Here is a 72,089-nt window from a genome sequence, read left to right as displayed (position 1 = left end):
AATGATTCTGAAATGGGAGCTATAATGAGAGAATGTATATGAATGAAACATAAACATCTGATATGAATTTGACTCTGAACTCTAGGTATATGGCTGGCATGAAAATTGAATGTTTGAGTTATGATGTGTTGGTGTATAGTATTCGCCTATGTGACACGCCATTGGCATACCAAGTCTGTCTGAGTTCTGTATACGCCATTGGACATAATCTGTAATGTTGAATGAGTCCTTTGAAATATTGGATTGTGTTATTAGTATTCTACTTAATATCTATATGGAACTCACTAAGTTCTTTTGAACTTACCCTGTTACCCTTTTTCCTTTTCAGGCCTATTGTTGAAGGAAGACTTTCTAAAGGACTACACCAGAGGATATTTGTCGCTGTGAGACATCTATTAATTTGTACTATGCATGATATATGAGGGTGATGTCTAGTTGTATTTTGAGATAGAATTGCAATTGAAACTTATGGTTGTTAAACAATACTTTAATGAAATTATCTTATCGAAGTTTATACACTAGTTGGCTTATACTTTATTTTAACATTTTATTAAAGGTTTAATTCAAACACTACAAATTATACAAAGTTTTCGCCAGAACCAGTTTTAAAGATGGATGATTTTCTAAGTAGTGACACGTCATGCTTGGTTTCTTCTAAAGGACCAGTTTTGGCGTGTTACAAGATATATTCTAAATGGTTGGGATAATTTGTTTACTAAAGAATTAGGTGTCAAGAACTAAAAACCTAAAGTGTAATAGACTATAGAAGAAGAGAGGCTTGAAAGTGTTAATTCAAAAGCTCTTAATGCAATGTTTTGTAGCGTAGATGGACATAAGTTTAAATGGATCTCTAAATTCAAGAGTGAAAAAGAGGCTTGAGATTTCAAACAACTCATAAAGGTATAAGCATAGTAAAGCGATAAAAACTGCATATGCTTACTACTAAATTTGAAAATCTAAGAACACAAGAGAATGAAACATTAGGGAAATCTATGTCAAACACTGTGATTTATCTAACCAGGCTTTTGCCTTTAGAGATGAATACACAAAATGTAACACATTATTATTCGAACCTACATTCAATCTATACTATTAAATGATTAAGTTCAACCAATACATGCATACAATATGATATACAATCATTTTTGGTTCTTAAATGAGCTTATGAAAGTTGTAAAGCTAACCCGAGGTCTAATTAGGACCAAATTGTAAAAATTTCAAAACACTGGGTTGACGTCGCGATGTCAGAGGGTTCCTCTTTGTGACACAAAATACTGACTAGGTCTCTTCGCAGTAATCAATACTCAACGTCGTGTCGTGGCATGACAACTTAGTCTCGTCGCGACGACAAACTCTCTTTGCTTGCTAACCTATCCTCGGCTCTAGTCGCATTATTATTCATTCAGCTATTGAACTCTTCAGTTCCACACTTGTAAGCTTAATGAATATAAATCTTGTAAATTTTGTTATATAAGACTATACAGGTGAGAGAAGGTCATAAAGCCTCAAAATTTGACTCTCATATATACACACATATAATGTGACATTTATCATCAACATAATCATTATAATCATTCGATATTTTTAACTATAAAACAAAAACAAATATATCAGTATCCAAATCCTGACTCAATTCGACTCAATTATGGTATGTACCTCTAGACTCAATTTCGAGCTCGATTTAGTCTGAGAATTGACTAAACATGTAAAGCTCTGATACCACTAAATGCAATACCCTTAACCCACATCCGTGCTAGAATAGGGTTACAGAGTATTATCGATCAACAAGCATAATTCCAATTTGCAAACATGCCAATTTCAATTATGACTGTTGATCGGTAATACTCCGTAACCCTATTCTGGCAACGGATGTGGGTTAGGGGTGTTACAATAGTTCCATTAGTCACAAACTAGGTTCTAAGGTACCTCAAAGTAAAGAAAAGATTGAACCGCATTTAAGCTAAAGAATTGTAGTTTATACTGAAATAAAAATGCTAAAAATTGAATATTATTTGTTTGTTTTGCAACAGAGAAAGGACGGAGATTAATCTCAATGATGTAAAAATAAGGGAATAGCAATAACTTTATGCCATTCAAGACAAATTTGGGTTTTACAGTGAGGAAAGAAGAGAAAGATGAGATACAGATTCATAGATTAATGCTTGTAATTCCTGGAATCAAGAATCTGAAAGAGAAATCATGTTCTACAGGGTTAAGACAAGTTGTAGCAGAGTGAAATGGGCTTTTGAGAGAGTGAAATACAGGTGTAGGCTTTGATGAAAATGGTGGCAGGAGTTTTTTTTTTACCATAATAGCAACTATAGTGGAAGAGAGAAAGGGAGAAGAAGAAAGAAGATAAAAAAAATTTATTAAACAAAATTTTTTTAGATGACATCATCAATGACAACGTGTTTATATGGCACGCCACATAGGCTTACTTTATTGACCGACGCTTGACTGACAGTCAACTTATGTTTACATTTAAAATTGTGTTGATTTTTGAAAAAACATAACGTTGAGGGTGTCAACAAAAAAAGGTAAATGACACAAAACCAAAAACCCTAAACATTGAGGGTATTTTAAGATAGAATTGCAATTGAAACTTATGGTTGTTAAACAATACTTTAATGAAATTATCTTATCGAAGTTTATACACTAGTTGGCCTATACTTTATTTTAACATTTTATTAAAGGTTTAATTCAAACACTACAAATTATACAAATTTTTCGCCAGAACCAGTTTTAAAGATGGATGATTTTCTAAGTAGTGACACGTCATGCTTGGTTTCTTCTAAAGGACCAGTTTTGGCGTGTTACAAGATATATTCTAAATGGTTGGGATAATTTGTTTATTAAAGAATTAGGTGTCAAGAAGTAAAAACCTAAAGTGTAATGGACTATAGAAGAAGAGAGGCTTGAAAGTGTTAATTCAAAAGCTCTTAATGCAATGTTTTGTAGCGTAGATGGACATAAGTTTAAATGGATCTCTAAATTCAAAAGTGAAAAAGAGGCTCGAGATTTCAAACAACTCATAAAGGTATAAGCATAGTAAAGCGATAAAAACTGCATATGCTTACTACTAAATTTGAAAATCTAAGAACACAAGAGAATGAAACATTAGGGAAATCTATGTCAAACACTGCGATTTATCCAACCATGCTTTTGCCTTTAGAGATGAATACACAAAATGTAACACATTATTATTCGAACCTACATTCAATCTATACTATTAAATGATTAAGTTCAACCAATACATGCATACAATACGATATACAATCATTTTTGGTTCTTAAATGAGCTTATGAAAGTTGTAAAGCTAACCTGAGGTCTAATTAGGACCAAATTGTAAAAATTTCAAAACATTGGGTTGACGTCGCGATGTCAGAGGGTTCCTCTTTGTGACACAAAATACTGACTAGGTCTCTTCGCAGTGATCAATACTCAACGTCGTGTCGTGGCATGACAACTTAGTCTCGTCGCGACGACAAACTCTATTTGCTTGCTAACCCATCCTCGGCTCTAGTCGCATTATTATTCATTCAGATATTGAACTCTTCAGTTCCACACTTGTAAGCTTAATGAATATAAATCTTGTAAATTTTGTTATATAAGACTATACAGGTGAGAGAATGTCATAAAGCCTCAAAATTTAACTCTCATATATACACACATATAACGTGACATTTATCATCAACATAATCATTATAATCATTCGATATTTTTAACTATAAAACAAAAACAAATATATCAGTATCCAAATCCTGACTCAATTCGACTCAATTATGGTATGTACCTCTAGACTCAATTTCGAGCTCGATTTAGTCTGAGAATTGACTAAACTTGAAAGCTCTGATACCACTAAATGCAATACCCTTAACCCACATCCGTGCTAGAATAGGGTTACAGAGTATTATCGATCAACAAGCATAATTCCAATTTGCAAACATGCCAATTTCAATTATGATTGTTGATCGGTAATACTCCGTAACCCTATTCTGGCAACGGATGTGGGTTAGGGGTGTTACAATAGTTCCATTAGTCACAAACTAGGTTCTAAGGTACCTGAAAGTAAAGAAAAGATTGAACCGCATTTAAGCTAAAGAATTGTAGTTTATACTGAAATAAAAATGCTAAAAATTGAATATTATTTGTTTGTTTTGCAACAGAGAAAGGACGGAGATTAATCTCAATGATGTAAAAATAAGGGAACAGCAACAACTTTATGCCATTCAAGATGAATTTGGGTTTTGCAGTGAGGAAAGAAGAGAAAGATGAGATACAGATTCATAGATTAATGCTTGTAATTCCTGGAATCAAGAATCTGAAAGAGGAATCATGTTCTACAGGGTTAAGACAAGTTGTAGCAGAGTGAAATGGGCTTTTGAGAGAGTGAAATACAGGTGTAGGCTTTGATGAAAATGGTGGCAGGAGTTCTTTTTTTACCATAATAGCAACTACAGTGGAAGAGAGAAAGGGGGAAGAAGAAAGAAGATAAAAAAATTTATTAAACAAAATTTTTTTTAGATGACATCATCAATGACAACGTGTTTATATGGCACGCCACATAGGCTTACTTTATTGACCGGTGCTTGACTGACAGTCAACTTATGTTTACCGTTAAAATTGTGTTGATTTTTGAAAAAACATAACGTTGAGGGTGTCAACAAAAAAAAGGTAAAGGACACAAAACCAAAAACCCTAAACATTGAGGGTATTTTTTGCAATTATGCCAATAATTTATTTACATTTTTGAACTTTATTTAATTCAAAAATCATAAAATCATTTTCATGCCATTTTCATGTTCATTTAAAGAAAATTACATTCATTTCCAAATGTTTCCCATTTCTTTAAATTTACCATTTCTGTTCATTTGATTCAACATGCAATTCATTTTTTATTTCAACGAGCTAGCGGAGGGACCGGTTGGACATATGTGATTAGAGCTCAAATCATTTATAATTAAGTTCCAACTATAAAATCGTGATTGAGCTCTCCCCAACAACATACCATTGTGAAAGAAACTCGATCAGTGCTCGTCCAATGACCTTGTTATAAGTCCCTCATAGGATATCCTTAATCTCTTTAGGATAAATCTGTTCTTCCAATATGATCCTATTTTCTTTCATGGTAACAATTATATCTTCCTTCATGAAAAGTCAATTACTATCAAATAGTAATCAATTCATTCATCACAAAGACGAACAAGCCATGATTATGTTTACTTTTCATCAACCATGTAATGCCAATGAGAAGATATCATTTACCTAAGTCTCGGCCTTTGAATTGCACTATTGTCAATGATGCTAAATATTGTAAAAGTTGTATACCCAATGCACCAGCTTTTAGTACCTTATCTATTTGAACTCAAGCTTTTACTTACATCAAATTATACGAGTCACACATACATAGTCCATCATCCACTCAGGATTTAGGTATGCCACACTTTGAATGTTACAAGTAAATAAATCCAAAAACGAATTCAAAATCTATTCTTTTTAGGTCCAGCCCAATATATTATTAGTCTAGTCAGTCACATATATGTCTCTATCTTTTGGGAGTCATTCACTTCAATGCCCAAGACAAAGCATCTCTAGATTTTTTTTTTTACTTTTTAATATTGATATAAGTTTATTGTGTGTGTATTTTTGTGTTGTTTTCTCAACTCATTATGAACTAAACTCTATTTTCTTGAAACAATGATGCATTTTATTTTTTTGGTTAATTAATTACTTTTCTTGGAAGAGAGAATAAAGGTCGAGATCTAAATTGAATAGGTTAGGGTTAACTTTAGTAGCATTCACAAACAAGTTAATTTGCAAGATAGGAACATACTTGATGCTTGTCACACCTCAAATCTGATGAATCTAAGATTCAGGCGTGTAGTGGTGAAATAATATGTTTGGCGAAGTGTAATCTGCCCAATTGTTTCTGTCGAAACCATTTTTTTATTTTATTTGAAAAAATGGGGATTGACTTTGAAAATAAAATGGGAGTCGCCACCAATCTTTTATTGAGGTGTGATCGGATCACTTTAAAAATGATTTTTTGGTCTACGAATTTTGAGAAAACAAGTTCGGGAGTCGGTTACGCACGAGGAAGGGTTAGCACCCTCATAACGCCCAAAATTGGTACCGAATTAATTGTTTAATGTCTTAATGTCGAAACTTAAAAAGATTTTTAAATACGATCCCATGAGATGAAAGCTTAAATAATTGAATTGGCTAAATAGACGGACCCATCTCAAAGAAATAAACCGGTATACTCAGTGAGTTAGAGCACAACAGTTCAATTTTCGAAGCTAAACTCGTCTCTTTTAAAAAAAAATTTAAAATGTTTTAAGAAGGATATTTGATTGTTCGGGTCAATCGAGAAGTTAGAATCCAGTAAGTTAGGGTTCAATTTCTCGAAATTCCTAAACATCAAGTATTGCCTTTATTTTAAAATCGAGATAACAAAATGTCATATCCAGTAAGTTAGGATCCAACATTTCAAAATCTTAAGAACTTCATTGTGAAAAAAATGTACGATTTTAATAAAATGAACACTTGATTATCTAAGTTCATCGAGAAGAGTTGAAGCCCAGTAAGTTAGGGCACGATTCTCTCGAGAACTTACGAACACCAAGCTTTTTCTTTTTTGGAATTATGAAATAAAATAATTATAATGCTAAAGTAAAATACAATTCTTACAAATAGAACATAATTGAGTAGCAATACATATAATGTAAAAGATAAATAACAACCTAGACTTAAACTAGAAGCAATCAAGCAAGTAATAAGCAAATGCAAACATTGACTTTAATCATGTTATACAAACATCCATATTAATAATTAAGCAACCTATAAATTAATAATCAATATAAAAAATTTCGAGACAATAAGAAAAAGAAAAACAATAATAACCATAAATAATGTGAATATTTGATACAATTTGGTAATTGAACTAAAAACAAATAAAAGGTTTGAATGAATTTTAATGAAAGATTTTAAAAAATAAAAAAAATGAAATCAAATAAAAGTGAATAACTTAAAATTAATACTTGCATTTTGATTTATAAAAAAATCTAGTATAAATAATAGTATATACATAGTAATAATACATATAAACGTTAAAATAAATAAAATAAAATAAATTAACAAATTTAAAAGGAATAAGGCTTCCGTGTATAAAAAAATAATTTGAAATTAATAATATATTAATATATATACATATGCATACTAAAACATATATTATATATTCATATGTACAAAAATATGAGATATTATTATTTAAAATTTGAAGTTAATTATATATATATGAACAAAAAAGTATAAATTATGCCAAGATAATATATAAAATATATAAAAATATTTATAAAATTAAATAATGAATACATAAAATAATATTATATAATAAAAGAATTTATAGTAAAATTAGGTTAACTAATATATATATATAATATTAAATATAATAACAACAAATAAAATTAATAATAATAAACCAATTAATTTAATGAAAACGGATCTACTTTGAATTCTAACAAAATTCTAAGGGTTGATTTGAAATAAATGAGCAAATGTCCACATTGAAAACCACTGAAAATCATAGAGACTATTATAGCAATTTAACGCAAGAAGTTAAAACAATCAAAATCGGACGTAGAAAACGACACCGTTTAGGCTTGGATCCAGGTGAAAACAGAATCAAATATGTGGTACAAATTACAAACAATTGCAGGAAATTAAATTGCAATTCCATTAAACGCAGAGGGACCTGTTAGGTAAATAGATCAGACATCCATTTCACGCGGATCCTACCCCGAGTCGGGTCACCGCTTGGATCTGGGTCTCAGAACGACGCCGTTTCAAAGCCACCGTATTGGCTCCAAACGACGACGTTTTAACTTCGTGCTTAAAGGCTAAAACCTGAAAGATCTTTTTCATTTTTTAGAAACCCTAAAGAGAACAAATTTTCTCTGCGTCGTTCAGTACTGAGGTACTCGATCGGTCTCCGATCCTAGCCCATTCTCCGATGACGACGAAGAGGGCCAGAATCTCACCGCTAGGTACGTCCTTTCTTTCATTTTATTGTTTCTCTCCTTAACCAACGATTAATAAACGTAAAAATAAGAAAAAGAAAGAAAAGTAATAACCAGTCAAAATTAAAGAGAAAAAAGGAACCCAGAAAACCACCTCTTAGTATTTTGATTTTTTTTTATATTCTGAATGCATGTGTGTAACCGGTTACAAATTTCAATTGGTCCTCTTTATAGCCAAACTGAGACAAAAATAAAATTTTCTCTATTTTTTTTACTTTCTTCTTATTTTTTGCTAGTATTTACTGTCAATCAGTTATTGTTGCCCCTTTATTTGCTGTTGCTATCTGTTTTGCTGCTTATTTGTTTGTCCTTCTTGCAGGTACGGCGTACGGAGGGTGGACGTGGCGTGTGGAGGCGTCGCGCGTGTGCGATGGAGAGCAGAGAGGTGCTACTGCTGCGGCACTGGGAGGCATTGCTGCTAGGGTTTTTTGAAACTGTTTTGGGTTGTATTGGGCTGAGTTGGTTTGCTGGGCTTAGAATCGGGTTTAGGGAAGGTTTTGGGCTATGTTGATTCGGGTTGATGTAATTGGACTATTTATTTGTAAATGGACTTTTAATATATATTTTTTGTTTTTATTATCTATATTGGGCCGAGAAATATTGGGCCATTACAACTTCCTTTGGCGAATATGTGTGGGCGTTTAGTAACCGTCATGTAAGTAAATGAAATTTTCCATTTCAGATTATTCTACTATTAAAAGAGAAAGATTTTGCTAAGTGAAATGGTATCTATGGTATGAATTATAGCCAAATGCATTGTACATCTTGTTTGTCTTAGTATTGTGCTGGTTGGATTATAAAGTGACTTGGTTAGGAACCAACTAGATTGACTGGTCTAATATCTATTCTGCAGGGTTCTCATTTATGTTTCTTTCAGAATATTTAGGCCATTAAGAAAGACAAATTCTGAATTGAGTGACACTTTTTGAGTTCCACTAGGCGAGGTTGGGTTATATATATATGAGTTAGAAGGGTTCTGAAAAAGTTTCTTCTTTTTCTCCAAAATGTTACTCTCTAATTCTTTTTCTTAAATCCAATTGTATCTCTTCCTCATTAAGCTAGAAGCAAAGGTTCTTGGTTTAATCAATGGTCATTCCATATTCGGGTAATTATTACAACTCTGCATACTAAGTTCTGAAAGAGTAAGTCTGTAAGAGGTATATGAATAGTAAGTTATAAGTATAAGGCTTTCAATGTGGGTTGTCAGTGGTTGGCATAATAGTAATTTGTATGTGAATGAATTTTAATGGTGATCTTATGTTCTTGAAGCAATTATTATTGTTGGTTTGAGAAGGATGTCTGAGTTTAGAGCTTCGATCGATAGTGGGTGAGTATCAGGTAGTCTCCATCTTGACTCTTGCATGAAAACTGTTCAAGTAAAAGTAAATATATATAAATGATAATAACGTCTCTGATAATTGATTAGGAAGAATAGTAAATATGATATGTATGCTATGATGATATGTATAAAGTTCTGTTGAAAAGAATGTTGATTGGAAAATATGCAAGTAAATTTTGATATAAGGAAAATTATGAATCAATCAAGTGTGTGAACAATCTGGTAAGTGAATTCTGAGTAATGTCCCTTTTGTGGAGCCTTTGGTAGGACAATTATAATGTTAACCAGACTGGCAGATCACGATACGAAAATAAGTGTAAGACCATGTGGTTTAGACCCATGACAATATATGATATGAAAACACTATGATATAGCCTCCAATAAAATGAAGGCTGGACTAGCAGATCACGATTCATGAAAGTGTGTAAATCCATGTGGCTGAAACTCATGGCAAGATATGACTGCATGAATGTCCATGGTGTAGCCTTCAATAATGTGTAGATCGAACTGACAAATCACAATACATAAAATTTATGTATAAGTCCATGAGAGAGAAACCCATGACACCTACTGTGAAAGTCTGCCTGGACAGTAAACACGTGATTTTGTATGTTGCCCTTGTGGCGTATTTTGTTTGGCCATTATTGCGTACTCTACTAAGTATGTATGTTAGAATGTGATTATTCGCCTTTGTAGTATGTTTTGGATAAATTCTGAGTGTTTTGTGAATGATATTGCTATGATAAGGTTATGATTCGTCTGAAGTTAATTTTGTTGAATTAGATCTGTGATGTAGCTGAATAAGATTTTAAGGGAGTTATTGAAAAGAAATGTGTATCTGTATGTTAAAAAAAGGAGTATCCTCCATAGTAATCTGTTAGTTTTGAATATGGGTGTATTCGTAGTTATGAAAGGACATAAGAAATTGACAATTTGAGATCGACTGTGTTATATAGTGTTGAAATCTGAGTATTTGGTATCCGCCATATCTGAATAGTAACATGTCTTAGGGTGAGTTTGGATGGGCGATGTGTTTAGCTGTGGCTAGTGTAAAAACAGCGGTAGCGGTGAGATTAGATACTGTAGCGATACTGTAGCATGAGACAAAAAGTTAGCTAAATGCACTGCACCGCACCCAATCGCCCATCCAAACCCACCCTTACTCTGAAATGTTATGGAATCTGAGTTGCTTGTCACATTGGGTAGATTTGTGTTTTGTAACAAAGATATGGGTAATTATTTTGAACAATTCGGATAATTCATTATCAGTATAGGTACGTATTGAATTTTAATTAGAAAATGATTTGATTTGGTAAACTAGTGGTATCCAAATTATCGAAGGAATCTGTCAAGGTGTAAGAATCCGCCAGTAAATAGTATCTATGAACAGTCGTTCTGGAATAAGTGTATGTGTGAAATGATAGTTCGTATGATGTGGGCTCTGAAGGTATATTCTTTTGAAAAGTACTTTTGTGGTCTCAAGAGAAAGAAAAGATTAATGAAATGTTTGGAAGGATCTTAAGTTAGTCAGATAGTTAAGAGAGAACTGGTACGCTAAGAGTATGATAGTTAGTGTGTAAGTGTAAGCTTGTACTTGTGAAAGCATTCACCAAAACAGAATTAAGATGTTGAGAATAGTAGCTAGCGCACAGATATTCATTTAGATACTATAAAAGTAACCGCCAATGTATTTTGTATTAACTCTCACTAAGTTCTCCTGAACTTATAAATGTTATATTTATGTTTCGGGTAGTATATTAAGAGAACGTGCCAGGATTATGCATACAATGGAAAATGGCGTATTGTAGGATTTCACCCTAAGAGTCAGTCTTTAATAACCTTTTGTGTTGTTATAAGTTGTGCCAGTCTGATGTAATACTTTTCTTTTCTAAATATTTTCTTTTGTTTCTTTGAATTTGTGTTTTAATTAAATAATAAGAAAATTGTTTTAAGTGACTTCATCTAACTTTCTAAGTATCAACTATTCAGTTTTATCTAGTAATCAAATTTCATTTTATTGACTGGATTAGATAAAATTGAATAGTTGATACTTAGCAACTTAAAATTTGATATTTGTGGAAATGATATCTTCTTATCATTATTACTTGAATGACACGTGCACTTACGTTACAATTTTCAATCATTATTTATTAATAAGATTGCACTTTCTTCTATTGAAGAAATCAATGTTGACCAATTACTTTTATAGATGTCTTTCTATCAAAAGATAAAAGGAATTGCAAAATATAAAACAAAAGTATAAAAATAGTTAAGGAAAAAAGAGATGATATTTATTTTTCTTAAAATTGCAATAAAAATATGTAAAGTTCATTAATTAGAAAATACTGTAATCTATTAAATTATTTAAAAATAAAAATTTAAACAATAATTTCAAGTATATAATTAAAATACAGTTTAAATATCCAAAATTTTAATGAATAATTCAATTTTGGTAATAAATTCAAATGTTCTTTAGCTAGTATTCCTTTACACTTTGAATTAATAATCAACAATAAGTTTAATATTCGAATAACAAATAAGTTGAATAGTGGTGAATATTGAATTTTTTATTACATTCAATGACTACATATTTTAGGGATGAGTATGTTAGGTATGGTTTTGATTACTTTATTATTTTTAAATTTGTGATTTAATTATAATTTAACCTCTTTAATATTAAAATGCCATTAATTCATCCAAATTATTAACACCATTAATAATTTCGATTAAAATGCTTCCGTGGATATTTTAAACCCTAATCCAACTCATCATGTTGAAATAAAACTTCTTTTTACAAGAATAGTGTTTTTAAAATAAATTCACATTAAAATAATTAATTATATTAACTATTTGAATTAATTAATAAGTTTATAAAATATATAAATTTAAGTATAATAAAAATCAAAATTAATGTAAAAAGAAAAGAAAAGGAGATGTGAAGTGTCCCTACGAGATACCTTCTATAAATAGCTTAATAATTTCTCTAAATTTACATCTTACAACCATCTTATCAAACTCCAAATTCCACTATTTTGTCTCATCAAACTTAATGAAACGACAATTTCAATTGGACCACTAACTAACTCCAACAAAAGTCAATAAATTCTTCACTTCTTTTCAAACAGACCAAACGTGTTACATTTGACATCATCCTAAATTAAACATTTTGACTTGGAAATTCATTTTCTATTTTAGAGATAAAATCATGAAATTTAATAAATCTAATTTATTTTACCAATTAAAAGCAAAGTGTGCTGTTAATCAATATAAATGATGATTAACATAACAATTATTGGAGCAATTCCCCTTTTAATCTCTTTTTTCTAAAGTGGGGGCGCACTTTGGCATCTTCATATACATGAATTTGAGGAAACTATAAGATGATATCTATCTAGTTTTAAATAGCATCAAGGTGATCATCAATATCATATTTTACTCTCTCTCTCTCTCTTTAGTTGAGGCCTATGAATTCAACCTATACACTTTCTTTTTTACAGGTAGAGATGTTTCCATTCAACTTAATCTGTTGCAGAAAAGCATTGATGATTGTCTAAAAAGAGTGTACAAAACATGAGTTATGCCTTTTTATTGTCCCTTCAACTTGTACTATCTATTGTTTCTTTTTAAGAATTGAATTTTGAATGAATTAATTTAATTATTAAATATAAAGAATTAATATTTTATTATTTTAGTAGTAAATCAAACTTTGGACAAATATAAATACTATTTAGTAACTAATTGAAAAAGGTTTTTTATACATTTAAGGTTACTTCTTAAATTAAAAAATAATTATATTTTTAATGAATAAGTGGTTATTAGGCTCCTTAGCAAAACCCTCACCGTAGGCATAGGATTTCTTTTAGGGTTATAATGGTTTCTTGGGAAAAATATTAATACGTGAGATGTTTATATATATATATATATTTTGTTTTTGAATTATAATATAAAATAATAATTACTTGTTAATGAGATCTTACCTTAACAGTAAAGAGGAGGCTTTGGTAAATTTGAAATCCTAGGTTTAGAAAGCATTTTGTGTGGTTTTATTTCATATTTATTTTGGCGAATTGTTTAGATAAATTATAATTTTTAATTTGATTTTAGTTGATGGTTGTAATGATTAATTCTATTATTTTGATCTCAAATATTTTTCGCAAGAACAAATTTTTATCGTACGTCACGATTTGAATTAGCGATGTAGATTATAAGATAAACACTTATGACTAATAGATCAAACGATAAAATTCGTTATTGTTTTTATTAAATTTTTAAGATAATAAATAAGCATTAACCAATGCAACGTCTAGCTACAATTTGAAAATCAAATTAACAATTGGAATTATTCATCATAAATATTTTTTTAATTTTATTTTTTACAAAAGAGATTGCAGTTTAAAGAAGATAAAAGAGTAGGAAGATATTGAGATGTAAACTTCAAATTTACTAAATGTTAGCTTTTAGAAATGGCTATGTAAATCGATTAGGAAAAAATTGAATTTATAATTTTTACTTTTTTATTTTATTTTTTAATGTTGCTTTTTATTTTGGAAAATACATAGAGGGATGTATAGTTTATAGAAATGGAAATGGAGCATGGCTGGGCAGATGTTGCTAAATCGATCATTGCTTCACAGTTGACACGTTCTGCTACATCACCCATCTCATTCCACTATGGATATATAATTTTGAAGACCATTACCACTTGTTGGATGATCTATTCCTGCCCTACCCTACTTCTCTTAAATTTAATTTTTGCTACTTATCTTTAATATTTTCAATCTTTTGGAATGCAAGTAAATATTTAAACATAATTCTTTAAAAAAAATTAACCATATGAATTTTTTTCTACAATACATTTTTACATTTTTACCCTTTTAATAGTTATATAGACCAAGATAAAATGACAATTTCATATAGTGGAGCAAGTTAGGGCGAGACAAGCAATTACCATAATTGTTTCATATCCACTGTCCAAAACAAAATCTAGCTCACCTCACTCCATATCCACTTTTCAAAAGAAAAAATTCACTCTATTTAGAATGGATCAGATTGAAATCCATCATATGGTTCAAGTTTTGCCATCCCTAATAATTTCACTTCAGTGTAAGGGAGATTAGAAAATAAGAGAAATTTAATAACATCTATTGTTTTAGATATTAATAGCATGCATCGTTACATCGTGGTGAGTAGAAATTCAAGATAGTTAATACCGTATTAGTGGACGTATTCTTTTTATTAGTACTTGTATGTATCGCTATTGATATGTCTTAGTGTACCATTTTATTTTTATAGATATGTTACACTCATGGCTCAAAAAGGTGTCATTAATGAGAGAAATATCCAAGCATCTCAATTTATTGGACATGATATTGAAGTGTTTCTAGAAAGGGATGACCTAATACAAACTATGACGCACGCGAAACCTTATGTCAAAAACGCGGTGCTTGAATTTTATGCTAATCTTTAGAAGACAATCACTGATAAGGATGATAAACACTATATGCAAGCCTATGTGCATGGGCACTACTTCACTTTCAGCCCTACAGTCATCATTAAGTTTTTGTGTTATAGAAGAGAAGAATATGATAAATTTGTTCTAGATTATGACCATCTTGCTACACAACAATGTCAAGACTACTTGACCTGAAGGTTAAGATTTCAAGACATCAGAACACAAACCAAACTATGATGTTGTTCAAGCCATTGCAACTAAGAATTGGCTTCCATCCAAATAAATCATGAACAAATGGATGGAAGCTCTTCTGTATAAGGTAACTTCTTTTATTCATGTTGATCTTGCACAAATAATCTTTGATGAGGTTGTTAAGCCCATAGAAACCAAAAACAAAAGGTACGTAGTATCATTTCCCTCACTTATCTACTAAATCCTGCTACAACAAAAGAAAGACATGTGTAGGAAAGAAAATTTCCTCAGCCACCACAACCTAAGTTGAAGTATTCTTATAAGTAAAACAGAGGGAAACATGAAAGTACTAGTTCAAATCCTAATGGTGAATACTTTTAAGTTGAGTAGAAACGAGTGCAAGATGTTGCACTAGTTGTAATTGGGCCTGTAGTTACCAATACAACTTCATTTGATAGAGCTAGGTTGATTGAGCATCTAGATGAGGAGGTGCCTTGTATAGACCAATAATTGACCCTCTTGGAAAATCAAATTAAACTCTTTAACTAACAAATGAGTTATATGTTATGCTATAAGATTGATCTTCTTGCTCGAGGAACTTGATGAAACCTTTGGTTTTTTATCAAAAAAAAGGGAGAATAGAACCAAGAAGTGCCAAGTTAGTACTTTTGCTAATCACATTTTGATGTTTTGGTGTTGTTGATGATATATTTATTTTGTTTACTAGTATTTATTTGGTTTGTTTTATGGTTTAATGGTGAAATTTTATTTGACATGTTGTCACACTCGATCCCCATTAAAGCCCCAAAATTAAGAAAGAGTTGAGTGTTAATTGAATAAAATAGAAAGTCAGTAGGCTCTACTAAAAATCTTAAAAAAAATTAGTAACTGAATGACAAATAGTTGAGTTTTAATTATGGATTAGTTAAGTTGTAACTGGCCAGTTCCTTAGTGGGAAACATAGTGATTATCGACTCATGATTTAGAATTGGGTCTTTGATGACCATGTGTGGGGGATTATATATGTGAGAAATATTGTTCTGCTAGGGGATTCTTCTCATTTTTGTTTCATCCTCTTCATCTTCTTCTTGAGCTTGCCTCGAAGAAGAGAATGTTTAAGGGAAAGCTCTACATAAAGAGTTGGAACTGGCGTTTGATGTCTACCAGTAGAGAATTTCATAAATCGGTAAGATTCTTAACCTTTCTACCTTCATGGATTTGAGGAAAGAGAAGTGAGTTAAGGATTTTTGGAAGAACTTTGAAAAGTTTCTGCATGTTACTGGAAACTAATTTCTAAAGTATAAATGTCTTTTGTTTAATTGGTACTTTGGTTGTCATGTTTAGCTGCCAGGACGAAGGAAGCTCTGGCATTTGGAAAAGCTAAGCTAGTGAGGATAAAAGAGTTCAGGTGAGATTCTGTACTCCACCTTTGAATGGTTAATGAAATGTGTTGTGTCTACTCTGAATTTTTCTGAGTCCGTTGTGGTGTGTGTAATAAGGGTGAATGGGTATGCTATGAATGCATGATCTTGTACAAGTATGTGAATGTTTGAAAGTATGATTATTGAATGTCAAATGTTTATCACATGGCATTTTCAATAAGTGTCTTACTATGTGTTATACAATAAATACCTTAATTTGTGTGAATGGTATGATCTTAATTATACGTAGAGGAATTACCTTGACTGGTTAGATGAAGATAGGGAAAGATGGCGTAATGGAAGAATGGGTGAATTGTATTGGGACTCTAGGGAGTTGAGAGATATTTTGGGATAATTATCTATTGGCTCGCTAGAATGACATCGTAATGACGGTTTATAGATTCCATAAAATAATACTGTAACGACGGTCTGGAGGCTCTATAGGGCAACATCTTGACGATGGTATACATGCTCTATGGAGTGACACCTCGAAAGAGGTTTAAAGACTCTCGGAGTAAGAAGCACGAGAAAGTTCATCGGGACAGAAAACACTGGATAATCTATTTGGACAAAAAACACCAGATAGTCCGACGGAATAAGAAACATGGGATAGTCTATCGAGATAAGAAATACATGATAGTCCATCGGGATAAAAACATGGGATAGTCTGTCAAGACAGGAAATACGGGATAGTCCGTCGAAATAAAAAATACGGGATAATTCGCTGAGACAAAAAACATGGGATAGTCCGTTGAGACAGGTAATATGGGATAATTCGTCGAGATAGAAAACACAAGATAGTCTACCGGGATAGAAAACATGGGATAGTCTGTTAGGATAAGAAACGCGAGATAGTCTGTTAGGACATGAAGTACAGGATAGCCCACTGGAATGGTAAGCAGAATGTTTGTTAGGGCACAAAAAGGGGAAATCACTGTATGACTCGTGCGCGAGTAGTTTGATAAAACGAGCGTAGAGAATCTACAAACAGAGGCAAGTATGGTAATGAGTGGCTCTGCCAAATTTCTAAGGCAAGTGGATCTGATAAAGGCGCCCTAGCGCAGGTATATGTGAGAAGAATGAGGAATTCCTTCAAGGTGTAGGCAAATAGGTATTCACCATTAGGGTCCATTAAAGTTGGTGAGCAAACCAGTTTTAGCTGTAATAAAGCTAGATGATTACACAAATACTAACTGTATGTATTCATGGATAAAAAGGGTGCCAAAAAAAAAGAAAGTTCGTCGATGACTCTTTTAAGAAGGAAGTCCGTCGAGGACTATTTTGGTTAGGAAGTTCGTCAGAGAATAACAGGAGAAAAGAAAGTTCTTCAGGACTACATAGAGCGGGGAATGTCCATTTGGGACTATCAAATGTCAAAGCCCACCTAGGGAAATCTAAGGAAGAGGTAGTCTGCAGAGAGCTATCTATTACTAGGAGTATTTTAGTAGAATAATCTGAAGTGGAAACGTTATATAGGACTATCTTGTAAATACGAGTCTGTAAAGAAAGAGGTGTTTATCAATCAACCAAATATTATATTTGAGACCACAAATGAGGATGTTAGATTGTGACCTCTTTAAGGGAGGGTCTAGGCAAAGGCTAAGTTAAAAGAAGGTGAATGCTGAGGTAATATGGTAAACATATGTTGAGTTCTGCGTGGAATGAGTGGATCAAGGTGAGGAATCGACCGTTGGGGCAAGGACAATTGCTAGTCCTCCAGAAGTAAGAGTCGACATTCCGCATATTCACCTGTGTGGTTCTCTTTGATGAGCGAAGCCATGAAAGTGAAATGGAAGTCTGGGATGAAGCTAGACAAGGTTAAGTATCAGAAAAATAGTTACCTGAAATAGTACACCAACGGCTAAGTTAGTCGTTAAGTCCACGAACGATTGATGCAGAGAAAGTATGGGTGCTGACAACACCAGTCCAACTATGGAATCCCCCAAAATAGACAAGGAGTTTTAATTTTGCGCATGAAAATTTACTCCTCCCAAAATTTTAAAAATTTCCTATGATTATCGAGTTACAAGACCTCATTAAGTTCATTTGAAATTATAAGTCTACTACCTTGTATGTAAGGTAAATGAATGGCTCAGGGTTCATGTGGAAGGACCAAGCCAGACAACGCTAGAGCTGCGCGAATGGCGCAATATCTATATCATGCATATGGATGGGCACCCCTAGATGTCACGCCTCGAAGATTATTTTAAAGTATCTGTAGCAAAGTCCCAAATTAAAACTTGTAAATCATTATTCATGTTTAATAAGACAAAATGTCTGTAAGAATTTAATGTTTGTATGACAAGGAAAATAATAGGAGTTTTAATTTAGGCTCAAAAGTTGTTTTTCAGAATTTGAGTAAGATTGAATAATAATAATGTATGTATAAATTGATATGATCTAATTTTATAAGTATGACAAGCTAAAAATTATGATAAGTATTAGGGTTGATTGTGACACTTGATACCCGAACTCGGCAATCGGGTCAGGCAAAAGGTGTTACACATGTACTAAGTATAAATGTTAATACTAGCTATAGTTTAGATACTATGTTCTTTTTTTGTTAATATTGTTTACCTTATTGCATTGATGATTTATTTCATAGTTTACTTTCATAGTCGATTGGTTGGATTAAGGGGGGCAGTGTTATGAAGATCATATTTTACCTTACTTGAGATTGATGTTGAGTTTTTGGCCAAAAATGACAAATGGGAGAATGTCAATGATAGTTACATGTCTCAATTGCACCGTCAATTACAACTCACTTTGCAATAGGATAATTATGCAACTTGTCATATGTGTTGGAATTTTTTGACCGAAAATCTTGATTTATTTTGTACATCACTTTGAGGATTTTAAGCAACAATTTTATAAAGTGAATCACGTTGAATGTCAATCAAGCAGGGACTTTATTTGAAGACTTTATGCATGATAATGTTACCTTAAATGAAGAGATATAGATTCTAAAGAACTTCAATCCTTAAATAACTTTGCTTATTTTATACCATATAGGTGTCTTACTAAAGCACAATTTCAAGGAGATCAAGTTCACACTAGCTAAAGATTTGCAAGCCTATAATGCATATTTAAAGAAAACTTGTTTACTTGATTATGTATGAATTAGAGAGAGCAATTATTTGTTTACTGTTATGAACTTGTATTTAGTGCAATTGCTTTGAAAATAAATTGTTACATGTTCAATTTGTAGCTAAGCTTTCAATGGGAAAGTCTTTGTAGGAGGAGTGTTCTTAGATTGACATATAGGATTGAGGTTGCAATTAGATGAGCGAATTGATCTTAAATCATGTCTTCAATTGTTGATAGATAGCGGATTAGTTTCCAGATAAGGCCCTTAAACGTAGGAAAGTCTCCCGAACTGCATAACTAAGTCTTGTATCCATCTTAATTTTTAATATTTTAATTGTTCATTCAGTTGAAATTTAACTAAAAATTGACAAGCAACTCAAAGGTTGTATCATATTAAACAAATATTGCTAATATATTTAGTTTGCATACCATTTTTAAAACTGATCTGGGTAATGAGAGTGTGAACGGAACTTTTATACTCACAAACTAATAGGGTGAATGTAACACCCCAAAATTTTGAGAATTTAATTGTGAGAATTTGCAGTAATTAAGTTTCTGTATCTGTGGTAGTGTGCTCTGCTTTTGTGATTAAGGTTTGGAGTTCGAGTCATGTTGTTAAAAGTTTTATTAATTTATTTTAAAAAAACAACCCTTGTCTATGTGTTATGTAGTTAAGTTCAATCCAGTGTAAACCTGTGACAAGAATGAGTCTGTTGGTTCACTGGTTAAGCATCTGTCTATATTCTGCCTGGTTTCGAGTTCGAATCCCAAGGTATGCGATAGGGAACATTGTTTTTGCTAAGTGCTAGTATCTGACTGGAAGTTATTAGAAATTAAAATATTCGTCATCTTCCATTCATTCTTTTTTTTTTGTCATTGAATTTTTATTTATTTCTATTTCTTTTTTCCTGCTTCCATTTTCTTTTCTTTTCGATTCATTAATTTTCTTCTTCATTTTGATCACGGTCATAAGTAAGTACGGGTCTGGACGAAGTCATACACCATTAATTGTATTGATCAAAAGCTTAGTAAGTAAGTTTCACTGTCAATTCGTTAAATTTTGGGGTTTATGTTCTGAATTGGGCATCTCGAGCGTATTATGCAATCTCTGATAATTAGTCGCTTGGTTTCCTCTTAGGCGGGGGTGTTGAGAGTAACAAACCCCAACTCGAAAAATTGAGTGACCGTTGTTGACTTTCCAATAAGTTTGATTTCGTTGAAGGTTCGTGTCGAAACCTTCGACATAAAGTATTATGTGTAAAATGTGTGTTATTATCAATAAAGTTGGTTGATTGAGTTACTGCATGGTCATTTTAGGCTTCGGAGACTCTCCTCGTTGTTGTTGCTTTGAAATATCTCCAGGTGCGTGCTAAAAACCTTAAACTTTGTAAGTTTCTATTGTCAAAAAATGTGGCTGTCGATGCCATAAGGCTAGGCACACAAGCGTGTGTCCAGGCTGTGTGGTTGGCCGTGTAACTCACTGTTTATCGATTTGAGGCCACACGGGTGTGTGTCCAGGTCGTGTGTGGCCATATTAGTGCAGGTTTCACACGAGCAACGGACACGGGCATGTGTCTAGGCTGTGTAACTCACTGTTTTTGGTTCAAGACGACACAGCCAGGGACACAGACATGTGTCCAAGTCGTGTAACTTATTGTTTATACTTTAGAACCACACAGGCAGAGGATATGAGCATGTCACCAGGCCATGTGGCATGTTATTGCGACAACCTATTTTTGAGGCCGTGAGTGTTGCTTAACACTGATACTGGCCTCCCTAATGTATGAATGATTGAATTTGATTATATGAGAACTGTCTGATACTCTGACACTGATGTGTGAGCAAAATAATTGTATATGTACTTTGATACTTCTTCTGATGTTAAACTCTCTTATCTATTTGTGAAATAATTTAGAATGACAGAATACATGTTATGGATATTTGTACTCTGCATTTACATGGGTTGGGATATTGTGAAGAAGGAAGTAATATGTTCTGAATTAGTGGCTAAGCCATAATGCATATAAATCTAATTCTGGCGCTTTGTCGCATTCTGATCTAGCAGTTAAGCTGCGTCTCTATGAAAGTGTCAAACGGACACTCTAAGGTGTGCAGGGCTGGTTGGGCATTAAATGTCCTTAACAGTGTGTTGGGATGGTCAAAGACGATGTGTAGGGGATGGGGGTAGGAATATTGCATCTGAATCTGGTATGTATCGTATATGAAACTAAAATTGCTTTTATATATAACTAATCTATTCTGAATCTGAACTGAAATTACTTTTGTACCAAACCGAATCTTTGAATTCGAAACTATTTTACAAATGGGCCCTAGTTGAACAAAGTTCTTTTACGCATTGAGATTACAACTCATTTTGTTATTGATTGGATTTCAAGTGGTATTCAAACTTGAACGGGAAGACGCCATGGGAGCCCGGTTAAGCTTTAATCCTTTTCTAAATTAGTACTAGTAGGAAATTTGGTATTCTGTGGTATTGTGATGTTTTGAAAGACTTCATACTTAGTTTATTGTTGTGTTGATATTACGTGATGAATGGTTCATTTGGACTATGTTATAAATATGGTGTCATTAGTGTCCTTGATGTAACCCTCTGAACTTGGTCTAAACATCTAGGTCGGGTTTAGGGTGTTACATTTACTAGTATCAGAGCCAGGTTTGTCAACATTGGGATTGTGTTTGTCTCATAATGTGTGATAAAAGTAATTAGGTGATAAGTTAGTTAGTATTTGAATTAATCTGAAAACTAAGACTTTAACGAATGACCGAGCCTCCGATGCTGATCCTGTAAGTATTTTTGTTCTATTTAATGATTGTATTACCTGAACTGTTGTCTGGTTAATTTTTTGATGTAAATTAGTGAAATCATCCTGTTGGATGTCTGAACTGATCTGTACATTCTGACATTGTAGCTAGATTGCCATAATGAGTTGGCGTGGTAGTCGTGGACGTGGTATTCGAGGGCGTCAAGGACGCTGAGGAGGAACTCGAGCGGAGTCATCCTCTATGGGTAGTATGCCTAACTTAGAGACCAGCGAAATAGTTAGTAGTCCCACTGCTGAGATGGAGTCCTAGACTTCGACGATTGGGGACAACGCACTGTCCCAAGCCATGATTGGAGCACTGGAGAGGGTCGCAGAGACCCATTCAGGATCGGGAGGCTGAAGGTCGGTTACTGAACGACTCCGGTCGAATAGGGCTAAATTATTCAAGGGCGTCATAGGAGTCGCTCCTACTGTTGCTAAATATTGGCTCAAGGCTACCGAGCGTATTATGCTATGTCCTTACTCCGGAACGAAGCTTATCAGTGGTGGTTGTGTAACACCCCTAACCTATATCCGTTACCGAATTAGGGTTACAAGGCATTACCGAATAGAACATAACTCAAAACAGGCATTCATTATATTTCATGCTTCGCAATTCAATCACAACAATACACATGTATGTAATATTTAATAAACAATATCACACGACTTATAAATCAAAACACATTCAAATAAATTATTAAACATATAATTCACTTAATCAATTAAAATCCAATCATACTTTAACACTTAAAATACTTATACTTAATAAGTACGGAATTCAAAATTTTCAATTATTACATGCTTGCTAGTCGAATACTAATGTATAAACAAACTTATTACATTTTTAATCCATAAGCACATATTATATCTTTTATTTATGAAACATTATATTATTCACTTGATAACTTAATAACCAATATCTCACAAAACTAAAAAAAAAAGTACATTCGGCAATAGTAACTTTACTTAATGGTGTAGCATATAACTTTAGATATCAACGTCATGTGTACATTATATTTAACCATTTACCGAACCATATCATACTCAACTTGTATAGTCATTAACCAAACCAACCCACATACATTTATTCATTCATCTCATGATCTATTCCACTAATACATTTTTCACTTTAAATTATTCATGTCTGCATACAAAACATATAAATAGGTAAACATTATGCATAAACAAATATCAATTCAAGAACCAAATATACCCTTCTCATATCACAAATATATACACATATAACCATATCAATTAACTACATATACATATTCGGTCAACCAAATTAACTTCCATTCAAAACACCTCAACTATATTCATTATTTATCTTACTAATCAATTTAAATAATTTAGCATCATGACCAAATATACAATATGCTTATCATTACCCCTTTATCGAATCATATAATGAACATCACAAACACATATATATATATATATTCGATATTAAGCTTACTAACTTAAACTATTTAATAATGCTAATTATACCAATATATCAAGCTTACCATAATGAACAATCTTAAACCATACATATTATTGCTTTAAACTATATAAATATACCAAGCACACCACAATATATATATCATGTGATTACTTTCCATATAAGATTAAACCATGACCGAATTTACACAACCATTAGCATTATAATGAAGCCATTATATCAAAAGCATAGAAACTAAGCTTAACCAAAAGAAATAAGCCATTTTCACATGGCTTATATTTACATATCCCAAATCAAACATTATAACTAGACTATACATGCCATAAATTCAAATTCAAATTTAACAAAATACCAAAAAGAGTCGATAGTGTGATAAACTTCTCTGACAATCCCTGAGCTCGTAACCACCTCCCGAAATCTATAAAACAAAGAAACGTAAACACACCAAGTAAGCTTTTATAGCTTAGTAAGCCTTTAAGAAATTAAATGATTTAATAATAATAATAATAATCAATTTATATAATTTAACTAATCACATTAACTTTACCAAACTTCACCTCAAACTATTAAAACTCATAGTAATAAGATTTCCTTACCCAAACAGCACTAGGCCGAATACTCACCTAGTTATTTTAGCATTTTATTACTCATCTAATCTAATTAATTGTAAAATCCATACATACATTTAATTGTATACTTAAGTCCAAGATTCATAGTATAATGTCTCACATATACATATAGTGTACATGGTCGAATACATTAAATCATGTATGCACATATTTATGAAACATCTCAATGATATATCAATTGTTCATTGACAACCGAATATATATAAATATTTATCTTTCATTATCAAAGTACTTATTTTGTAATAGATATCGAATCACATTCGTACTCACAAGTTAATTCATACCTGACCTTTTGACTTGTTTTACATCTTCGATATCACATCGGCATAAAGCCTTCTAGGCATAAAGCCTGAATAATGCACCAGCATAAAACCTACTAAGCTCAAGCCTGATAAAAACTCACCGGCACTAGGCCTGCAGGCTTATAGCCTGATATATCACACCAGCACAAGGCCTGCTAGGCACGAAGCCCGATAATCACTGATACATAGTTTATTCTATCACATATTTCATATATTGAAGTTCATAATTTTTTCCATGATATTCTTTTTTATATATATCAAAACACAATTTTAACATTAGCTAAAACATAGTTATCAAATCATTTCATATTTGGCAATAGCTCAAATATTTTCATATATTTCATTTCAACACATATACTTCGCATTTAATTAAATTAAGTACATCTATTAACTTATAGACTTACCTCGGCGATGTAAAACGGAACAAAATGGAACGGCTAGTTGATGACTTTAGTTTTCCCCCGATCCAAATTTGAATTTCTCTTTTCTTGATCTAAACATATTCAAATTAAACTCATTCAAACATATTTTCACTCAATTTAGTCCAAAAACACATAAACGGGCAAATTATCATTTTGCCCCTAACATTACACCTTTCACAATTTAGTCCAAATTACACAAAACACAAAACATTCAAATTTTAACTAGACTATGCTTAGGCCGAATCTTTATTATACTCATACAAGTCCATCCATTTCATTTATTTTTCATTTTAGTCCTCCAAAATTTTATTTTCATAATTTAACCCTAATTACTCAAATTCATCAAAAATCCCAAGATAAAACATGTTAATCTTTCACCTATTTTTCATTATTCATCATCAAACATCACAAAACACAAATATTCATCAATGGCATAACTCAAAATATTCATTAAAATCAAAAAAAATTAAGCATGGGTCGGATAGTGTTCAAAGCAATGATCTCAAAAACGTAGAAATTATCAAAAACCGAACAAAAACTAACATTGATTCAAGCTCCAAAAATGGCCGAATGTTTCAAGCTTTCAAACCCTCTTTTTATTTTAAACATTAGGTGAAGAAGATGAACATAATAGCCATTTTTTTATGTTTTGTTTTATTATAACATATATTATTATTCAATAACTAAATTAACCTTTACTAATTAAAATATAAAACATATACACTAAGGTCATTTTAGTCCATTGCCACCCACTATATTATAAATGGTTAAATTACAACATAAAGACTCCATATTAAAAGAACAACCACTATTAGGCCATTTTGGATTTAACCCCTAAATTTTTATTTTACGCAATTAAGCCCTTTTTATTAAATCGACACTCAAACAACAAAATTAAAACACGAAAATTTCATGGATATAAATTTACACATAATAAACACATAAAATAATATTAAAATATTTTTTTGACTCGGATTTGTGGTCCTGAAACCACTATATCCGATTAGGGTCGAAATCGGGCTATTATAGGTTGATAGTTGAGCAAGGTGCTCAGCCCGAATAGGTGAACTGGGACTATTTCAAGAATGCCTTCTAGGGTAAGCATGTGGGGGTGAGTTATATTGAGGCTCATCGACGCGAGTTTATGAGTCTAGTTCAGGGAAACTGATCTATGGCTGAATATGAAGTTGAGTTTCTGTGACTAAGTAGGTATGCACAAACTTTGGTAGCATCTGACTACGACAAGTGCGTGAGGTTTAAGGAGGGATTGAGATATGATCTGTGAGTTCTGATAGCTTCTCAGAGGGAACGGGTTTTTGCGATCCTAGTTGACAAAGCAAATATAGTGGAAAAAGTTAAGTGCACTGAGCGCGAGCGACGTGATCGTGAGAAGGATCAGAGCAAGATTAAGAGGGATTCGGGTCTCTCTAGTTCTGGTCAATGCCCTAAGAAACGGGCGAGATCTGACAGGCCGCCGAAAGTTGAGGCACCAGCTGTAGTGACTAAGTTCAGCTTTACAGTGGTAGTTGGAAACGCCATCCGGGCTAATACTGGAGGAAGTTAGGGTGTGCCTTCGTTGTAGGTCGATGGGGCACTGGGTTAGAGATTGCCCCCGTCGACCAGATCAAGTACCAATTATGATACAAACTCCACCTCTAGATTTCAGATTTCGTTCAACCTCCGAGAGTGGTTCAGCAGCCATCTAAAGGTCGTAATACTGGTAGGGGTGGTAATAGATCTGGGAGAGGACAGAGAGCACCGGGTAGAGGTGCTAGTCAGACTGGGGCTCGTCAGCCTGTTCTAGTATATACAGCGAGACGCCACGAGAATAGCGATGATGTTGATGCCATTGCAAATATTTTCTTTATTCATTCTGAATCGTACTATGCTCTCATTGATATTGGCTCTACTCACTCATATATAGCTAGTGTTGTGTCTGCAAATCTAGGTTTAATTACTGAAAATATTACTAGAGAGTTTTTTGTGATTAGTCCTTTGGGACAGTTAGTGCGAGTTGATAGAGTATACAGACGGGTACCTTTAGAGCTCCAAGGTATAGTATTTTCAGCCGATCTAATGGAGTTACCCTTAATGAGTTTGATTTGATTTTGGGAATGGATTGGCTAGTAGAGTATCGAGTCAGTCTAGATTATGCAACCAAGAGAGTTACCCTGAGAACGGATGAGAATGATGAGGTGGTCATGGTTATTGAGCATCGAGATTGCCTCTCTAATGTAATCTCTGTTCTTGTAGCAGAAAAGTTAGTCCGAAAGTGATGCGAGGCATACCTTGCCTATGTATCTGATTCTGTTTTCGCAAAGCTTTCTGTAAGAGATATTCACACTGTAAGGGAATCCCAGATGTCTTTCCTGAGGAATTGCTCGGGATACCTCCGGATTGAGAGGTGGAATTTGGTATTAATCTGTTACAAGGTACGGTTTCGCTGTCTATTGCACCCTATCACATGGCACCGAAAAAGCTGACCGAGCTGAAAGTACAGCTTTAGGAACTTCTCGATAGAGGGTTTATCCAATCGAGTGTGTCTTTGTGGGAGGCACCAGTACTATTTGTTAAGAAGAAAGACGGGTCAATGAGAATGTGCATAGACTATAGACAGTTGAACAAGTTGACAATCAAGAATAAGTACCCGTTACTGAGGATTGATGACTTGTTCAACCAATTTCGAGGAGCATCCATTTTTCTAAAATCGATCTACGCTCTGGTTACCATCAGTTCAAGGTCAAAGAGATTGATGTGTACAAAACTACCTTCATGACTCGTTATAGACATTATGAGTTCCTGGTGATGCCTTTCGGTTTGACGAATGCCTCAACGGCGTTTATGGATTTAATGAATCGGTGTTTCAACCGTACTTGGACCAATTTGTAGTGGTTTTTATCAATGATATCCTTATCTACTCTAAAACTGAAACTGAGCATGATAATCATCTTCGCATTGTACTTCAGATACTCCGAGAAAAACAGTTGTATGCCAAGTTCAGTAAGTGCGAGTTTTGGTTACAGAAAGTCGCTTTTCTGAGTCATATGGTAACTGTGGAAGGGATCCGAGTTGATCCCAAGAAAATAAAAGCTATTGTTAAGTAGAAAAAACCAAAAAATGTATCTGACTTTCGTAGCTTCCTAGGTTTAGCCGGTTACTACTGAAGGTTCATCGAATGATTTTCTCTGGTTGAGTCACCTTTGACGAAGCTGTTGTGTAAGAATGCTCTATTCGTGTGGTCTGAGGCACAACAGTCTAGTTTATAAGCTCAAGTCTGTTTTGGGACAAGCTCATGTCTTAGTTCAACCAAAATTGGGTCGGGAGTTTGTGGTATACAGTGATGCGTCACATATCGGGTTAGGATGTGTTCTAATGTAAAATGGTAAAGTGGTTGTTTACGCATCGCGACAGCTTAAGACACACGAGGGTAACTACCCTACTCATGATCTTGAACTGGTTACAGTAGTGTTTGCTTTGAAGATCTAGAGACACTATCTGTATGGTGAAAGGTGTATCATTTACACCGATCACAAGAGTCTCAAATATCTATTAACTCAAAAATATTTAAATCTTCGGCAGTGTAGGTGGGTTGAATTACTTAAAGATTATGATTGCACGATAGAGTATCATCCGGGTAAGGCTAATGCTGTAGTTGATGCCCTTAGCTGTAGAGCGGTGACCGATCTGAGAGCAATGTTAGCTCGTCTGAGTTTAGTTAAGGATGGTTGGATGTTAGCGGAAGTACGGGTTAAACTGACTTGGATTGTGCAGATTCAAACTAAATAGTTGAGTGATAAATCTTTAGTTCAGCGATTTCAACATGTTGGTTCGAACGAGACTTCCGATTTTAGATTGAATAGTGATAATGTGTTGTGTTTTAAAGGTCGGATTTGTGTTCCTAATGATAAAGAGTTAAGATAGTCGATTCTACAAGAGGAGCATAGTAGTCCCTATGTTATGCATCCTAGTGGGAACAAAATGTATCGAGACCGCTGAAAACTCTATTGGTGGCCCGGATTGAAATGGAAGGTAGTCGTTTTTTGTCCCATTGTCTGACGTGCCAAAAGGTTAAGGCCGAACATCAGTTACCTTCTAGTCTACTTCAACCAAATAAAATTCCTCAGTAGAAGTGAGAGTGGGTAACGATGGATTTTGTTAATTGGTTGCCTTTAACCCCCACCAAGAAAGATTTGATTTGTGTCATCGTTGATCAATTGACCAAATCCTCCCACTTTATACCCATCCAGACATATTACTCCTTACAGAAGTTAGCTAAACTGTACATTATTGAAATTGTGAGACTACACAGAATCCCAGTCTTAATCATCTCTGATAGAGATCCATAATTCACATCTCGGCTCTGGAAGAAACTTATGAGGCTTTAGGCACCAAACTTAATTTCAGTACTGCGTATCACCCTCAGACCGACGGACAGTCAGAGCGAGTTATTCAGATCTTAGAGGATATGCTTCGGGGTTGTGTGATAGACTTTAAGGGTAGTTGGGAGGAGTACCTACCGTTGGCAGAGTTTGTATACAATAACAGCTTTCAATCTAGCATTCAGATGGCAGCATACGAGGCTTGTATGGTCGTAGGTGTCGTACTCTGTTATGTTGGACAGAATTAAGTGAACGTCGGGTTCTGGGTCTTGGGTCCTGAGATAGTTTCTGAAACTAAAAGCACTGTGAAAGTAATTTGGGACCGTTTGAAAGCAGCATCTGATCGGTAGAACTCTTATGCTGATTTAAAAAGAAAGGACATCGAGTTTTCTGTAGGTGATCAGGTATTCCTGAAGGTACCACCGTGGAAAAAAGTCCTTCGATTTGGACACAATGGCAAGCTGAGCCCGAGGTTCATTGGGCTTTACCGTATTTTGAAGAGTGTCAGACCAGTTGCGTGCCAGTTAGAATTACAGTAGGAGCCGGAATGAATTCATGATGTGTTTCATGTCTCGATGCTGAGACAGTATCGGTCGGATCTGTCATATATTGTTCTTGTTGACGAGATTGAATTGTGACCGGATTTAACATTCGAAGAGGAACCTGTCCAAATCTTGGAACATAATGTTAAGGTACTGAGGAAGAAAACTGTTCCTCTAGTAAAAGTTTTTGTGGCGGAACCACAGTACTAAGGAGACCATGTGGGAGCCTGAAGAATCGATTGATGGCAGTATCTGTATTGTTTGAGTCAAGTAAATTTCGAGGTCGAAATTTATTTTAGGGGGAAAGAGTTGTAACACCCTAAAATTTTGAGAATTTAATTGTGAGAATTTTTAGTAATTAAGTCTCTGTATCTGTGGTTGTGTGCTCTACTTTTGTGATTAGGGTTTGGAGTTCAAGTCGCGTTGTTAACAATTTTATTATTTTTTTTTTAAAAACCATTGTCCATGTGTTATGTAGTTAAGTTCAATTCAGTAAAAACTCGTGACAAGAATGAGCCTGTTGGTTCACTGGTTAAGCATCTGTCTGTATTTTGTCTGGTTTCGAGTTCGAATCCTAAGGTATGCGATAGGGAACATTCTTTTTGCTAAGTGCTAGTATCTAACTGGAAGTTATTAAGAATTAAAATTTTTGTCATCTTCCATTCGTTCTTTTTTTTTTTGTCATTGTTATTTTATTTTTTTTTCTATTTCTTTTTTCTGCTTGCCTTTTCTTTCTTTCTTTCTTTCTTTTTGATTCTTTAATTTTCTTCTTCATTTTGATCACGGCCGTAAGTAAATGCGGGTCTAGACGAGGACATACGCCGTTAATTACATTGATTGAAAGGTTAGTAAGTAAGTTTCACTTTCAATTCGTTAAATTCTAGAGTTTATGTTCTAAATTGGGCATCTCAAGCGTATTGTGTAATCTCTGATAATTAGTCGCTTGGTTTCCTCTTAGGCGGGGGTGTCAGAAGTAGCAAACCCCAACTCGACAAATCGAGTGACTATTGTTGACTTTTCGGTAATTTTAATTTCGTTAAAGATTCGTGTCGAAACCGTCGACATAAATTATTCTATGTAAAATGTGTGTTATTATCGATAAAGTTGGTTGATTGAGTTATTGGATGGTCGTTTTAGGCTTCGGAGACTCTCATCGTTGTTGTTACTTTGAAATCTCTTCAAGTGCGTGCCAAAAACCTTAAACTTTGCAAGTTTCTATTGCCAAAAAATGTGGCTATCAACGCCACATAGCCAGGCACACGGGTGTGTATCAGGCCGTGTGGTTGGCCGTGTAACTCACTATTTATCGATTTAAGGCCATACGGGCAAGGCACACGGGCATGTGTCCAGCCCATGTGTGGCAATATTAGTGCAGGGTTCACACGGGCATGTGCCTAGGTCATGTAACTCACTGTTTGTGGTTCAAGACCACGCGGCTAGGGACACGGGTGTGTGCCCAGGCCGTGTGAATCACACGGGTGTGTGTCTAGGTCATGTAACTCACTGTTTATGCTTTAGAACCATACGGGCAGAGGAGATGGGCGTGTGACCAGGCCGTGTGGCTTGTTATTGGGGCCTAAAACCTATTTTGAGGCCGTGAGTGTTGCTTAACACTAATACTGGCCTCCCCAATGTATGAATGGTTGAATTTGATTATATGAGAACTGTCTGATACTCTAAGACTAATGTGTGAACAACATAATTGTATGTGTACTATGATACTTATTCTGATGTTAAACTATCTTATCTATTTGTGAAATAATTTAGAATGACTGAATACATGCTACTGATATTTGTACTATGCATTTGCATGGGTTGGGATATTGTGAAGAAGGAAGTAATCTGTTCTTAATTAGTGGCTAAGCCACAATGCGTATAAATCTGATTCTGGCGTTTTGTTGCATTTCAATCTAGTAGCTAAGTTGCGCCTCTGTGAAAGTGTCAAACGGACACTCTAAGTTGTGCAAGGTTGGTTAGACATTGAATGTCCTGAATGGTGTGTTGGGATGGCCGAAGACGGTGTGTAGCAGATGGGAGTAGGAATATTGCATCTGAATATGGTTTGTATCATATATGAAACTGAAATTGCTTTTATATATATAACTAATCTATTCTGAATCTGAACTGAAGTTACTTCTGTACCGAACAGAATCTTTGAATTCGGAACTATTTTATAAATGAGCTCTAATTGAACAAACTTATTTTACGCACTGAGTTCACAACTCATTTTGTTATTGATTGGATTTCAGGTGGTACTCAAACTTGAACGGGGCGGCGCCCCGGGAGCTTGGTCAAGCTTTCATCCTTTTTTAAATTACTACTAGTAGGAAATTCGATATCATGTGGTATTGTGATGTTTGGAAAGACTTCATGCTTAGTTTATTGGTGTATGGATATTACGTGATGAATGGTTCATTTTGACTGCGTTATAAATGTGGTGTCTTTAGTGTCCTTGATGTAACCCTTTGAACTTAGTCTGGACGTCTAGGACAGGTTTAGGGTGTTTCAGTAAAAATTTTCAAATTTAATCAATCATTGTCATATAGAGCTAAAGAGATCAAGCAAACTTAATACAATAATATTAATACTTGAGTCAATAACTTGTGAACTTAATTTATTTTTTCATATTTTTAATTAGAATAGAACAATCTCAAATTGCATTAAAGTTGAACACACCTACTCAATTTTAAAGTTAAGTACAAAAAAACAAATATAATTGTATTAAAAAAATTTATTTCAAATTAAACAAAAATTTTGAAAATAAAATTTCATCAAATTTAAATTTGTATTTAATTATCAAATCAAATTCAAACAACTAGAGCTAGGTAAGATTGTTACAATTATTGTCCAGTTATGAAGCATGGGATGGCGCAATAACTGGCGGAAATGGGTCATTTCACGTGCCTCTACTTTTTTTGCTTTTATCCACAAATAACGCTTGAAAATATATATATATATATATATTTGATACCTCAACACGTACTATAAAAACACAGTTACAACTAGGCGCCATATGTGTCTACTCAACATACGTATAATTCTATATGTATATAAATTTTATCAGTAATTTTGGAAAAGAAAAAGGAATCAATAGCTATAGTTAATAATAATATGTTACAACAATCTTAATGTAATAAGTTGAAACATGTCTTATCTATGCTTTTGATGGTGATACAAGGATCCTTCATGTTGTTAAATTTATAAGCACAACTAATGAAACCCTATTTGCCAAGATCTTCCTCGATTCCATAACTGGGGATATTCTACACTATTATTTGCACCAGAATACTCACCCAAAATAGCTATTTGCTAATACAATTCGAAACTGAAAATCAAAGGAACAATCTGCTCTTACACGATAATGTGCAACTTAAAAACGTATATATATATAACCATTATTTGGTATTCAAGTTGGATATTTTAAATAATAATTGGAATGACAAGTCACATTATATTCTCAAGAGAGAATGTAAATTGAACATTAAACAATTTTATTAGAAACGACAGCCATCAATCCTTAAAATGAACTCTAAAATAGATATGAAAAATATTTTAAAAACTTTTATAAGTGGGGTTAAAAGTTATATTTCTCATTTATTTAATTTTCAATTTTAAATACCAATTGGAGATATGTGGCTATTTTTAATTATGTTTGTGAAGTCAAAAATGCCACTGTATATATTATATATAGGATTAATATTTTTTATATTCTTCATGTTTATTTTATGATCCACTCTTTTGAGAATAAAATATTTTAATACTCTATCAATAGAATATTTTAATTTCACAAATAATATTAAAATATTATCATGTCTTTTTTTAAATCCTTAATTTTTTAAAATATATAATACATTAAACAGGATTATTATATGAAAATGAACATGACACGATGAATACAACGACAAATGCATGCTTTTTAATTTGTCAATTTTGACACAAACCCAAAAACCCTAATGCAACCATTTCATAAAAATATATATATAAAACAATCCCAAATCGGAAAAAGCTCAATATGATTGGAACAAAAATTACCAGGTAACTTGAATGAATTTACTTTAAGAAACATTAATTCAATACAAAAAACATATTTTATAATTTGTAAACATACAATACCAGGGCGGGTAAGCACAACTCAAATTCATATTTAATAATAAAATATTTTTATTATAAATAATATACAGAGGCTTCAAGCTTGCGCATGAACTAATTACTTTTGTTCTCCCTTACTGAGCACGAATTGTGTACAAGAACTAAAAATCTCAAATCCTAATATTGAACCCCAGGAAAAACTGGAGTCCTAGCCTGTCTAAATACCAAAGTAGACTCTATAATTTTAAACACAATACAACAACATGATGTTAAAGAGCTCTATGTTACCAACACTCAAATACTTATGGTTAAAGAGCCCTAATGTACCCTCAACAACGTTTTAAGTGAAAATATCAATTGCAACCACATTTTTTTATCTCCCTTTTTTACTAATGCTTGTTCAAAGGAGTAGAGTTCATATCTCTTGAGTTTTGAAAATAACCGTTCTTGTTAGAGATGCCAATTTCTATTACCAAAGATGAAGATGACGAGTCAATATCCATCGTAATCATAACCATAATCATACTCATTGTCATCGTAATCATAAACTTGCTTGTCAAAGTCCGGATTATCATCATAAATTCCTCCATCTTCTTCATCTCCTTCATCATAATCACCTTCATCTTTGCCAATTTTGGAGGCCCTCTCTTCCTTTTCATCTGAATCAAAATTTGATTCAATTCTTTGTTTCTTGCATTTCTCTGTAGCCACCTGTAATACCAAAGAAATCTTAAGGTAACTTCATAAAGTATGTTTTTGAAAACATAAAAAACGAAAACCCTCTCAAGCAGCCTATGTTACTCTTAACTCTTCAGTTACGCTCAAGTATCTATGTCCGACACATTCTAACATGGATATGGCTCATACGAGGACATGATGCTTCAAATACAAGGAAAGACAAAAAAAAAAAAAGAGTTGAGCATATCCACATCCAACACTCCCAAGTCATACCAGCCAAATGAGTATTTATTTGTGTAAAAGAAAATACTTAGTGCCTGTGTGTGTATGTTCGAGTCTATGGTCTAATAATTAACTTCAAACATTTAAAGCAAATTAGACATAAATGTACCGGTTCATCAAAAAGTTTCTCCAACGCATCATAGTTGATTTTTGAGCTTAGTCTCTGCATGGAAGCCATATAAATATCAAACATTGAAGGCAAAAATTAAGCAATGTGGTTAACAGAATCCATATGATGTACTAAATTTGTGGTTTTACTAGTAAACACGCATGCAAAAATTTGTGGTTTTACTGCTAAACAAAAGCATGATTATGACAACAGGTGTGGATTGCAGAAATGTGCAAATTCTAAGCCTGTTAAAGTCAAACAAATCTGAGCAAAATCAGCATTTTATTTTCAGGATGTTCTGTTTAACTCCTGAGTTGGTTATTGGAGCATAGCAAATTCATCCACTAACTTGTAAATCTAGATGAGTTTGTCTGGGAATGCGATTGATTAAAAATAAATTCCAAGAATCCTAAATTGCAAATATCAGAAACTTTGTCTATTCAGCCACGTGGTACCCTTTAGGCCAAAACAAGAAAGGAAAGCTATCTGATACCTTCTTAACCAGCATTTGTCGGGTTGCCTCAGCAGCAGTCTTAGCAGGACCTGCATTTTTAGCTTCAGCAGCTCGCTTTTGTAGCCTCTCCTGTTAATACAACAAAAGTAAGCAAAAAGAGAGAAAATCAAGATACAGGAAAAAAATTCTTGGAGTAATTATATTAAAAGGATGAGTAGCATAATCTAGAGACGGTCATTGTTGGACATAAGAATAAAATATTGTAGCATGGTGAGGCTTAGAACTAGGCTCATAATAATTTTTTTTCTTCTTTTTTTTTAATAAAAAAGGAGAGGAAAAATAAAACCCTTAGAATCAAACCAAAATGGCAATAGTCAGCTGAAATAGAGATCAAGAATTGAATGCATGTGATCAAGCTATCATGCACAATACCATTCGTAGTCTGTTTTACATTTTCTGTATATCAATAAGTAATAAAGCACAAGAGGCGGCTTGCATTCCTCTCCAAATGATTTTCAGAAATAAAAAAAAACTTCCATACTTTCCATGATATTCAAGAATCACCTTTTTAGATTTTGCCACTACTTCTGCAGCAGCTGCGGCAAGCTCCTGTGCAGCTTGGAGGTCCTCTGGACATTTATCATAGTTGGCCATGCAAGCCTCCTTAGCAGCTGCTGCAGCTGCTTCCTTGGCTGCTTGTTCCTGCAAAGAGTGCAGCAGTTCGATTAAGTTCCTGTAACGTATAGCAAGATAGATCTTTATTTTCTCAATAAACTCATGAAAGGAAAGTTGAGTTATTTTTCACTTGAGTTCAAACTAACACTAAAGCACTGAGACTCAAATTAGTTAAATTGAACTATTTCACTGGATCTGGGGCTCAATTTTACAACATAAAAATATGAGAAGAAACATCTAAAATTCTCTCTTCGATACTCAAATATATCTGAATTACTAATCAAGGAGAAATTATCCTCTCAGAGATGTTTTTAACCAGAAAGATTTACTAGATGCTTCTTCAGATTCCCATACTTGAGCACATGGCAATGTATGGATATTGCAATTAATGTGCAAGATATTAGACTAGAGTAGGCCAAAATAATGCAGCACTCAACAAGTCATGAGTCAAATCACCTCAAGATATTCCCGGTTTATTTCTTCCCAAATGATCTTTTTGAAACGCTTCTCCTCCTCATTGTGAAGATAACCATCAACCTGAAAATATAATATTTGAGTAATCCCCAAGAATAATTAGAAACTGACACCAAAGTAACACAACTTAACATATACTGCTGTTCCATATACATGAAATCAACCAACACTTACTAAATAAGTTTAAAACACAATGCATACTGCTAAAACAATAAACATGCACTTGTAGATCAAATGCATGCTTAATAAAGACAGCATGTTTAGAAGGCACAAACAATATTGTTGAGAAAAGGTATGCAATGAAGGTCATTGATAGGAATAAATTCAGGTCATTATGGTTGATTCTGTACCAGACCAACCAAACTCACTTCCTGAGAAAGTTACGATGAACTGAACTCGAAACAATGAAGAAAAGACCTGAAAAATTAATTTATTTTAGGTAACCTTGAAAATTTTCTCTTTTCAATTTGACAAATTTTTATTTCTGAAGACTTAAGTTTACGGATCAACCATTATTTAGACCCAGAGCAGCTCAGAAGAAACTATAACAATAGTGGTGCTGTTTACATAAGACAAAAACTCCACCCACGCGTTTAATATTAATTCCATAGTGGTGATTCAACGCTGCATTTAAGCCCAATTGACTTCAACTCAAAGGTATAACATCTTAGATGGTTATTGGATGCATGGCAAAAAGATGATCTGATCCAAGTAAAAAAGGCAAAACAGTTAAGCTAGTCAAAGCTCAAGAAACTTGATATAATGAATTAACTCAAATACGTATACATCTTAAAAAGAATATTCTGTATAACCAATGTAGCTAGTTTAGCACTTAGGTAGTTGACCTTGAGCACGAAGTCCTTTTGCTGGTTGAAGTTCATATGGACAATGCAAGGTCAAAATACAAGAAAGTAGACTAATTCCCCACCTCAAAATCATCAATATCAGAGAAGTTATCTGATTCATCATCACTACCATCAACTCCAGGTAATTTATCATTGTCACCCTCATCAATGGCTTCCTTATTAGTTGCATCTTCTAAAGCTCCTGAAACAAAACCTTTACTAGTAAAAAAATCTTGGGCATTTAGACAAAAAGGTCCAATTACTAAACCATGTAAAGCTTGATTACTCGTGACAATAAAACTTACCACAATTTTCAGGTTTTTCAGATCCACTTGCAGAAGTGCAGCTAGATTTGCTCTGGAATTATCAAACAACCAAAAAAATTGAAATATCTTGCTGAAGAATCAGAGTTAATACCATGTTGAAGATAACCTTATCATAAATAAAATAAAAAATGCAAGAAACAAAGAATCACATATCCGGTCACAAGAGTATGAGACAGTTTAATCTCTCATAATTAAGCAACATAACCATAAATATATGCCTCATTACTATGTGTTTAAACTGAAAGAATGGCAGCACCAAATTAAGAGATCAGTTAGCACATGAGGAAGGGAGAGAAGTATATTGTGAGAGAATAACTTGAGTGCCCACATGACTCTCGCAAAGTAAAATATATCAAGTGATTACAATTAGGATTTTCAACCTTTCACTGTCCTTAAACCTTTAGAAAAGTATGATTACAGAACATACTTTAGCATTTTCCTCAATAGATAATTTTGCCAGCCTCTCTTTCTCAGCACGCTGGAATGCAGGTGGATCTGATCCTCCATCAAGCCCTCCTGAAACCTTCATGAACTGCACCAACCAGTAACAGCATGAACTTCAGCTTCAATGATAGAACAGTTTCCAGTGGTACAATTGTAGAGGGAAAAAGAAGATAGGAAAGCCTAATAGGTACATGGGTGCTCACCTCTTCATAACATTCATTACAAAGTCCATAGGCAAAAGGTTTTCTCTCCTTGTGCCTACATAGCACTTCATCTAAGCTGGTTTCTTTTGACCCAGTATTTGGTTGTTTTCTAGTTAATGAACTAGTTCGAAGCTCCCTCTCCTTTTCCGTAAACTCCTCCATCTGGTCATAAGTTTAAAACAATGGTGGTATTTTCAAGAAATGAAATTAATATTTAGAAAATAAATGCAACAGAGGAAAAGTTAACTACATGCAGAATACAACAAATTCAACATAACACTTGTGGTAATGATAAAAAATTGGCATCAAATTTTTCATAAAATTATTTAGATACTCCTTAGAGTGGACACAATCAATAAGAGTAATAACAGTAAAGATTCACTAATCAAATTCTACCATACAAAAATAATAATAGCAATGACACGTGTTACAATTACAACAACAACAACAACAACATAGCTTTTCTCCCATAAGATGCTGCAATCCATATAGAACAGATTATGCCAGCATGCTCTACTTAGTACCAAATGCAGATAGGAAGTCACATCAACATCAAAAGTGAAAAAAGTCCCAAACTATTGTAAACATCAGTTATGGTTATTCATTTCATGGTTACTAATTTACAATTTTATTCCATTATCAGTTTCCTGGAACAAAGTAGTTCTGCATTACCATGCACAAGTAAAGAGATACAAACCGTTAAGGCTCCAGCGTTAGTATTCTCAAATTCAATCAACCGCTTTGACAATGTTGCTTCACAAATGTAAACATGCTTTATCTGATAAACAGAGAGCTTAGTTAACCCAACAACTTGAGAGAGAGAGAGACAGAAGGGAAAAAAAAGAATCAACACAAATATAAGTAAAGAAGAAATTGGAACTTGGAAAAATGATGAAAATCTCATCTAAGAATATAGTACCAAAAGCTGTCCACGAGGACAAAAGATAAATATAATAAAATCAATTAAACTAAAAGCAAAAAAAAAAATCATTATCTTGCAGATGCTAAGTGGTAATATCAAGCATTATTTTTTTAAAATATATCTAGTATTGTTATGGCTTACGGCTGACGTGGATTTCTTTTTCTTTTCATATTCATTTTTTTCATATTAACTTCAGTTATTTTATGCCTCCACCTTTAGTACCATGATGCTAAAGTTCCCTTTACAGAAAAAGAACCAAAAGAAATTTTAGAAAAATAGCATCATGGACATGTGCATATTACTACAATGATGGGTTGCAGAGGAGTCTTAACCATCTAAAACTATCCCTACTGTAGCTTAGGTCAAGACATGAACCTAATCTAAAACCACCTAATATGAGTTAGGACCTTATTTAGCATGTGTCTCTTCTGGGACAATCATGACATGGTTGGAAGTTAAAACATCTACTAAATTGCAAGTCCTACTCATAAAATTAAAATTGCAAAGTTTGTCATCCAGATAATATAAATGAAAAAAAAATTAAAGATTTTCAAGCAAAAGGATCAAGACCATATGATTGTGTTTGTCAACAAACAAAAAAAAATACATATGAACTATAACTTACAATTTCTGACTTAGGAAACTTCAGACCATGTGAAAGTGCAGAAATGTACAGTGCTGCACCACACAATCCACTGGGTTTTCTTCCAGTCTGTAAATTCATGTTATGGTAAGATATTAACTCTAAAAATTAAGGATAATACACAGAATCAAAATTACTTCTAATAAAATCACACCTGCATCCAGTCTCGTTTCATGCTAGCTAAAATGTTACGTGCAGTTTTAACAACTTCATCATTCCCTTCTGGAATTAAAGCTACAAAGCATATTGGTTATTATGCATGTCTGAGTTCAAAGCACAAACAGCAGGAGCATAGAATCAACTAAAGAATCTCAAGGTATAGGAATTGATTAAACAACTTACCATTTGTAAATTTATGAATAAAAATTGAAGGATCAATTAGTTTCTGAAGATCTTTTCCGTCAGCAAGGTACAGCACATAGCAAAGCTGCAGATATACAGAGCCAAGCTCATAACTGAAGAAGAAACAAAAGAACGTTGATCAAAACAAGAAGAAACTCATCAGGCAAAAACAGAGAGATAAAGTACTACCAAGCAAATTAATTTTGTTTACAAGAGGCAAAAAGGAGGAAAATTTCTTACACATTTATTTTTAAATAATGTGCAAAATCAATAAGAAGGAACGGCTTTCTCTTTTGCCTGCAATCCAGAAACTGTATGGTTGAGGGAAATAGTGCCACAGTTCAAGGAACAAAAAGAACCAAAAAAGTGATAATAAGGAAAATCAAAAGGACACTAAACCATTCAAGCATGGTATTAATATATATACCTTTGGCAGCACATTTAGCCACCACAAAAATGATGAAATAAAAACACATTGTCCCCTTTTCTGGGGTGGCTGGGGGCACAATAAACAATGTACATTAAAATGTATGCACCTTACAGATTATGGTTTAAAATGCCAATGAACTATGTAACTCATCATGGCTCTCTTTCTTTCTCTCTTACTCTCTCTCCCCTAGTGCTCTCTCTCCTGACTCTTTCATACATTGAATGATTTACATATCTCTGAAACGATCTAGTTTTCAAGAAAGTGTAAGGTGATTTTAATATTTGATGTGGGACTCACAAACACAGCATGAACCTTGTGTTTTTTAAATGGTGAACCTCTAGCTGGAAGAGATCCCATCCAACCTTTTCCATCCAAATCCCAAACCAGCAATATTCTTTCTGCATTCAAACCCCAGCCACAAACACATCTTTTTACCCAATGTCAAGCCCTAAAATACAACTCTTACCTTCAGTTCCTGGTGCAAGCAATCCCAGCCAACAGAAAATCTGTATGAATTACAATATTACCCTCCTTTTCCTTAAGCTTAATTCACACAAGTCCCATGACCAAGAAGCATATATAAGGACATGATAATCTAAAGGCATAAATCCATCCCAAAGAAAATATCCTATACATATAATATGGAAAAAGTAGCCACTACCGCACAGATTTCAGAAAGTAAGATTCAAAAGGAACAAAGATCAAATGCTTCCCATATAAAAGGATAGAAGGTAAAGAATCAAACTTGGTATTTTGCAAATGGGAACAAGAGGTTTGAAGTAGTTAAGAATTACTAGTGTCTACATGACCCTATATTTTAGTCAACATTTTGCATTGAGTAACAAATTTCAGACAACAAAATTAAGGAATTTGCAAAAACTAAGGAATATACGTAAATTCCTATCTGCGATAACAAGTTATGTGTGAAATCTTATTTCTGCAGGTGCCCGTGCATGTAATCAGGCAACAAACCATGTTCAAGTTCAGGCAACAATATTTCCATGTAACCACATTACAGATTTAAGAAAGAAGAAATTCCTCACCGACATGCAAGATAAAGACATGCAGCCTGTACTAGCTCTGATCTGCGCCCCCTAGTGAAATTCCGCTCAAGGCCGATCTTCACAATACAGATAAAAATAGCTTAAAATATTGAGGGGGAAAAACCAAAAACGGCAAGCATTGGAATGAAAGTTAGGCAGAACAAGACATACTTCATAAAAGCGTCTAGCCGTATGAACAACATCATCACTATAATCATCAATTTGTAATGCATTCTTCATACCACTCATTTGCTCAGAAGCTGTATCACCATGAAATTAAAACAAAAAACAAGATATTTATAAGTCACATTGTCATAAGCACTGTAATGCTAACACATTATTTAACCATAACAACAAACTGAAATAACACATAAAAGAATATTTGAACCTGCAATAAAGACGTCAAAAAGTTTTGAAATAGAGCACCCAGAAAGAGCAAATTTGATGAAATGTATCAATAATCCTTTATCAAAAGCCAGAAACATAAAGCTTCTTGCATAGCATAGATGCAACTTAACAAAGCATACCATAATCCAAAGTACGCCTACGTGAATCTGAAATAGCTTGAACAGACCTTACAAAATTTCCGGACAGTTTGCTCTGGAAACAAAGTGAAATGAGCAATAGAAATTAATAGAAATGTGAGTCAGAAACATGAAAGCAAAGATCAAGTGATCAACAAACTAAACAAAGGGAAGCAAAACTTGAACTCCCCAATTCGGCGCACTTCAGTCAATTAAAATACATCCGACACAATGAGATTAGTGACCAATTTCTTCTTTTGTTTAATCGCATAGTTAGGAAACCACAAATAGCTAGCAAGACGTAATTGTCTATGCCAACAACAATTAATTTTGCACAAAATTTACGAAACAATACATATCAACTAGCTTAATCCTAAATCACAACAATTCCACTAGAATTTAGTATAACATAGTTCCAAAATTAAAAATTACATATAAAGAAAGAAACATTACCTGGCCAGCTGAATCTTTAACGAATTGAGGTTCGGTTGCAAAATTGTATTCTTCCAACACCTTCCCGCAAAAAGAACACGACCTACAGAATAAATCAATAATAATGAAATAGGAAACTGAAATTTTCTCAAAAGAAAAAAAAACCAAGACTGTTTATGAGCAAGAAAAGCACTTACAAAAGACCTTCATCGAGGCGTTCTCCAGAAACGTTTCTGGAGCAATTATTACAGTAAACCATCCTCCGCAGAATTTAAAATAAATATAGTGCTATTTTATTTCCTATCCTTCCTTTTTCTCAGCAACCAAAGAGAAAAAGTATGAATTTTTCAAAAAGAGAGTTATATTAATTATACAATTATACAAACTAATTTAGACCAAAAGAGAGCTATAAGAAGAATTGGAAGAAGAAATTTAAGAAGAAAAGACCAAAAGAAGAGATCGGAGATTGAGAAGGAGCGGGGAGAGTGACTGAGTCACTGAGTTGGGAGGGGTTGGGGAAGGGAACAGTTAAGAGATGACGTTAGGGTTTAGGGGGAGAGAGAGTAAGTAATTTAACCAAAAAAATACTGAAATTAGATAAATTAGGACACTACTCCAAGGTGGGCTTTATATTTTTCGGAATTTCGGAGCAGAAAACACGGCGCACGTGTTTCTCTAACTCTCAGTTTTACCGTTATCATAAACGGAAGTAACAATTTGCGCGCGTTCATTAAATCAGCGGATTTATTTTTAGATGGTTTTTTCATGTAAGGTTTAAGATTCAATTTGAACAGCAATTAAAATCAACTTTACATAATCATATAACTATTCCTGTTTTGCATGACTTACTTATAAAATATTATGTGCGAATCTTAATTTGCCATCTAATTTCTAGGTGATTCACCCATCATTTTCATGTAATCTTATTTACCAAAATTGTCATAAGCCATTGAAGACTTCCAACAAAATGGATCCCTCTTCTCAGCTTCCATACCTTATGTACTCACCCTTCTTCTCCAACCAGTTGTAGGAAGGATCAAGAATGCCAAGACCCTTCAATTTCCCGATATCTTCAGAGATGGATGTGGCCCAAGTTCAAGATAAAGAGATACGGCATTGTACCGATCTTATCTCAGTAGTAAATGCCCCTGCCTGCAATCCGTATGAAACATCATACAACCATTGTTGTTGAATGCGGGCTATGTAAGACCTCCATAGACTCTAGTTGTGAAGTTTTCAAGGGTTCCTGGTGGAAATTCTGTCCAGCTGTTATTCTCTAATTTCTGCAAATTCTAGTAAATTTCTTAGTTGATGGAACTCTTCACTTCCATCATTCTTGATATACGTAAATCTCTTCCCAACAGCGATGACAACGTTAGAAGTCCTCAAAAAACTCTTTTGCATTGGTGATGTACATAACCAATCAAGAAAAAAAAAACTAAAACTAATAACACCATAATTTGTTTTCAGTGAAAACAAAGTAAATTATTGACACCGTTACGTTCAAAATGAATTTGGACAAAAAAATTTATATTTTTAAAATACATACCACATCAGCAGACTTATCCATGTAGTACGACATGTGTTAGTTTCTCATTGCTTTCGATAGCCACATCAATATTTATTAACAGTCAAATCAATCAATAAGAGATTTAATTGATTTGTTTTTCACTTAAGCATTCAATTTGGTGCACCTTTTTCCTAAGGGCTTAATTGATTTTTTTTATTAAGGACCTTTTAGACCTTTCGAAAGTTAAGAAAATTTATATATAGAACTAACATAATTTCATACTTATCTATGTATACTATTATTTAAGATTTTAACGAAGTAGGTGCCACCCAACTCAGTCATGAATTTACTAAAAACATCATTTTATACAAAACAATAAATATGATTTTAAGTGTTTTTTATCTTTTATATTTTATATAAAATCTAGAAAATACATGCATATGAAAATATTTGAACCAAGACACTTCCTTCAACATTACCATTTGACTAAAGTCATATTTAATTTTTATACATTTTTATAAATTTGTTATATAATTATTTTTAGTCACATAGTAGGTATACCACAATCTAATAAATATCTATATGTATATAGGTAAGATAATAAATTTAATGGATATGTATACAGGAGGGATCAACTTACACTATATCGTGGGTGAATTGGCTTTTTTCGCACCATTGCTTTCTCCTTTGTGTTTTCTCTCTTATTAATATATTAATAAATATTTTAATAATTCAACTGTTATATTTTTCATGTTCTATTCACATAAATATTGTATGTTAAAATTTTTTGATTAAAATTGTTTAACTATTTAATTAAAAACTTTCCCTTGTTAAACATATATCAATAAATTATGTATTTTAGATGGGTAAAAAAGATATTAATAAATACAATAATAATGATGAATTAAATATTAATGGTATAAAAAATAAAAAAATATATATATATATAATTAGTTTAATAATTTTAAAATAGTGTTGTTATAATTAAAATAATAAGCTAATTTTACTGTAAAAATAGTTGAACGAGTGAAATATTTTAAGGGAAGACAGACGCTCCTGCTATTGTGGAAAATTTTGAACCCACTTCGGCATAGTTCCCTTGGGGGGATGGATTTTGAAATTAACGTGCACTCATGGTTAAGGAAGGTCCTCCGGCCGTTAATAAAGTCATCCACCCACCACTGCCTCTAATTTTGTTCGTTCAGTCTACTTTATTTATATTTTAGTGAAAATGATTTTTGGAAAAAAGAATTTAATAAATCTTAGTGTTTAGACAAATGTATGTAAAATATTTTATGTTATTTAATATATTTGACTGCATTTAAAAAATTCCATCAAAATGGATTTTATTTATTTATATTAATTGAAAAGCACCATTCAATACGGTTCATTTATCATGGCTGAGTCGTTCACGCTCCACTCGCTTTCAATTTGAAAGCCTCCCTTTATAAACCCTCCCACCAGCGCTCTCAAAACACCAACGGCTCTCTCTCATTTTCTGGCTTTATTGCTTTCTTTCCACGACCCCTCCAAATAAAAAATGGCAGAAAATTGCACCAGGAAGCTGATTGTTGAAATCTGCAACGCCAATAACCTGATGCCCAAAGATGGGCAAGGCACAGCTAGTGCTTACGCTATAGTTGATTTCGCTGGTCAAAGAAGAAGGACAAAGACCAAGTTCAGAGATTTGAACCCTGTCTGGGATGAGAAGCTGGAGTTCCTGGTTCATGATATCGGTTCAATGGCCTCCGAGATTTTGGAGATCAACCTCTACAATGATAAGAAAATTGGGAAAAGAAGCAATTTTCTCGGGAAAATCAAGTTGGCTGGCACTGTTTTTGTTAGTGCCGGAGCTGAGAGTCTTGTTTATTATTCCTTGGAGAAAAGGAGTGTCTTTTCCCAGGTTAAAGGTGAGATTGGTGTTAAAATTTTTTATGTTGACGAAGAAGCTGCTCCAACGCCGCCGGAGCAGAAAGAAGAGACAGCAGAGGAGAAGCCACCGGAGGAAGAAAAGCCAGCCGAGGAAAACAAAGAGGAAGCACCCAAAGAAGAAGAGAAACCAAACCCACCGCCGCCAGAGAGTAGTAACCCACAAGACGCCGTCGCAGCTTCCACATCAGAGACGAATCCAGCGCCGGAAGAGGAGAATAACCAACCATTGGCGAATAAAGAAGAGCCGCCAACAGAGACTGCTAAATATAAGGCAGAAACAGGAAAAAGTACTGAACTTATCATCAACAACCTCGAACTCCGATCACTCTCCGGCGACCGTAACCGTATAGGGTACGATCTCGTAGACCCTATGCCATTTTTATACGTCAGAGTCGTAAAAGCAAAAGTAGCCAACAAAGAACCGGCTTGTCCTCTTCATGCCAAGATAGTCATCGGCACTCATAGTATCAAAACCAAAACCCAAATCGACAGAGACTGGGACCAAGTTTTCGCATTTGATAAAGAGCGATTGAATTCAAGTTCTTTAGAAGTTTCAGTTTGGACTGAAGAAGGGAAAAACGAAGAAGCTCCTTCATCTTTGGCGGAGAGTTGTTTAGGTACGGTGCCGTTTGATTTGCAAGAAGTGCCGAAAAGGGTTCCGCCGGATAGTCCGTTAGCTCCTCAATGGTATAGTCTTGAATCCGAATCCGAAACCGGAAATGATGTGATGGTTGCCGTTTGGGTCGGGACTCAGGCCGACGAAGCCTTCCAGGAAGCTTGGCAGTCGGATTCGGGTGGGTTAATACCCGAAACCCGAGCTAAGGTTTACTTGTCTCCAAAGCTTTGGTATTTGAGACTAACGGTTATCCAAACCCAAGATTTGCAGCTTGATTTGGTATCCGAAGCTAAGGTTCGGAGTCCTGAGATCTTTGTTAAGGCTCTGCTTGGGGCTCAACTTTTTAAAACCAGTAGGACTCAAGTTGGGTCAGCTTGGAATGAGGATTTGGTTTTTGTGGCGGCTGAGCCATTTGAGCCGTTTTTGGTGGTCAAAGTTGAAGATGCGAGTAACGGGCAGTCAGTGGGTGAGGTTAAAATCCACGTGTCAAGCATCGATAGGAGGACAGATGATAAAACGGAGGTAAAATCAAGGTGGTTCAATTTGATTGGAGGTGAAAACAAGCCTTATGCAGGGAGAATCCACATCAGAGTGTGTTTAGAAGGTGGGTATCACGTGCTTGATGAAGCTGCTCACGTGACCAGCGATGTTCGAGCCACGGCTAAGCAGCTAACTAAGCCTCCAATTGGATTGCTGGATGTTGGGATCCGAGGGGCCAACAATTTGTTACCTGTCAAGACCAAGGATGGTCCATGTGGAACGACCGATGCTTACGTGGTGGCCAAATATGGACCCAAGTGGATTCGTACACGTACGATCCTTGATCGATTTAATCCTCATTGGAATGAGCAATATACGTGGGATGTATATGATCCATGTACGGTACTTACTATAGGCGTATTCGATAATGGAAGGTATAAGGGTGATAAAGATGTAAGTATTGGTAAAGTACGTTTACGGTTATCGACATTAGATACGAACAAGGTGTACCGAAATTCCTACACCCTCACTGTATTGTCACCTGATGGGGCTAAGAAAATGGGTGAGATTGAGATAGCCATTCGATTTTGTTGTTCATCATGGCTAAGCCTAATCCAAGCTTATGGGAGCCCAATGTTACCAAGAATGCACCATGTTAGCCCATTAGGTCCAACCCAGCAAGACATACTGCGTTACACGGCTATGCGCATAGTGACGGCTAGGTTAGCCAGGTCCGAGCCAGCTTTAGGACAAGAAGTGGTTCAATTCATGTTGGATAGTGATACACACGTGTGGAGCATGAGGAGGAGCAAGGCAAATTGGTTCAGGGTTGTGGGGTGTTTATCACGTGTGGCAAGTTTGGTACGTTGGTTAGATGAGATTCGCACGTGGGTTCACCCTCCGACTACGGTTTTAGTTCATGGGTTGCTTGTAGCCGCGGTGGTATGTTCGCATCTAGTGCTTCCCACTATATTCATGTACGCCTTCTTGATCCTAACATTAAGACTTCGTTATTGTCGACGGATCCCATACAACGTGGAGTCGAGACTCTCATATGTAGATGTTGTAAGTCCCAATGAGCTGGATGAAGAATTCGATGAATTCCCGACCAATAAATCATCAGATACTATACGAATACGATACGATCGTCTACGGGCACTAGCAAGTCGAGTTCAAACATTGTTAGGTGATGTAGCAGTCCAAGGGGAGCGTTTAGAGGCATTGTTTAGTTGGAAGGATCCAAGAGCTACAGGCATCCTTTTAGTGTTTTGCCTATTTGTTTCATTGTTATTTTACTTGGTACCATTGAAGGTGTTAGTGTTAGGCGCAGGATTTTACTATATCCGCCACCCTAGGTTTCGAGACGACATGCCATCCATTCCGATCAACTTCTTCCGGCGACTACCGTCGCTTTCTGATCAAATTATGTAGACTGAAAAGTTTGACCCTTTGATTTATGGCTACTGAATTTAATTCTTTATTCATATTTTATTGGTGTAACTTTTTTATTCGTAAATATTCATAAATATGTACGTATTTATTTTGACATCATGTTTATGTTAATTTTTTATATAGTTTACATTAATTAATAGTCTTAGCATTTTGTTTCAAACAACAGTGTTAGTATTTAATATTAGCAATGACAATGAGTAGTTGGGCAAGGTGACCGTTGGCATTGTATTAAAGGCAAACTAGTGCGCTTGCATTTGGCCACATGTTTTCATTTAGTAATCACAAGTTGGTAATTTAAAACATATAATTGTTGATTAGATTTCGAAATAGCAAAAATAATTCCACAATACTTATTATTTTATAATAAAAAAATTCAGTAATTGTTCAATTATTGATTTATTATAATTATTTTTTATTGATTTATTATATATAAGAAAACAGGAATATAACTTTAAGTATATAATTTTTCAACGTTATGAGAAGATAGAATGTATAAACAGATATATGTAAAAAATGATACTATTATATTTTTCAATAGTAATTAATAAATTACCAGTATTACAGAAAAGTATAATCATGTTATGAAAACTATTTTTTAAAAAGAAAAAAGATTTTCAGATTTTCTTAAAAAGATTTATCCTAAGTAAATATACATTTACAATGGATGGATTTAAAAAACGAAAGCAAACAACATAAGACAATGGCACAAATCAAATTACATTATTGAATTTATTTTATCATGAATTACATGACTAGAAGAAATGAAATTCCAGTGTGCAAACACTACATAAAAAGGCTAAAACAATTTTTCCAAAGAGTTAAGAATCCATCGAGTTATTCGGATCCTAGATGACCTCGGCCACCACATTCCAAGCACATTATATTACCACTTCCTCCGCAACCTGAACAGTAACAAAATCCATACTTTATTATTACAACATTTCAGCAGAGCATATAAACATTACAGCAAAACCATGCTAAAAAAAGTTTGAACACATGGAACCGAAAGCTTAATCTAATTGATTCATATAGCCACTTTTAAAAGGGGCATCTAACAAGTCTGGGATTCAAATCCAATGTATACAATGCCTACCCATATGATTAGACTGTGATCTGCTTTGAAGCAGCAAAAAGAACACATTAGGACACATAGGGCCCGAAGCTTAGTTCAGTTGATACATGCTGTCACCTTTAAGAAGTCTGCATCTAACAAATGTGGGTTCAAATCCGGTGTGTAAATCCCTTCCCATATTCATTTCCTAAAAGAATAAAAATAAAAACTTAGGGCATATGTAACCCGAAGTTCTGTCCAGTTAATTCATGTATCACCTTTAAGAGGTGATATCTAACAGATTTTTGGGGTTCGAATCCAATATCATCAACCTCTTCTCTTATTCACAAACCGCAGCCTCCTTTGAAGCAAAAAATAAAAATCTAATGACTCATTATGTTTAAGGGTTTAGAATGCTCAGGTGGCCCTCAATGTGATAGCAACGACCAAGGGAGTTTTGACAAGCTATTGTGTTCTACAAGTGTCTATCATGACTGGACAAAAAGAGACAGCACAGAAACCTCAATCACAGTGTTAATAGATAGAGCAGTCCAGTCAACCCATGTGCATCAACTTTAATATGAATCGCACAGTTTGTTTTGCTAATGTAAAACATAATCCATTTCACCAAGAAGCACTGGGAGCCTTAAGGCAAGAAATGACCTACAGATACTCAATATAATTTGAAGTTTAGTTAATCTAGAAGCATCAATGCAAAACCCTAATTTTTCTTTTCTGCTTTCCCAAGGTATCCACTGGAGCAAGCCCAGTGATTAATCCTAATTTAATCACTTCATGAAGGAACCTTCACATGATAAATCAGTTTTTAAGGATTGTATTTAGAACTCCATCTGTTGTCATGCAGATTCGGGTTTTCGGATTGAGAATAGTTGCCTTTTATAGTAATGCAAAATAAGTACATGACAAATGTAGGACACTGACAGCATAAAAATCCTTAAAAAAAATCATATAATCCTGGCTCTCTAGAATTGAAGAAGAATTAACTTTACCTAGGCAGCGGACTTTGACAATGATACCCTGGCTCTCTAGTATTGAGTCCACATATAATCCTGAACCAGAGCATGTGGTACAAAGGACAGCACCTTTGGCCTGACAATCAGCGCAACGGGGGTTATCTCCAACTAATTTTTCAGCCAACGATACCCCAACCGGTTCTTCAATTCGCTCCTCGGGGATAGGTTTGTCATAACAAAATAGTGATTCGAGACTGCTTCTTCGTCTGTGTGCATCTCCCACTGCCCTTGCCTCAGCCTGTAACATCAAAAGTCACCATTTCAGACATACACATCATAGACAACTTATTTAGATGGCGAATCAGAATCACAATATTCAGACAACCCGACAGCACAATTATCTTAGCAGTATCAGATATCAAAGCAACCACAAGAAAGCAACCTGATAATGATTTTCGATGAACCTAACAAAACCAACGCAATAAGAAAAACAAGATCAACAAGTTTTCCTAACAATAAAGGATTAATTTGATTGGTTCTATTGCTACTTGCATTTTGCTATTCGTATTTGTAAAAAGCTTCTAGAATGCCAAAAAGTCTAAATAAAATTCAAAAGTTGATTAAAAATGAAAAATATAGTAAAATTTAGCGCCATTTCTAACATAGTTCTATACAAAAAGTAAAAACATTAACTTCATTATTGGATTTCTTAATTGTTTAAGCATATTGTTGGGGTTCGTATCCAATATGTCTTCTGTAATTTGGTGTTTACCTTTCTTACGCAGATTGAGCATGAATGTGTGATACAGGTATGTATCCGACACGGTATTTTTTTCAAATTTTCAAAGTTTTGGCACGTATTTTGAATAATCATCGAAAGGGTCATGTCTCTATAGGGACCTATGTCCGAATAAGCCTACATTTTTCATGTATTTAAAAAAATCTTTGAAAGGACCATATCCCTATAGGGACTTATTTCTGAATATGGATGCGACATGGTGCCGGACATTGGTATTTCAAGAAAAATGAAGTAGACGAAACAACCGGACATAGAAAACAACAAATGCAACATCCAAATTGTAAACAAGTTTATATAATTTTTCAATGGCCAGCCGCTAGTTAGACCAAAATTGCCATAGCATGTATGTTTCTAAAGGTTAATGAAGATTAAATGAGAGCACTATTATACTTCTTAAAGCTTTTCTTAATGCATAAAAATGGAGAAATTTAAAGTTCAACATCTTAGAAGTAGAAGTCTAAATAAAATGAAAACAAACCATACAAGGAAAAAGTATAAATTGAAAAGAAATTCCCATACAATAGCATTTTTGAGCAGGAAATATTCACTGTGATTCAATTAGCAAAAAAATGACAGAAACTAATATTAACAAAAAAGAAGAAAAAAAAAGGTTCCCTTTTCATTCTACAGTTCTTCAACTAAGAAAATTTAGTGAACGCATCACAGTTTAATATGAATATACATAAAATTTATGAAAGAAAAAGTGTGAAAGGAAAGAAATGGAACTAAACTAACCCCATGAGAAGAAGATGATGATGAAACAGAGCCATTGGAACAAACAGCGCAGATTTTAGAGGTCGGGTAGGATCCATTGGATCCGAAACCATAAGAAATTTTGTTAATTTTTTTCAATTTTGGTGTTGAATTTGTGGGAAATATTAGCGGAGACGAAATGTTCAGGGCTAACTCCATTGTATCCCAAGCTTTAAACAACTAATAATAATTTGAAAAAAAAAATGCGAACTGAGTTTCTTTGATGAAAACTTGGGAATTGGAGAAATGGGATTTTGAAGTAAATTAGAAAATTTTAAAGAGAGCTTCGATGAAATCGAAGAATTGATTTGTTGTTTGGGTGCCTCTCGTTGTTAACGATGATGTTTGGTTTGGTGGGGAAAAAGGAAGTTGGATTATTCCGCTCTTTCTAAATGGGTCGGGTATCGGGTTGGGTAAAAACAATTGGAAAGAAAAAAGGAGAGAATTATTTGTTAAGTAAAAATTAGATTAATGATTCTTAATTTTTTTATATACATATTTTAGTTTGAAAATTTTGAAAATTGTTTTTTTAGAGTAGAAAATTAATTTTAGTCCCACAATAATATTCAGGGTATGAATATTTTATTATTGAGTGAATGTTGATTAATTAGAAGTAAATCACTACATCATGTACTTTTTATATCTATAGTTCTCCTATTTCTTGTTCTTTTTCTTTTTATTACTTATTTCATAACACTTTATCAATATCATGTTTAATTTTTTTCACAATACTCGATTTTTTCACATTTTCTGCCTATGTATTTTTAACCCTTTCTTATTTCATCCTTATTTTTAACTTTTAATAACCCACTTGGGCAAAAGAAATATATACTTAGGGCTCAAAAATCATATAAATGAAAGTAAGATCATGATTGGAATTGAACCAATGCCTTAACAGATTAAGGCTTTGTTTAACTGTGCTTTTGAAGAGCAGACTTTAAAGTTGTGTTAAACAAACACCTTTTGTTTGAAAATTTTAGCTTTTGAAAAATACTTTTACTCATATAAAAAGTTAAACTTTTTAGTTTTTCCTGAGTTAAAAGCACTTTTGAAAACTAATTTACTTTTTCATCCTTCCATTTTTCTTCTCTTCAAAACACACGGTACTTCCATTTTCTCTTTCAAAGCTGAAGTTTTCTGGTTCTTCTCCCTTATATTTTATTTTCTTTGCTTCCTCCATTTTCTTCAAGGTTTTGCTGCTCTCTCTCTCTCTCTTTCTTTCTACTCCCATAATCTCATCTTCTCATTTCAACTCCTCAATTATTTTTATTTTTTTGCTTTTTTCCCATTTCAGGTTAAGCTTTTTTTTTTTTGTTGCTACTGAGTTTGGTTGGTCTCCATTTTTAGGTTAACTTTCTCGTTTCACCTTTGATTTTCTTCGATCTCGATTGGTGGGTCGAAATTAAATTGTATATTTTAATGATAGTAAAAATGCAATCTCACCATTTTAATAGTCTATATCTTTATAAATTTTAAAGGATTAAATCAAATTTTTATCATTTTAGGGGCCAAAATACAATTTTATCATTATTAGTTTAAAATCTTATAAATTATAAAGGGCCTAAAAGCGATTTTCCTGCTATATTAATGTATAAGATTTATACAAATTATACCATCCATCACCACTTTTTGGAATATCATTAGATATGAATATGTTAGGTATAGCATCATTACCTTTCCTCCCTTTAATTAGATGTTCATAGTCATAGTCATACTCATGCTCATACAATGTTTGATAAATGATAAAACTAACATATTTTAGTCCCGTTCTTAATGCATTTTTGGATGATTATTGATGCAAATTAGTGAATTTGATGCTCCTAATCCTTTGAATTCATGTTCCTATACTTAGGTGAGCATTTGGAAGCTAAAGGAGCGAAAAACTAGCGAAAATCAGACAAAAAGAGCATATTTCAGGAGCCACACGGGCTGACACACGGCCATGTGCCAGACCGTGTCGATTTCGCAACTTGCTTCCCAAACACGCTGAAAAACGCAATTTTTAGGCTTTCTGAGCATTCTAAAGTCTATAAATACCAATTAGAATAAGAGATATGAGGCCATCAGGGAATATTAAATAAAACAACTCGAAGAACACCATTGGAGCCAACTTTGAAGCAAATTTCCATCAAGATCGAAGACTTCCTTTTAATTTATTTTGAAGTTTTTATGAGTTTCTTTGTTTCTTGTGATTTTTCTGATTTTGAAATGTTTTTATTCAGAATTATGAACTAATACCTTAGATAACTAGGGAAGATGAATCATATGATGAATTCTATTATTTGATTTCTGTTTTACACAATAAATATTTGATTTTTATTCTCAGTTATGTGTGCTAATTTATTGTTCTAATATTTTCGGGATATTAATTTATGTTTAATGTGTTAAAATTAGAGGAGCAAAAGCCTCTTTTTAAGAGTAGATCTAGCATAATTGAGTAGAGTTGAATGCAATTCTAGAAATAGGACGACATAAATCTACCGGATTAGAGTAAAATCTAATAACGGAATCCATAAATCGAGTTAATGCGATAATATGTGTTTTAATTAGAAAGAAATTACAATTAATCAACCTAGAGTTAGTTGCTCTTACTCTTGAAAGAGATATTAGCTTAATTTAGGGATTTCTACGAATCAAGTTACCAAGTGAATAAATCATTTAATTCGGAGTCATAATAATAGATGAAGTCTAGGTGGATTCTTTCTTGGATTGTCTCTCTCATTGGATATTATTCAATTATTTTTCTATTTATTCTCTGTTGAGTTCTTAGTTAAATTAATTTAGAAATTTTAGTTTAAAACTTATCACTCCAATTTGTTAGCTAAATAATAAGAAAAATGTAATTACTAATACTTTTAATCATCGTGGATACGATATCTTTACTCATCATAGCTATATTATTTATAGATAGGTACACTTGCCTTTGTCGTATTTTTAGTTAGTTTTGTGACTATCAATCATAAACGCAATATGTGGCGAGCAAGGTCACTTTTGGTAACATTTTCTCGATGAAGAGGAGCCTTAGTAGTAGATTGAGAAGGATTCGGGCCTCCCTTGATCAAAGGGAATCATCTTAACTAAGGCAGTTGGAAATTCAGATCAGATCGGAATTAGAAGTAATTTTGGACTGGGAAGAGTCCCTCTAGTGGCAGAAAGCACGGTGTGAGTGGCTTGCATTTGGGGCCAGAATACTAAATACTTTCATAACCAAACCTTAGGGAGAAAGAGGAATATTATTGGTGGACTTAAGATTAATCATGGTGAATAGTGTTATAACAGTGAAATTTTGAAAGCTGAGGCAGTAAAGTTATTTGTGCAGCTAAACTCCTTGGAGGTTTTGTTCTCAGGAGAGTTCCCTTTGTACAACAGCTTCCCTATTTTGGGAGATGAAGACGTTCTGGCCTTGGACAACAGTGCTTCGGAGGTGGTGAGAAAAGCCTTGTTCAGCATGGCGCCCTTAAAGGACCCAAGTATTGATGGGTTTCAAGCTCGTTTCTTTCAATCCCAATGGTTACTTGTGAAGGATCAAATTTGTCAGTTGGTTCAGATGTGCTTTGAGGGTGGCACGATTCCTCCTGAATTAAATCGAACTCTTATCGTGTTGATTCCTAAAGTGGAAGGATCTCAACTTCTATATTAATTTAGGCTGATAAGATTGATTATATCAAAATTTATTGGTTAGAGTCAAAGCCAATTTTATTAGAGGTCGGAGTATTTTTAATAATATTATAGTGGTGCAAGAAGTTATTCATACTATGTGTTTGTATAAAGGAAGAATATCAACGATGGTTATCAAAGTTGATTTCGAAAAGCGTATGATAGAATCCGTTCTATGAGATAAACTTGTCTCTCGACTAAAATTATCTGCTTGATCATGAACTGTGGCTCTTTTTAACCATGCAACTTCTATGGAACGGTGAACTTACAAAAGAGTTCAAGCAGCAGCGTGGTGTTAGATAAGAAGATCCATTCTCACCGTATCTATTTGTGCTTGGTATGGACAGGCTTGGACACTTAAATCTCTCAAGCAGTAGAAAGGGGAGAATGGGTTCCAATTCAACTTTTTAGACGAGGATCGACAATCTCTCATCTCTTTTTTTGCCGACAATCTTATTCTTTTTTGTAGAGGGGATATGGAACAAGCATTAACAGTTAAAAGAATTATGGATTTTTTTGTCTTTTTTCCAGCCATTGGGTTAGTGTTGCAAAAACGCAAGTATGTTTCTCTGATAATATGGGTTCTAATCTAGCTGCAGAGATATGGGGTACGCTGGGATTTCGACAGGTTGATGACTTGGGAAGGTATCTCGGAATGCCGCTTTTTCACAAAAGAGTTTCGTTGGGTACTTTTCAATTCATCATTGACAAAGTTAAGAGCAAACTCAATGGTTGGGAGGCGTGTTCCTTATCCTAGCTGGAAGAGCCACTCTTGCTAAGTCAGTACTCCTTGCCATTCCGAGCCATTTCATGCAAACGACGCTTCTTCCTGTGAGTGTGTGTAATGAAATCGAAAAGCTGGTTCGTTGTTTCATATGGGGGAATACTAATGGCAGCAGGAAATCTACCCTAGTGAGTTGGGATAAATGTTGTATGTCTTTTGCTAATGGAGGGCTTGGATTAAGGAGGGTAGGAGACCAGAATAAAGCTTTTATTCTAAAGGTGGCATTTAGTATTATCTCCAATAAGGATGCGTTTTGGGTGAAGGTTCTTTGTAATAAATATGGGGTGATTAGTAGATGGCCGGCTTCAATTGCTCGTTCCTTTGGAGGGCATTGTCTAATATCTGGTTTGATGTCCTTAATGGTGTTTATTGGACTGTAGGGAATGGGAGAACAATAAGTTTTTGGACAGATCCTTGGAGTATTATCAAGAATTGCAGCCATAAGACCACCATCGGACGAGGCAGGCATAGACAGATTAGCGTGGCGATGGTCATCCGGGGGTCTTTTCCCGGTTGCTAAGACGCATGAGCAGTTAGCAAAACAAAGCTGGAATCATAAGGATCCAAAGCGGGCTTTAATATGGAGGGGTTCCTTTCTCAGCGTATTAAGCAGTTCCTTTGGTTGTTAGCCAGTGACAAATTACAGACAAATGCGGTCCGCCATCATTGGGGAATGACGATGGATGAGTTTTGCACAATTTGTGGCCAAACAAGGGAATCCAACCTTCGTGCCGTGCGGGATTGTTGGGCAGCGGTTGTATTATGGAAAAGCCTTGTTCCATCGCAGTCTCAAAACTGGTTTTTCACTCTTTCACTGGATGAGTGGTTACAAGAAAACCTTACAAATTCAAGAGGTTTTCTTGTTGAGGAAGCGGAATGGGGAGTCCTTTTTGCCATGTGTTGTTGGAAGCTGTGAAAAAATAGGAGTTCATTTATTTTCTATTCAAACAATGTGGGAGCTATGGCTTTGAAAAGTGAGTGTCTCGTTTGGGCTAAACATATGATTGATTCGAAGGTGAAGTTGAGGAATGATGAAGCCAGTAATCAGACTGTTATTCGATGGGAAAGGCCACGAAGAGGGTGGGTCAAACTTAATGCGGATGGGTTGTGTCGGTTGAAAGGGAGGAAGCAACTGCTGGGGGATTGATACGGGACCGACAAATAGGATTTTGTTCTGCTCTGCAAGCTGAAGCCCGGGTGTTAATTGAAGGACTTGAATTAGCTTGATAGATGGGATTTAAGAGCGTCAAAGCAGAAAGTGATAACCTATCTTTGGTAAATTTGTTGTAGAGGAAGATGCGCTACAGCTCCATCTCAGGCGACTTTGTTCTAGGCCTTGGACGGTGGTTGTTAACCATGTTGGCCGAGCTGTGAGTGCATCAGCTGATGCAATGACCAAGATGTTCGTACATGATCAGCAAGCTGCGGTGATTACTAAATCTTAATCATCGAACTTTTCATAAAAGATAATATCCAATAGATCATAGATGGGTATAATTTGGATTGTAGCATCTCAAATCTCATGTTCTATTCTCAACGTGCGACGTCTTTATCATATATATTGAAAAGCTACCCGTCCAATAGTGAGGATTGCAATTACAAGAATATCTTAATTATTAGTGTTGCTTTCTTAATCATTAAGTCTTTGTTCAATAGAGTGAAAATAAAAATGAAAAATTGATAGGTTTTTATTAATTATAACAATATTTAAAAGATATTATATATTATATTTTCGTATTATTAAACATTTTCAAAACATTTTTAAAGACTTTGAATATATTCAAAAATATTTTTTAATTTATTTAAATAGTTTTGAGCTAATACTAAAGTGTTCTAAGGTGTTTAAAATATTTTTGAGGCACTTTGGTAATTAAATCCCGAGACATAAGACTATATGTCTCGAGAAAGTTTTAATGCAAAAATCTACCACTACACCAAAATAGGCTTTTAGCGGCACTTTTTGCGGCGTTTGGAGAGAAAACGCCGCTAAAAATCGATAATTAACGGCGCTTTAGATAAAACGCCGCAAAAAAGATCATTAGTGGCGTTTTTTAAAAAAACGCCGCAAAAATCGAAACCCAACGACTCCGTTTTCCGATTTTCGGGGGCTTTAGCGGCGTTTATAAGGAAGCGCCGCTAATGTTCTGGGATTTAGCGGCGTTTTTCTATAAGCGCCGCTAATGTTCTGGCCTTTAGCAGCGTTTTTATGAAAGCGCCGCTAATACTATGGGCTTTAGCGGCGTTTCTATATAAGCGCCGCTATCGTTGTGGGATTTTAGCGGCACTTTTCCAAAAACGCCGCTAATTCTCAGGCCTTTAGCAACGCTTTTTTAAAAAACGCCGCAAAAAAATTATTTACCTAAGCTTTCATTTAAGTTAAAAAATTATTAATTAAAATTAGAAGTTTTCATTTAAGTTACCATTAAGCTGTTAAAATCGATGCCGGCCATATGGCTTTCTCAAAACCCTTTAACCCTAAATTCATAATTCTTAAAACCCTAAACCCTTAAAAATTTCATAAAAAAATATATATTAATGTAAAAGCTTATATATGTTTATAAATATGATGTACATGTATATACATAGATATTTATTAATGTAAAAGCTTATATATGTTTATAAAAATTTGTGGAAGCAGATTTAATATTGATTAAAAATTTTGGGGTTTAGCATTTAATTGGTGGTTTAAGGGCTATAGTATGTAGTTTAAGGGTTTTATAGTTTAAGGTTTAATGTTTATTATAATTTTAAGTTTATGGTTTAGGGTTTATTATATTTGGTTTGGGATTTAGTGTTTTAAAGTTTGTTGTTTGGAGTTTAGTTTTTATAGTTAGAGTCTTAGTGTTTAATTATGGTTTTAAGGGCGGTTAGGGTTTTAAGGTTTAAGGGTTAGGGATTTTGATAAAAAATATAAAAAATAAAGTTATTTTAGGGTTTAAACAAGCAATAAGATTCTTTTTAATTACTTTTAATTGTAACTTATAATATATATTTATGGTTTAAAGTTTAGGGTGTTAGGGTATATTTAATGTTTAGTATTTTAGGTTCAGTGGTTAATGTTTGTTATTTGGATTTAGGGTTTACGATGGGTCTGGGTTTATGGTTTAGTTTTTAATTGTTAGTGACTTATTGTTTATGGCTCTAAGGGTTTAAGGTTTATAAAAAATGACAAAAATTAATTTTATTTTAGTGTTTATGCATTAGTGGCATTTTAGTAAAAAATGCCACAAATATGTCACAGTACGCAAAACGATGACGTTTTATTTTGTGTTGCTAGTGGCGTTTATAAAAAACGCCGCAATTTTGTTTCAGAAGAGGCAAAAAGTTGCGTTTTGACCTGTGTTCTTAGTGGCGTTTTATACCAAAACGCCGCAAAAGGATAGAAATTAGTGGCGTTTTTTTAAATTGCGCCGCAAAATTTGTGCCTGATACTGCGAAACGGTACGTTTTGATGCAAAATTTTAGTGGCATTTTTTGTAAAACGCCGTAAAAGGACTATGCTTTAGTGGCGCTTTAGTAGAAAACGCCACAAATAGGTCCAAATCGTTTCTCAAACGGTGCCATTTTTTCCGATGCTTTTAGTGGCGCTTATTTGGAAAAGCCACAAAATTTAATTAAAACTAACCTAAACGGCGTCGTTTTATTAACCACGAATTTCCTTTAGTTTCCCCCATGTCAGATTTCCCCGATTTTGAAAGTTCACTGCTTGTTTGAATATATGGAGAGTAATTTTAAAAGTTGTTTTGTATTTATATATGTATACTTTTATAATATAAAATTGAAATGAAAAATAATAATTTAATAGGGATGAATCTAGTTTAAGTTTAAAATGGCGTAAATTATGCAATCGGTAATCCAATTTTTATAAGTTTTCATTTTAATAAAGAATTATTTGAATTTCTACAGAAAAACCAATTTATATACGTATTTTTATAATTTCCCTTTTTTTAGAAATAATTTTATTTTAGTGTTTATAAAAAATGACATGTGGAATTGATTTTATTTTAGTGTTTATGCATTAGTGGCGTTTTAGTAAAAAACGCCACAAATATGTCACAGTATGCAAAACGATGACGTTTTATTTTGTGTTTCTAGTGGCGTTTATAAAAAACGCCACAACTTTGTTTCAGAAATGGCAAAACGCTGCGTTTTAATCTGTGTTATTAGTGGCGTTTTATACCAAACGCCGCAAAATGATAGAAATTAGTGGCGTTTTTTTAAATTGCGCCGCAAAATTTGTGCTCGATCTTTATAAACAGACGCGTTTGATGCAAAATTTTAGTGGCGTTTTATACAAAACGCCGTAAAATGATAGAAATTAGTGGCATTTTTTTAAATTGCGCATAAAATTTGTGCTCGATCTTCGCTAAACAGATGCGTTTGATGCAAAATTTTAGTGGCGTTTTTTGTAAAACGCCGTAAAAGGACTATCATTTAGTGGCGCTTTCGCCGAAAACGCCACAAATAGGCTTTAATCGTTTCTCAAACGGTGCCGTTTTTTACTATGCTTTTACTGGCGCTTATTTGAAAACGCCACAAAATTTAATTAAAACTAACCTAAACGGCGCCGTTTTATTAACCCCGAATTCCTTTAGTTTCCCCCATGTCAGATTTCCCCGATCGACTTCATTTCCCCAATTTCCTTTCGCTGTTTTTCCTAAATTTCCCTAGGTTATTCTTCCCCCAAATTTTTTCCCCAATCCCGAAACTTGCAATCCCATTGTGATCCAAACCCCCAATTTCCCAAATCCCATTATTTCTTATCCAGTTCGTCCATGCTACTTCCATTTTCTCCCAAACTCAAACTGTTTTCTTTCAAAATTGAAGCTCCCAATCCGCCGTAAAGCTCGATTCTTTAACCCGAAGGTGTTGGACCTGCGTCGCATACAAGACAGGAACAACGCCGTTACTCTATTCTGATTCCTGCAAGAGCATTCGACCCCTTGCTTATTCTTGATTTTGGGGTGTAAGTGTTCTTCCTTTTTTTTCCCGGTAGTATAGAATTTTAATTTAATTTTTTGTTCCGTAATTGCTTACTCTTAATTACCACAGAGAATACGAATGAAATTGAGGGTTTAGAAGGGAAGTACAAGGTTTGGCAGAGGAAATTGCATTTTGACCTTGTTCTCAAAATCCACCAGGTTCAAAATCCCTTAACCGTCATCTATTTCTATTTACTATTTATTTCTTAAAATTTTACATATATATGAAAGTAGAGATAACTGCCTTTACAATAAGAACTGTTGATTTTAAATTTTTGTAATAATTAAATTAGCATTAGATTAAATCGTATCATATTATTTTTATTTGACTAAGTTTTATCCTCTATATTATTTTTATTCTTGTATATGTTCTGACATGTGGAATTGTCGGCAGCCCTCTGCTGCATTTAATCAGTTACTGCTTCCTGCTCCTCCTGCAACTATATTGGTTCAACTGAAGCTGCCATTTAATCTTCGAATTAATATTTGGTAGTGATATTGATAAAGTTTTTATATTTGGTTCAACTGACTTACATAATATTTGGTCCTAATCTTATAATCTTACATCTGTTCTAGGTACTATCGAGCACCTGAATTAATATTTGGTGCAACTGAGTACACCTGAATTAATATTGCTTGGGCAGGTACATGATTCGTTGCAAAATTTATTTGCTTATTTATATGCATTTTCCCTTTAAATTACTTAACAAATACCATTTTTCTGACTGCAGCCTCTGTTTGCTAGTGAGAGTGGAATAGACCAGGTTGTTGAAATTATTAAGGTACCTTTTAGTCGATAATAGTTTTATCATGATGATTTCTGAAAATTTAATCTTTTGGGGCTCCGATTATGTATAGATTTAATTGCTGGATTTCCTGTCAAATATTGGGACTAATTGATGATACTTTTCATAGAAGATCTACCATTTCTTCCACACCAAATGGAATGTAGATAAATATTCCAAGCCAACTTAGGAAGATATGAAATAGTCTAACATAGTTATTGATCCCACCAACAAATCATTCTTCCAATACCCTTAAGATGTTTCTTTATTTTATGCTCTGTTAAGTAATTGGATTTTGGATATGATCTTGGTTCATCGTTTCATACTACACAGGTTAGTGTATTATGGTGGTGCATGTTGCTGCTGCTGCTTCTTTTTTAATTAAAAATCATTCATCTATTTTAAATCATTCTATTTATTTTATTTAAGGAAATAATGCACATTTAATTATTTCACCCAAATCCATAAATATTTTTAGAAAAAATGTCTCAGATAATGGAGCAAATTTAGACAGTAGTATAATGTGTTTGATTTGATTTGATTTTGTATAGATTTTGTATATTAATGTATAGGGACTAATTGATGATACTTTTACTAAAGGAATCTAAATATTTTGTTTTCATGTGTCCTGCCATCACCATTGCCGTTTTGTATATTACTGCATAGGATTCGTAGGACCCAAATATAATAAATAATTAAATTACATAATATCCTAAAATTGACATTATCCTTTTCCAATCTAATTTCTTTTCACATCTAACTTTCATTCATATCAATTATGATACCTGTTTAAATCTTCTTCCATTTCTCAAGTAATTCATTTCCAAAATCCCATTTTAAATGTGTAACTAATATTAACATGGATAAATAAATTGATCCAAACTATTCAAATATTTATATGTTTTCCTTTTCATTATCTTTTTTTATTTTATGCTATTTTAATCGGAAAAATATATTTTGGTTTATTCTCTTTTATTTTTAATTTACCTAATTAAATAAATTGTATTTAAAGTTATATTTTAAATATTTTATTTTATTTTAATCATGAATTTTTAAAATATTTAATTTTTTAAAGTTCAAATTTCATAACTAACGTATTTTACATAATTTACATAATTCATAACTTACAAAATTTAAATTTATAATACATAACTTACATAAGTTATTAATATTTATATATAGTTTTAATACAAATAATTTTAAAATTATATATCCTACATAATATCCTATCTTACATAACCGACATAATGACTTACATAATAACCGACACAAAAACAAAAACTTACATAATATCCTACATAATAACTTACATAATAATACATAACTTATATAACTTAAATTTATCAATCATATCATAACTTACATACATAACCAACATAATGACTTACATACACTACACCAAAACAGGCCTTTAGCGGCGTTTTTTTAGGCCTTTCGCGGCGCTTATTAACGCCACTAAAGGTATTTGGGCGCTTCCAGAAGCGCCGCAAAAAAACATAACTAAAACGTCATAAACGTTTGCAGCGTTTACAAACAAAAACGCCGCTAAAGACCATGTTATTTAGCGGCGCTTAGGAAAAAAACGCCGCTAAAGAACATGTTCTTTAGCGGCGCTTTGAAAAAAACACCGCTAAAGAACATGTTCTTTAGCGGCGCTTAGAAAAAAAACGCCTCTAAAGATCATGTTCTTTAGCGGCGCTTAGAAAAAAACGCCGCTAAAGACAATGTTCTTTAGCGGCGCTTAGAAAAAAAATGCCTCTAAAGACCATGTTCTTTAGCGGCGCTTAGAAAAAAATGCCGCTAAAGACAATGTTCTTTAGCGGCGCTTTTATACAAAAACGCCACTAATTTTGGGATTTTTTTATATTAAATTTTTCATTTTTTCAGCCCTCCTGTAGCAACAAATCAAAAGCAGCCAGATTTAAACCAGCCAAAAGCAATAAATTTATATAATATTTCAAATTAAACGAATAAAATAATATTAATATCAATAAATAAAAGTGAATTCATAGTATTTTTGCAAAAAATGTTAAATGTTAAAATGATAAAAATATTTATGTCATACACTATGAAGGCGGAAGTTGCGACTGAAACATCTTTATCACAGCCTGAAGTTGTTGCTGGAGTTCGTCGTACTTTTTGGCTCGCTCTCTGCTTCTCTCTGCAACTTCGCTTCCCTCATTGCCGCCTCGCTTTAAGTTGTAGCCGGAGTTCTTCATATTTCCTTTGAACCTCAACTGTGGTCGCTACATCTCGACCATCCGGTCTTTCAACCTCGAACTTGACTTGAGCCTCGACTCCTGAAGCCATGTATTGGTGGGAGCTGGATCCAAAATATTGGGTTGGGCTAACAAAAGATCCTTGAAATCGACCCGACCATACGTTTGGGACCCAAAACTTCAGTAATAATCCGGTTATCAATGTCTTCAAGATGAACAGAACTATCACTAGAAGCAATCGCTTCAGACTCACTTTTTATCCTTTAGTTTTTCCTAATAAATAAATCACATAGTTAGGAACGCAATATTATATATTAAAAAACATATGCAACATAACAATAGTCGCATTACAAGCAATGAATTAAACCATTAGAAAATAAACACTAAAAATAACTAAAATAAGTCAAATCGTATTAAGTAAACGTACCATTATTTCACCAGCTTCAGGAGTCATGTGGGATCCATCTTTCTTCCTATGTGTAATTTCAAAAAGTTGAAGGCGTCCAACTTTTTGACCGGACGACAGTTCCTACAATATGGTAGTATAAATATTATTTAATGAAATTTATACATATTCGACAATATTAAAAAATTAAAATACCTCCGCCTCAGCTACACATGCAAAACTTCTCGACCCGGCTGTGTGGGTGAATTTTTGTTTCTGCCTGCTGCTTTTTCCAACTTGTTCACGATCCTACGTTATGAAATTTTTAGTACGTAAATAGAAAATATTATAAACGAAAATAATTACAATAGTTTGGAAGTACGTCATACCTCGCCTTTCTTCGAATGCCAAAATCTAACCGCATCTTCCCATTGGTACCTCAACATACCCGGTGGGAGATTTTGCAATTTCTCATCGAGGATTGTTTTTGTTTTATAATAAATTTTCTTCAAAGTACTTTTATTGTCTCTCCATCTTTTTCCCAATGCCTTCTTTACGTAAGCATCCGAGACCTCTAAAGCAAACATCGCCTACAAAAAACAAAAAAAACACAAGTTAATAAAGTAAATATAAATGAAACTATTTCCCAAGCATTAAAGATGACATTAACATTTTGTTACCTTAATATTATCGAGGGCTTGGTTTTTGTTGCTTTCGGGCATTTGATGCCATGACTCGTAGTTGATAGGCAACATATTCAGATTTCGTGCTAAAATGCCCATGTATCCTGCTAAAAGTCGAGCTTCGATCCAACAGTGACCAAAACTGTTTTGTCCAACTTTGACACGCTCATTGGATCTAACTCTTATAACTCTCTAAGTAGCGTCGTCCTCGACCTCTGCGGCCCCACCATTTTCACTACAAATGGTATATTATAATATAAGAATTTGAAAAATAAATCAACTATAATGTAAACACGCATGTAAATTAAACGTAAAATTACTTTGACCTTCAGAGGATCCTCATTGTAATCGAACATTCAAGATCCAATTGTTTGTCATTGCTCAAGACTATTTGTGTCTATCAAGTTAGGATCATTTTAAACAATGCTTCCCCTTAGAATTTTTCTTCTAGGCATTTTATCTGCAATACACATAAAATAGTTGACAACTTAATAACTAATTACAACAATATCAAGACATATAAAACAGTTCAAATATATAATAAGACCAAGATTTAAATTATAATATATTACATATAAATAAACAATCGTAAAATCTTACTACATCATTATTCGTAAATATCTTCATCGGTATCCTGACGAACCCATTGAAAGTGTGCACTAGTACTAGGGATATTGTCGTTTAAGTTTTGTTCTGGAAAGGGCAAAGTTTCTGATCTGTCATCGATGTTATCTCTACTTCCACTGCCCATGTCAAACAAGTCTCTAGGGATGTTACGGAGTACAACGTACCAACCCTCATCAGTTGGATCTTTTGAGTAAAAAACTTGTTTGACTTGAGATGAGAATACATACGGCTCATCTATCAGTTGTTGTCTTGTGTGAATCAATCGGTCAAAATTCACCATTATAAAACCAAATTGATCTTGCTTAATTCCACGAGCTGTATTAACATCGGCCCAATCACCTCGAAATAAGACAACTTTCCATTTGCCGTAGTAATCCAACTCAATTATGTCGAGAAGATGTCCGAAATATTCCACATTTCCTCGGCAGATTATTGTCCCTAGCACTAGCATAACTTGTAATTGCAGAATTGACAACTATTCCACAATTTTGCGTTCTCCTCAACCTCTCGCGATATTTTGTATGAAATCTGAACCCGTTGATGAGGAACGCACTATATCTTTTAACCACTCGATTTGGACCTTGGGAGAGCCATTTAACTTCGTCGTTTACGTTCTTCCCACTCCAAACCTATTGAACGGAAAGTAAACTGAGTAATTAAAAATGTTATGAGAAAACATTATTATTTGTAAGCGGAAGCTCCAACTGCATACCGTTTGGCTTAACCATTCATAAAAAGATTCTGTAAACATCTTATTGATATCTCGATGTTGTGTTCTTCGGGAGCGCGAACGAGATCTCAATATTTATTTGTACTCACTATGTTAAAAAAATGTTCACCTTGTTAGAAGATAAACAGTTATTAGTTTGATAAATATTTATCAAATTTGTAGATATTACTTCCGTAAAGGTTCCAATGATTCGTGGTGAAACAGAACATATCGATGTGCTTGTACCCACGATAAATGATCTAATTCTGCAATTTCAACTTTGCCGATTGGTTCTCCAAAACTTTGGAACAAATAAGTATCGACTAAGTTATGGTCCGTAAGTCCAGCATTCCTATTTGGTCTGTTTAACCTTGTTTCAACATCTTCCAAATATCTTGAGCAGAATGTCATACATTCCTCTGCCAAGTAGTCTTCAGCACTCGATCCTTCTGGATATCGCTTGTTGCGGCAGTAAGACTTTAATTTGGATAGGAACCTAAACACAATATACAACATTATCAAAAGTTGTAACTAAAGGCATAGAGGTGAATGAAGGAAAATTTTAAAAATACTTCTTTAACACCTTTCTATGGGATACATCCATCGATAGAAAACAGGTCCGCCAAGAATTGCTTCGTGCGGGAGATGAATTATCAAGTGAACCATAATGGTGAAGAAGGAAGGTGGGAAGATTTTCTCCATGTTGCATAAAGTCAAAGCGGCTCGATCATGTACCTTCTGAAGTTCTTGAACATCCAAAACTTTTCCACAAATAGCTTTCATTATGTTGGATAGTTCAATGATACAAGACGTCACCTTCTTGGACATACAACATCGTAGAGCAACTGGCATTAAATCTTGCATCAAGATGTGATAGTCATGTGATTTTAGCGAATATAATCTTCGATCTTTAACACTAACACATCGAGATATATTTGATGCATATGCATCCGGAACCTTTATATCATTCAACACCATGCAAAACAGTTCTTTCTCCGTCTTGGACATTGAGAAAATAGAAGGCGACAACCGATATTTCCCATTCGGAAGTGGATTGGGATGAAGATCAGGTCGAATTCCCATTTGGACTAAATCAAGTCGACTCTGAAGATTGTCTTTTGATTTTCTGTCGACGTTCAAAATTGTACCCACAATGTTCTCGCAGACATTTTTCTCAATGTGCATAACATCAAGATTGTGTCGTAAAAGGTGATGCTCCCAATAAGGCAACTCAAAAAAAATACTTCTTTTTTTCCACAAGTCCGCCTCATTAGGATCGTCCTCTTCGTCGGAGCTTTCATCAGCTTCATCATTTGATCTTCTGTTTCTCTGCGTGTTTGGCGGTTGGTTTATCTTCCCACAAATGAAATTCATATCTTCCAACATGAACAAGATTTTAGAGCCACTGGTCTGGGAAGGAGCTTCTCTGAACTCTTCAGTGCCGTCAAATACAGAACCCTGAAATCTAAATCTATGATTTTCCGGTAACTATCGACGATGCCCCATGTAAGAAAACTTCTTCCCATTGTACAGCCATTGCGAACATGTTTGTGCAGCACAACAAGGACACGCATAACGACCCTTTGTACTCCAGCCAGATAAATTGGCATAAGCATGAAAGTCATTAATGGTCCACATCAAAGCCGCACGTAAATTAAAGTTCTCCTTTCTCACCACATCGTATGTCTCGACACCAACCCATAATTGTTTTAACTCTTCAATAAGTGGCTGTAAATAAATGTCGATATCATTCCCGGGCCCTTTCTCACCAGGGATAATCATAGATAAGATAAGGGAAGATTGCTTCATGCAAATCCGGGAGGCGATTATATGGAACAAGCACTCACGGCCAAATCTTGACGCAGTGCTCATGATCTTGAAAGGATTAAATCCATCAGATGCTAGCCCAAGCCTCACACTCCTAGGATCGCTTGCAAAGCCTGGAAATTTATTGTCAAATGATTTCCAAGCTAAAGAATTTGCCGGATGCCTTAGTAATCCATCATCGGTTCGTCCATCATGGTGCCACGTCATTGACTCCGCTGTCTTGGACGACATGAATAGGCTTTAAAGCCTTGGTATCAGGGGAAAATACCGCAAAATCTTGACTGGCTTCTTTCTCGACTGTGTACCATTTTCATCGTCCTTCCCATCTTCTGTGTTTCTACTAATCCAACGGGATTGGCCGCATACATGACAGCACTGTTGGTCATTTTGATCGCCCCAATACAACATACAGTCATTTGGGTAACTATGGATTTTGTTGTACCCAAGGCCTAAATCTTTTATCATTTTCTTCATATCTTTTCATGACTGAGGGATTTTTGCAAACGGAAACATTTCTTGTAAAAACTCTAACAGCATTGTCAACGAGTTTCCGGTCCACCCTCCCAAACATTTTAACTGAAAAAGACGAACAGAGAAAGACAATTTTGAAAATTTTGATCCCTCATACAGTTCTTTGTTCATGTCATTAAGTAGCGCGTAGAACTTCGCCGCTTCTTCATTTGGCTCTTCATGAGGTACACTACTTCCCGGTTCGGTAAAAGAATTTCTTCCAATATTACAATCATCAGAAGCCACAAAGTCCGCTAGGAACGACTGGACACCATGATTGTGCATATTAAATGCATCCCGCAACATACCTTCTATGTCATCCCCTCTATCAGACTGATGGTAAGCAATACCAGAATAAGATACATCCATTCTTGAAGAGGAAGTACTAGGCGGGCATTCTCCATGAAATAACCATTGTTTATAACCCCGAACAAACCCATCAACAATTAGATGCTCGTATACAACCTCACGATAATGCCAGTTTACCTTGACACACTTCTTACAGGGGCAAAGAATCATGTTCTCTTGGCTTGCATATTGAAATGCAAAATTTAGAAAATACTGTACTCCATTTCGATAATCGTTGCTAACCCTTGACAAATTCATCCAAGACCGGTCCATTTCTTAATTCTTGAAGTCTGACGTTGACAAGAATTTGCATGGGTAAGTTATAACGCCAGTGGCAACCATAAATGAATTACGGAAATTTGTGATATGATATATTTTTATGTATTATGTAAGTTATCTAAGTTATGTATTATGTATTATGTAAGTACTGTAAGTAATGTAAGTTATGTAAGTAATGTATTATGTAAGTTGTGTATAATATTAATTATGTGAGTTGTGAATAATGTAAGTTAAGAAGGTTATGTATAATGTAAGTTATGTAAGTTATTTAATTTATGCAAGTTTATGTAAGTTATGTAAGTTACTTAATTTATGTAGGTTATGTAAGTTATTTAATTTATGCAAGTTTATGTAAGTTATGTAAGTTACTTAATTTATGTAAGTTATGTAAGTTATTTAATTTATGTAGGTTATGTAAGTTATGTAAGTTATTTAATTTATGCAAGTTTATGTAAGTTATGTAAGTTACTTAATTTATGTAAGTTATGTAAGTTATTTAATTTATGTTAGTTTCTATATATGTTTATATATTGTATGTTAGTTATTATGTTATTATGTTATTATATAAGTTATTTAAGTTATTATGTTATTATATAATGTATTATGTAGTTTATTATGTTGTTACATAATAAGTTTATGTAAGTTATTTAATTTATGTAAGTTATGCAAGCTTATATACAAGTTATGTATTATAACATAAAGTATTATGTAATTTATGTTGTTATTATATATAAGTTATGTAAATTATTATGTAAGTTATGCAAGCTTAAATATAAGTTATGTATTATAGAAGTTTTGTAAGATATGTAAGTGGTGTATTTTGTAACTTATGTAGAAAACTTATAAACTTAATACACATATATTTTATTTCTCCCAAATTTAGAACACTTATTTAGAAAAGCAAGTAAATTTAATACTAATAAATCTTAATACAAATAAATTTAGAAAACTTTTTAGAAAACTTATAAATTTAGAAAACTTGTATAGATATTAAAACAATTAAGTACAATTATTTTGAAAACTTACAAATTGTATAGTAACAAGTTTTAAATATAGGTTATATACCCATACCATATATGGGGTGATATATTAAAATATTGGTTTTAATAGATATTAAATTATCATTTACAAATCTTTTTAATTTTAAAATGTTACTATTACAAAAATGAAAGATAGGTTAAAATGCCCATATTAATATATGTAATATAAAAAAGAATATAAATTTAAATATTTACGATATAATATTTCGCCCAATATTTTAATATTTACGATATAGTATTGCAAACCGAAACATCTTGCGTTTTTGGCACGATTGATTGCTAGGAAACCATCTTTTGTGTTCAATTTCTAAGCATTGCAAACTCTTACCAATTAAGTAAAATATTTCATTTCAAATAAATAAAACCTAACACATGCTCATGATCACTTGCATTTTTAAGCAAACTGTAAACGGACTGATTTGAATCAGATTACAAACCATAAATTGAAAGTTTAGAAACCGAATTCATAGTTTACAAACCACAAAATGAAAGTGGAACCCAACATTATATTTCAACAGACAGTATTAATTTAAAAAATAGTGATACCTTGTAACTGAGAAAAACATATGAAAATAGACAAACTCCAGTTAAGTAGTAAAATCATACAAGAAATCAAAGACAGTAGAAAACAAACAAAGAGTATATATATATGACCTTAAAAAT

The 72,089-nt window shown here is 33.8% G+C and overlaps 3 protein-coding genes across 4 annotated transcripts; 1 reads left to right on the top strand and 2 right to left on the bottom strand.

Moving 5' to 3' along the window:
• Positions 1-34,231: 34,231 nt before the first annotated feature.
• LOC105783331 (uncharacterized) lies at positions 34,232-43,625 on the bottom strand. 2 transcript variants are annotated; one of them, XM_012608724.2, is made up of 19 exons: positions 43,222-43,625; positions 43,046-43,127; positions 42,596-42,668; positions 42,240-42,328; positions 42,069-42,145; positions 40,836-40,892; positions 40,596-40,708; positions 40,408-40,475; positions 40,236-40,322; positions 39,386-39,466; positions 38,689-38,850; positions 38,469-38,573; positions 38,021-38,072; positions 37,799-37,917; positions 36,853-36,933; positions 36,286-36,423; positions 35,761-35,850; positions 35,268-35,321; positions 34,232-34,909 (listed from the first exon to the last, which is right to left on the bottom strand). In XM_012608724.2, the coding sequence occupies exons 1-19, from the start codon at positions 43,281-43,283 to the stop codon at positions 34,691-34,693; spliced, it is 1,809 nt and encodes a 602-aa protein (XP_012464178.1). In that variant the 5' UTR covers positions 43,284-43,625; the 3' UTR covers positions 34,232-34,690. The 2 variants fall into 2 exon arrangements, with proteins under 2 accessions (XP_012464178.1, XP_012464177.1); XM_012608723.2 differs by having other exon boundaries at positions 40,408-40,487; positions 43,222-43,624.
• A 2,374-nt stretch (positions 43,626-45,999) lies between these two features.
• On the top strand, positions 46,000-49,046 carry LOC105783390 (FT-interacting protein 3). Its single transcript, XM_012608816.2, has one exon. It carries the CDS (start codon positions 46,075-46,077, stop codon positions 48,991-48,993), a length of 2,919 nt encoding a protein of 972 aa, XP_012464270.1. The 5' UTR covers positions 46,000-46,074; the 3' UTR covers positions 48,994-49,046.
• Positions 49,047-49,715: 669 nt separating this feature from the next.
• On the bottom strand, positions 49,716-52,938 carry LOC105783391 (uncharacterized). Its single transcript, XM_052626074.1, has 3 exons — positions 52,574-52,938; positions 51,076-51,337; positions 49,716-49,916 (listed from the first exon to the last, which is right to left on the bottom strand). Exons 1-3 carry the CDS (start codon positions 52,748-52,750, stop codon positions 49,849-49,851), a joined length of 507 nt encoding a protein of 168 aa, XP_052482034.1. The 5' UTR covers positions 52,751-52,938; the 3' UTR covers positions 49,716-49,848.
• Between the last annotated feature and the right edge of the window lie 19,151 nt (positions 52,939-72,089).

The sequence above is a fragment of the Gossypium raimondii genome, chromosome 13 (assembly GCF_025698545.1).
Source record: "Gossypium raimondii isolate GPD5lz chromosome 13, ASM2569854v1, whole genome shotgun sequence".
Classification (NCBI taxonomy): Eukaryota; Viridiplantae; Streptophyta; class Magnoliopsida; order Malvales; family Malvaceae; genus Gossypium; species Gossypium raimondii.
Note: the sequence above shows the minus strand (reverse complement) of the source record. Positions and strands in the feature narration are given on the sequence as shown.

Excerpts from the sequence above, each read along its gene's own strand:
- LOC105783391 (XM_052626074.1), bottom strand. The coding sequence starts at position 52,750 with ATGGAGTTAGCCCTGAACATTTCGTCTCCGCTAATATTTCCCACAAAT. Across the intron at positions 51,338-52,573 it reads CATCATCTTCTTCTCATGGG|GCTGAGGCAAGGGCAGTGGG; the intron begins GTTAGTTTAGTT and ends TTGATGTTACAG. Across the intron at positions 49,917-51,075 it reads TGTCAAAGTCCGCTGCCTAG|GTTGCGGAGGAAGTGGTAAT; the intron begins GTAAAGTTAATT and ends GTTACTGTTCAG.
- LOC105783390 (XM_012608816.2), top strand. The coding sequence starts at position 46,075 with ATGGCAGAAAATTGCACCAGGAAGCTGATTGTTGAAATCTGCAACGCC.
- LOC105783331 (XM_012608723.2), bottom strand. The coding sequence starts at position 43,283 with ATGGTTTACTGTAATAATTGCTCCAGAAACGTTTCTGGAGAACGCCTC. Across the intron at positions 40,709-40,835 it reads CATTATTTAAAAATAAATGT|TTATGAGCTTGGCTCTGTAT; the intron begins GTAAGAAATTTT and ends TTTCTTCTTCAG. Across the intron at positions 39,467-40,235 it reads AGTTTCCTAAGTCAGAAATT|ATAAAGCATGTTTACATTTG; the intron begins GTAAGTTATAGT and ends TCTGTTTATCAG.